The sequence below is a fragment of the Zootoca vivipara genome, chromosome 7 (genome assembly GCF_965207765.1).
Source record: "Zootoca vivipara chromosome 7, rZooViv2.hap1.1, whole genome shotgun sequence".
Lineage (NCBI taxonomy): Eukaryota > Metazoa > Chordata > Lepidosauria > Squamata > Lacertidae > Zootoca > Zootoca vivipara.
In genome coordinates, this window is record NC_142590.1 from 2,901,286 (window position 1) to 2,972,214 (window position 70,929).

General features: G+C 45.7%; 3 protein-coding genes across 7 annotated transcripts in view; 2 read left to right on the forward strand and 1 right to left on the reverse strand.

Moving 5' to 3' along the window:
* The first annotated feature begins 4,235 nt into the window (after positions 1-4,235).
* Positions 4,236-13,719, forward strand: RNASEL (ribonuclease L). Of its 2 annotated transcripts, XM_035121943.3 has the most exons (7): positions 4,236-4,600; positions 5,838-7,554; positions 9,364-9,452; positions 10,131-10,333; positions 11,637-11,772; positions 12,399-12,544; positions 13,070-13,719. In XM_035121943.3, exons 2-7 carry the CDS (start codon positions 6,087-6,089, stop codon positions 13,206-13,208), a joined length of 2,181 nt encoding a protein of 726 aa, XP_034977834.3. In that variant the 5' UTR covers positions 4,236-4,600; positions 5,838-6,086; the 3' UTR covers positions 13,209-13,719. The 2 variants fall into 2 exon arrangements, with proteins under 2 accessions (XP_034977834.3, XP_088529743.1); XM_088673617.1 differs by lacking the exon at positions 5,838-7,554 and having other exon boundaries at positions 4,389-4,600.
* A 1,083-nt stretch (positions 13,720-14,802) lies between these two features.
* On the reverse strand, positions 14,803-50,483 carry RGSL1 (regulator of G protein signaling like 1). Its single transcript, XM_060276554.2, has 22 exons — positions 50,474-50,483; positions 48,618-48,700; positions 47,700-47,774; positions 45,916-46,045; positions 45,528-45,632; positions 43,251-43,412; positions 41,460-42,454; positions 38,724-38,786; positions 37,202-37,424; positions 35,719-35,826; positions 34,647-34,755; positions 32,967-33,160; positions 28,788-28,905; positions 27,270-27,366; positions 25,880-26,009; positions 24,994-25,168; positions 23,141-23,279; positions 21,588-21,712; positions 20,952-21,067; positions 17,657-17,749; positions 15,817-15,880; positions 14,803-14,924 (listed from the first exon to the last, which is right to left on the reverse strand). Exons 1-22 carry the CDS (start codon positions 50,481-50,483, stop codon positions 14,888-14,890), a joined length of 3,351 nt encoding a protein of 1,116 aa, XP_060132537.2. The 3' UTR covers positions 14,803-14,887.
* Positions 50,484-60,060: 9,577 nt separating this feature from the next.
* Positions 60,061-70,929, forward strand: part of GLUL (glutamate-ammonia ligase) — a 14,291-nt gene continuing 3,422 nt past the window's right edge. The window contains exons 1-4 of one of the 4 annotated variants that reach the window (XM_088673618.1): positions 60,061-60,911; positions 64,901-65,091; positions 67,702-67,863; positions 70,152-70,298. In XM_088673618.1, the coding sequence (XP_088529744.1) occupies positions 64,926-65,091; positions 67,702-67,863; positions 70,152-70,298 (475 nt within the window). In that variant the 5' untranslated portion in view covers positions 60,061-60,911; positions 64,901-64,925. Of the gene's footprint in view, positions 60,912-61,212; positions 61,305-64,900; positions 65,092-67,701; positions 67,864-70,151; positions 70,299-70,929 lie in introns of those variants that run through there. The other 3 variants (XM_035121947.3, XM_088673620.1, XM_088673619.1) reach the window with 3 other exon arrangements.

Here is a 70,929-nt window from a genome sequence, read left to right on the forward strand (position 1 = left end):
GAAACATGACCCTCAGTGAGTACCTGGAACGCCCTGGAATCTTGCTGCTGCTCAAATATTAAGAGGACCCAATCCCACTCTTAAGCAAGATTATTAAGTAATGGTGACGTGTCCTCCATTGTGATGTCCTCCAGCTAGGTGACTTGGCAGAGAGCTTTGGGAAGATAGTTTAGTCCAAGTGACAGCAGGCAGTTGGTGACAAACCAAATATGTTTCCAGAGGGATTGAAGAGACGCTCTTCTTCTCATGTGTAAGTAGGATTTCTAATTCTTTCTGCATTCTGCTTCTTTCACTATCCTACAAGATTTAGAAACACAGGGACCATATCATGGTTAGATTATTTTTTTAAAGATTGTCCTCAGGGCTACCTTAGATGCTTCTTACCTCCTTCCTTGTGGGCATTATCACAAGAGCACCTCCCAGTTTGGGCAAAACAGAGCTTTGGATTGAACAGAGCAAACTTGGACCCAAATAATGAGTCAAATCAGTGTGACACAAAGCAGGCCCAAAAGAGACCGGGCTGCTCCCAAACACTAAAGATACAAGGTGAATCATGCGGTTGCTACACACACCTAACAAATAAATAGAATGGTTCACGTTTAGGGAACTCAAGGTTTGGAGGAGACGGCCATGCTTCTGGTTCCACCTTTGACGTCCTACTCCTGTGCTAGCTCCTCCCTCCCAAAAGCCATGCATTGAACACAGAAGCCTGCAAAGAAACCAAGACATATGTGCAGTTTCTAGGGGGGCATGTGATCAAGAAACTGTTAAGGATTATGTTCTAATTTCCTTAAATGGGAATGTTTGCTTATGTTGAATTGCTGTGTATTTTTAGCATGGATTTTTTTCCTTGGGTAGAGAGGCGTTTCATTTTCTTGTGACTGTTCTTCAAATAACTGTCGTTTTTTGACTGTTTTCTTCTTCTGTGTGTGTGTGGGGGGGAAAATAATGGATGCTTAGAGAGACTTAGTTCTCAAGATACTGTTGAGGACAGTGTGTGGTCAGTGTGGTCTGTCTTGGGTGAAGCAGACAGAGGAAGATCCCTAAATGTTAATAGGGAGAAACCTGTGCTCTCTATAAGGAACAAAGTGAATAAGCATGAGATTGTAGATTTGTTCTTTTCTGTTATATGTTTATGAAAGTAAACTTCCTTTGAATATAAAGAGACTGGACATTGTATATCATCAAAATTCTTTTTATATACACAACAGAAACTGCAGGTGTCTTGATAGCGTGGAGCCCTGATGCACAAGGAGCTGCTCATGCCTCAGGGCTTTTCTGCAGATCAATGCATGGTGCACTAAGAATGGAGGGTCCAGCTTCCAGAGCAATGCAGTGTTGGGTGCACAGTGCTTCTCCTTCAGGCTGTGATAGTTTTACACATGAACAACACGTGGAGAGCCAAGGTCTCACAGGTTAAGGCAGGAGGTGAAGTTTGCTATGTTATTTTAAAATATTTACTTGGAGTGGTATCCATCAATAGTCATTCTCTCGGTACACCAGTTGAAATCAAAAGGAAAGACTTAGATCCATTACATTCAATGAATCTACAGTCAATAGGGCTTGAAATTTGGATGTAATTTGGTAGGGACATTTGTTAAACACAAATTAAACTAATATTAACTGTATTGCAGAGTAAGGAAAGCTGGTTGTTTATTGGTGGAACACATTAGGGGATTACAGGGGATGTGATCTCACCACAGGAAAGTCTTTTGAACGTGAGGTTGCCAGGGTGGCGAGAGGGATACTAGAAGCGGCCGTGGACGGGTTGCTTTCTGCAAAGGTTTTCTGGGAAGAAGGAGGCAGAACTCCAGGCAGCAGTGGCTGAAAGAGGCTGCGTTGAGAGACCATGAACCATGACTGGCTGCTGCCTTGGACCCTAGCTATGAAAGGAGAAACGAGGGCATGCTTGGGGTGTAATGTTCTGCACCCTCTCAACTGAAAGTTATAAAATTGACTATTAAGAGGATCAATGTCCATTGTTAAGCAAAGTATCATAGAATCAAAGAGTTGGAAGGGGCTTCAAGGGTCATCTAGTCCAACCCCCTGCAATGCGGGAGGGGTAGCTAAAGGAATGGTGACCTGTCCTCCATTGTGACACGTCCCCCTGCTGAGTGACTTGGCAGGGAACTTTGGGAAGAGCAGCCATTCCAGGCTAGGTAGATAGAGAGAAAGCAGCTTGTTGGTGACAAATTGGTGATATTTCCTGAGGGATTGAAGAGACTCCCTTCTTCTCACGTGTATGTAAGATTTCCAATTCTTTTTGCATTCTGCTGGTTTCTATCCCTCACGATTTAGAAAAATAGGGGACCATGTCTTGGTTGGATTATTTTCTGACTTTCCCCCTGTTCTTCCCTAGGTTTCACAGGCTGCTGACATACTGCTGCCAAGCACCAAAATCCCACCCCCTGGTCTGCAAGGGTGGGGGGGGGGAGAGAAGAAGTCATGGTGATGAAAAACGAAAAGGCAACACTTGTGAAAGTCAGAATGGCAAATAAGAGATGTTTCCTGAGGGGTTGAAAATACTCGCTTCCTCTCAAGTGCAAGTAGGATTTCTAACTCTTCCTGCATTTTGCTTCTATCATTATCAATCAAGATTTAGAAACATAGGGAACCATGTCATGGTTATTTTTAAAAGATTGTCTTCAGGGCCACCACAGATGCTTTGAGGCTTTCCTTCTCCCTTGTGGGCGTCATCACAAGAAGAGCAGCCTTTTGATGGTCTTTTTCACAAGATGCCCTCCTCTGTTGGGTCCAACTCCTTGCTGCCCTCTTCATTATAGGTTCATGACACCAAGTTCAGTTGCCAGATACCCCCCATTCAGTGCAGAGATAGAGAGTATCAAGGAAGTAACAAAAATCCATTTCTGACCCTGTTCTTCCTTGGTTGCCGGCCTCCTGTTGTTGCCCCTGATCTACAAGAAGGAGGGGGAGGCTGAAGAGGTTAGGGCAAGGAAAGATGGAAAGGCAACAGCATTAAAAGTAAGGGTCATCTATATGCATTCCAGCGACATAGGGGGTGGATGCCACCAACCCTGATTTATAGGGTGAGAGAGAAGCTGTGTTCGTGAGAGCGAATCTGGCTTCCTCAAGAGAAATGAGGCTGGCCTCTGATTCAAGATTTCAGGGACATCCCTTTTGAAGAAGAGAGAGAACCATTTCTCTTTCCTTTTTTCCTTTTCCATTACAGTGTATATTTATTTGCATAAAAATTATAGCCCCAAAATCCTCAAAGCAGGGGGAAAAACCAGCTGGTCATCCTTGGAGAACCACAACAAATTTTAAACTCCCTTTACTCATTGTGGTGTTTGCACACTTCTTCCCCAGACCCAGGGAAGTATTTTGAGCCTGCTTCAGTTCCTGTGCAGCAGAAGGCAATGCAGTATTATGAGCCAAGTTTATTTTTTGGTTGCTGTTTTATTAATGTTGTTAATATTGCTTTATAGATTATGAATGCTGTAGTACTTTATGAATCTTATAATACAGTATGATCTTGTCGTATAATATGACTTTCTTGTAATAAGCTGTTTAGCTAATTTTTTTTTAGCAGTGTTGTTAATAGTGTTTTATAGATTACAATTGTTTTACTGGAGATTTATCTTCTTTATAAATGTTTCTGTTACGTCCTATTATGCTGTAATTTATTGTTTGTAAGCTGCTTCATGTGAATGAAAAGCGGCCCAGAAATGTAATAAACAAACCCAGAGGTCTGCTGTGCTGTGCATCTGGTGGGCCGCTGTCAGAACAGGATGCTGGATGGGCCAGGGGCCAGATCCTGCCGGCTCTTCTTCTTATGCTCTAACACCTCACTAGCCTCTTCTACACAAACCCCATTTTCAGCCTAGCGTCGGACCCATGCAAGGATGTGAGGAGAAGCCTTTCCACACCATATGAACAAAGAAAGACCTTCCCTGTGGGTGGGATCCGTTGCTTATTCCGGCATTCCCGTCCCGTCCCGCTGGTCTTACGAGGAGCTTCCTGGGGGTGGTGCACACCGTTTGCTCTTCCCACCTCATTTCATCCTCACAACAACCTTGTGAGGTAGACTATATCATGGCTGGACCGAGGTCACATGTGTCTTAAAAAGTGGAGACCTGAACCCGAGTTTCTCTAGCCCTTGTTCAAGGAAAGAAACTTGGGCCTGGAAGGGGAACGGAGTCGCGGGAATCCTAAAAGCTTTAGGGCCAAAAAGGAGGAGAGGGAGAGAGAGAAGCCTCTCCTCAGCCTCCGGGCGTTTATTGTGAGGCAAAAAAGGCACGCAAATATTTCCTTTCCTCCTTCCCGCCACGAAGAACAAACTTCTCATTTTCTTTTCCTTAGCAAACTTTATTCGGCGTTAAAAACAAAACACTCCCCTCCCCCCAACGCAAAGCCTTCCCTTCTGAGGCGAAAAGCGAAAGGACAACCTCGCCCCGTCTCTGCTTCTCCCTCCCTTGAAACTCGCTTCCGTCTCCTCCTCCTCAAGCGGCCTCTGTCCCCTGCCGGGTTTAACAGAGGGAATGCCTTGCTGCTGCTGTTGTGATCCATTTCCTCCTTCCCTCACAAAAACTGCTCGTCCTTTTCCGTTTTCCGAGCGAATGAGGCAAAATGCCCGCCGGCGGTAAGTGAGGTGAAGCCGCCAAGAAGGGCGGGCCGGGAGGTGGCTCGAGGGAGGGAAAGGGGCCCGGGAAAGGAAGGCCTCCTGGGGGCAGCGAGGATATACAGTATGGGGGGCGGGGCGGGGGGCGGCAGGAGGCCCGCCTGCCATCATCCTCTAGCGCCCCCATTTCGGGGGGGGTATTCAGCGCCCCCTGCAAATCTATCTTCTTTAAGCAAACAGACAGAAACATGCAGTGACAAATATTCATTCTTTTGTGTATCTCTTTTGCTACCTACGTCCTACAACATAGTAAAGAAAGATGTTGTAAATAGGGCATCTTGAAGCTTGAAATTATAAAATGACTCATTAAAGTCAACCACAGTAACATCCGCATTGCTCACAGAAAATTAAGATAACAAAGGATTATATTAAAGTAAAAATTACAAATAATCCTAATGAGAAGGACGAACCTGGTGCGCTGCTATCAATTTATTAATGTTTGGCTCTATTTTTGGCAGCAGCATCGTTAAATCACCTGATTAACTAATTTGCCATTTGTTTCCTTTTTTAGTTAAGAGATTTGTGACCTCACTGAACCCACGTTCCACTAAATATAATGAAGGAAACATGGGCATAGCGGGGTGGGGGTGGGGGGTGGAGCTGCTCCCCCAGATCAAGTAAAACAATAAAAATACTTGACTAACTGACCAATCATGTCAGTTTTGCGCCCTAACAATCCTGGTTATGCCCACGAAAGGAAATGCAATTAAAATTGTACTATAGTCCAGGGGAGGCATTGTCGCTGTCCCATAACAGCACCTGGCCAATAGAAAAATCTGTCAAAATCTTCAGTAGGCAGTTAAATAAAAATTAACATCAAGCAGTTACCAGCACCTTCACCTTATCTTGATGGTGACAGGTGGGAACAGCAGCAGCAAAAAGAAAAAACACAAGCTGGTATAGCTAAGAAAAGCTGTTGCTAGTTCCTGCCCTTTTAATCTTTCCACAATCTTGGCCCCAGTGTAACATTGCTGTGGAGTAATCCTACACTGAGGCACAGAAGATATTGTGGGGGGGGGGAATCAAAATTATGGGCACCAGCCACAACCACTCAGGATCTAGTGCTTTGGGTCAGCCACAACATAGAAGACGGAAGCTCCTGATTATGCCCCATTTATTGCTTCTGAACATCTAGCTATTGATAGATGTATTATCCTTACATATTAACTGAACATGGCATTTTCTATTTGATAAACAGATGGAATGTATATGAAGAAGGAAAACTACGAGTCCTTTAAAATACATCCATCCATCCATGTGACAAACTTCTCATTATGTAGCAACTTTGTTATTTGAGCCTTTGCTATCCAAAACCACTGAATCAAGAGACTTGCATCCAGCCCTGTGGCACCATAACTTTTTGTGTGAATAGCTCTTCCATTATTAAGTTGATAATGTCATAGCTGTTGCTTTTGTGCTGCAGTAGAAATATATTTGCAGAAAGCTAATGCAATCACAACTACTGGGAGAGGCGTCTGAACCCTACAGAAAAGAAATGGCAGCTGATAAAGCCCTTCAGCTAAATAATGCAGTAAGAAGAGGATCGATTGAGACTGTCCGGCAGTTGTTAGAAGAAGGTACTGATATCAATTCAAAGGTGAATGATGGGTGGACAGCCCTTCACAGTGCTGTACAAATGGACAAAGAGGCAATTGTCCACCTTCTGCTGGACAGAGGAGCCAATCCACTGGCTAGGAAGGACAACAAAGCTACCCCCTTTATTCTAGCAGGAATAACAGGCAATGTTGAACTTTTAAAGCTCTTCCTTCAGAAGGGGTCGGCCATCAATGAGTGTGATTTGAATGGTTTCACAGCATTCACAGAGGCTGCTTGGTATGGGCAAGAAGAGGCCCTGAGGTTTTTGTATGGGTGTGGGGCAGATGTTAACTTGCCCAGAAATGTGGCTGATGAGGATAAAAGGGCCTTGAATAAAGGGGGAGAAACAGCCCTGATGGATGCTGCCAGGTATGGCCACTTCTCTGTTGTCAAAGTCCTAGTTGAAGAATTGGGTGCTGATGTGAACATCTGCGACAACTGGGAGAGAAATGCATTGGTCCATGCTCTCTCAGTGACTAAAAAGGACCAGACCCAGGCCCAAGGCAAAGAGGCAGCTGCCCTTTTCCTCTTAAAACATGGGGCTGATGTGAATAAGAGAGATGAAGTTGGGAAAACTACTTTGATGCTGGCAGCTGAAAGGCAAAGCCTAGACCTGGTGAAGGCTATATTGGAAAAAGAAGAAGTGGACGTGAACGATGCTGACAAAAACAACAAGACGGCCCTTATGGCAGCAGTGGCAATGGAAAATTATGAAATAACAAAGACATTGTGTGAAAAGGGAGCAAGAACAGACATTGGGAACTTGATAGATATAGCCAGCCTGAATTACAACAGCAGAATGATAACGCTTCTTCACCAGTATGGAGCCTTGTCTAATCTAAGGCAGCCAGAGATACAATGGACCTCTGCTAGCAGACACTGGCAATCCAAGCTCCGAGATCTTTATGGAAAGTATCGTCCTATGATTGGAAAACTCAAGATCTTCATGTTTCCAGATTTCCGAATTCAGAAAAGTTCCCACGGAGGTGTCTACCTAGGATTCTACAATGGAGAAGAGGTGGCTGTGAAGATATTCCCCACCACTGCAGAAAATGCTGAACGAGAGAAAACCTGCCTTGAGAAGTGCCGTACCAGCAAACATCTGGTGAAGTTCTGTGGGTGCGAAGAGCAGAACTCCTGTCTCTACTTGTGCCTTTCCCTGTGTGAGAAAAACCTTGAGGAGTACTTCAGGACAGCAGAGACTGAGAATGGAACTATGAGAAGTAATGTTATTATTGAAACAATATTTCTGGCAGTGAAGGAACTGCACTCATTTGGATTTGGGCATCAAGATCTGCACCCAAGTAACATTTTGATAGGTTTGTGTTCTTTCTTATATGGCTGTCTGTTGAGTGGAAGCCAAGCCATTACCCAAGTGTAGTTGAAAGAAATTTTATGAAAGAAATATGGAGTAGCAGGTTTTCAGTTTTATGGTGTAAACCAAGGATGGGGAATCTGTGTCCTTTAAGATACTGTTGGCTAGCAAGTCCCATAATCTCGGAACATGGAGCTGATGGGATTTGGAGTCCAGCACTAACTGGAGCACCACAGTTTCCCTACACCTGGGGGGATAAATTGGATAGCCAATCATCCGCAAGGGGTCAGAAATTCAGATCCAACAGCAAGCATGTGAGCAGCATAGTAGAATAGTTTCACACACAAACTGAAAGAGAACAACAGCAGATATTGGAGATTTATTACAGGGAGTGATATGGGATTGACTCTCTGGTGACATACCCAACCCTTGGATATTCTAAGCTGTAGTGATCATAGTGCCCTGTATTTTCCTCTTCTAACCAGCAGCCTCACTGGTGCAAGGAAGGAGAAATTCCAGCTCAGGAATAGAACATCTGCTCTTCAGGCAAAGAGTTATTTATGTTCAATCCCCAGTATCTCCAGGCAGGATTGGGAGAGCCACTGCCAATCTGAGTGTAAACAATGTTGAGTGCAGAGGGACCAATGGTCTGACTAGATATAAGGTAGCTTCCTGTGATCCTAGTCTGTACTCTAATCACCCAGCTCCCAGAAGCCGTCTGGAAGCTGACACCATCATCCTAAATCTTGAGAATAATTTCACTACATCATTTTACTGCTTCAGAAATGTGACCCGCCCCTCCAATAGATCTCCATAGTTTACTTATTTGTTATGCACTAATACTTCAAATATTATGGTTTCTCCTCTGCATTATATCCCCTCAACAAATCTGGAATGTAGGACTAAGCAGATGGATGGATGGGTGGTTTCAGACAGAAGTCGTTCTGGTTCTACCTGGAGAACAATCTACACCAGGCATCCCCAAACTTTGGCCCTCCAGATGTTTTGGTACTACAACTCCCATCATCCCTGACCACTGGTCCTATTAGCTAGGGATGATGGGAGAAGTAATACGAAAACATCTGGAGGGCCGAGTTTGGGGGTGCCTGACCTACACATTCAGATAAAAAAGCAAGTTCTGTTGGCATCTACATTAGGGTGGCAAATCTTTTCAGGATCAAAGGTCATATTGCCATGTTACCACTTCCAGTAACTGGGTGTGGGTGTGGAGTCCCTGAAGTGATAGTAGTGCTTGAGGTGAATATTTATTTATCATACTTGTGTTCTGCCTCAACATCAGAAATATAAAAACAATACATTTGAAATAAAACATACAAGCTAAAAGCAGAGATAAAGCAAAACTAGTCAACAATACCATAAAAATGTTCATGGCACAGACACATCTTTGATGTTTTAAAATAATAAAAGTGTCAAAATCCACAGAAATCAAAGCCCCTAAAAAGCCTTGAAAAATGAAAATGTCTTCATTTGACCATAACAGCAATACGGTACAAAGTAGCATCAGGTGGACTCTCTGGGGAGTCCATTCTGTAACTGGGTATAACAGCTGAGAAGGCCTTCACCCCAGCAACCACCAGCTGGCTCTCATTAGGCAGGGTCATGCAGAGAGGAGCCTCAGGAGCTGATCTCAAGTTTCAAGTAGATTTGCATGTGGGCAGGTGAATTGGTGGCTTTTGTTGAATCTTGAAACTTTCCATTATGTGCTCTTTCCCCCCCAAAGCATTCAATACACAAAGATGTGAAAACTTTTCCGCTTGATCGCTTCCACTTATTTATTTATTTATTTTGCTAGATGTCGCAGGCAGGGTTTTTCTAGCAGATTTTGATAAGAGCAGAAAAATAGATGATGAAAAAGATCTTATCATCACAGAAGATCTGCAGGTAAGTGAGCCTCCTCTGCAGTCGCCTCCCCAGTCTTCTATATTTGCAGAATGATTATCCCCCAACCATTAAGGCAATGTATTGTGTGTTTGTGGACAATATATGTGCACAATATACTTTTATGCTTAACCATAACGTAGAGTTGGATTGAATGTTAGTCCTACTCAGAGTAGCCCCATTGAAATTAATGTATCTGGCTAACCTAAGATCAATAATTCCAGTGAGTTTACCCAAACTTTGCCGGGTTCAACTTTTATTTGTTTATTTGATTTCTTACCAGTCCTTCACCAAAAGGTGCCAGGGTGGAGTACAACAGTTTTAAATACAATACTGTATTATTGGAAACATTTTTAAACAAATTACAGTCACAGGAATATGGTAGATCCTGAAAATGAGTTCATCAGGTGTATGGAGATACTGAACAAGCTGTAGTATAATCCTACTCTCTAACATTTTAGGTAGGTTTCTACATGCAAGGGGTGTGTTTGTGTATAGAAACGTCATGTCATGTGATTGAGTCACTTGCAATTTAAACTGACACAGCCCAGACACAGATTTTTTAGCATCTCTTTAAGAATTAAGCCCAGGCACATAGGATAAAAGTGTGGTTCCAGTCTACTTGCCCAAGAATGACATTTTGTGTTCTGAAGTGGTATTGCCATTTATTCTCACATGTAGGCTCTCAGAAGTCTAGCCCTGTATGTTGCTATGAGGGGTAGAATCCGCTTTGAAGCCTTGCCTGCACAGTGTCCAAAGGATGTAGATGATCACTTTGAATTAGAAGACCTAACAGCAAGACTGGAATCTCCTGATGAAAACATCCCAGTCACTGAACAACTGGGACAGTTGATCTACCATCCTTATTTCTGGAACAAGAAGGTGTAAGTACTAAATAAATACAGGAAATTTAGCAACTTTCCGTTCTTATCATTCTATCTTCCTCAGTTTTATTTCTCCTGTTACTACAACAGCCATGGAAGAAGAAACTTTGCAAGTAGGATTGGAATGACATTTTGGAGAAATAATTTAATCCATTCATTTCTATTTTTTGATATCTTAAGTTTTGCCTTCAAAATTGAAGCTCAGGATTTGATTATGCTGCTTTAGTTGTTGCTTATAGACTGTCATGTGCTTTGTCATGTTGTTTAAAATATAAGGCTGGGTTGTTGTCCCTCCTCCTCATGTGAAAACCACAAGGCTAATCATTAATGTAAGATAAAAATAATACAAACCTCGGTTGCGGACGTAATCCGTTCTGGAAGACTGTTCGACTTACAAAATGCTTGACAACCAAGTCGCAGCTTCCAATTGGTTGCAAGAGCTTTTTGCAGTCAAGCAGAAGCCGCGTTGGATGTTTGAATTCCAATGAACATTTGAAAACCGGAGCATTTACTTGTGGATTTTTGGCATTAGGGAGCCGAAACATTTTAATTTGGAGCGATTCGAGAACCGAGGTTTGACTGTATATATATTTCAGTAAATAATTGCAGTGAACTTTGGATAGTGAGTTGGCTGCAGATATGACAGCACACTGATGCAGTATTGATATTATTTGTCATCAGTTATTGCTAGCCATCAAATACCAAATGTTGAATACGAACTATGTGATGTGCAATCGGCACTGAAATCCATGCACTAGGATTTAAGGGATCAATGTCTGATTCTACACTACTATTTAGGGCTCTGAAAATCCACCCTCATGCCTAACAAAAACTCTCAAGAGACTTTAATAGGCAGAAACACACATTTCAAATTGGTTTTCTACAGCCACAATAATAATGCCACACCTGGAGAGCCACACTGCATTAGATTAGCCACACTGCATTAAATGGTAATGTGTCAGGGAGAGGAAAGCCAAAATCAGAGTTTTGTTATAAAAGGCAGCTTGCAGAGCAAGGATTCCCCTTCCTTGCATATGACAGGAGTTAATGGGAGCAGTATACCTACCCCAGAAGAACAGAGGAAGCTGCTTTATTCTAGGTCAGACTATTTGTGTCTCAGTGTTGTCTACTCTGTCTGGCTCCAGGGTCTCATTGCCTGCTACTGGATCCTTTTAACTGGCGATGGCAGGTGTTGAAGCTGGGACCAAGCATGTGCTCTGTCCTTTCCCAATCTCTGAGACCAGTCTTATCATATGGTCACCTTGGCTCTGTGGGTTCTTAGCAATTGCCTTTTATTTGCCAGGAGATACAGGGTCTTAAGAGACGTTGGGAATGAGAGCGATATAAAGACACGCAACACTCGGCACCATAACAGCACTAGTGAAATACTGAAGGCTCTGAATAGTGAGGAAGATCCTTTCAAGGACTGGACTGAAAAGGTAAATGATCTCTTGCAGCCTCCGTATGAAAGCTTCAGCTGTGTTGATTTGAACCACCACATTTGACCTCTTTTCCTTCTGCATTGTCAGTGCCAGTGCTTCATCACTTCTCAAAGGCATGGGGGCAACTTAAGTGCATAGCAAACACTTTAGGTCTGATTCACTTCTTTATTATATGTATACCTGTTCCTGGGCAAGTATCTGTCTGGCCCTGCAAAACCATTCTTATATGTGTGAAATGATTTGCCGTTAGATCAGATTTTAAATACTGTACAGTTGTACCTGCAGGAGATTCCTGCAGCCAGTTGGAAGCTGCGGAAGCCCCATTGGACATTTGGCTTCCAAAGGAGGTTTGAAAACCGGAACACTCACTTTTGGTTTTCAACCGTTTGGGAGCTGGATGTATTTGGGAGCTGGATGGGAGCCAATGTATGACTGTATTGCAAAATCTACCAAGCAATATAAATGGAAACTGTTTCAATAAATTAACCAATATAGTATTATAATAACCAATATACGTCATACTTCATGCCATTCTGTCAAATGCATATTCTGTATATTTTTGTATTGTGAGGAGTGGGTTTCATGCACCCAAATTAATGACAGGGGACATGTGTCTTTTTCAGATTGATAAGGATGTATTGGACTGTATGGTTGGTCCCTTTAATGACAAGAAGAAGAAGGAGAAAAATAAAGGTTATGAAAACTGTGTGACAGATTTACTGAAGCTGATCAGGAATATGGGGGAGCACTTCAGTGAAAAGGATGAGAAGTAAGTGAGAGTTGTTTTTTCTTGATTTGCAGCTGTTCCTAGCCTTCTGCAGAGGAGTCACCGAGTGCCCATTTCTATGCAGTGTACTTCCTCTTCTATAAACCAGCATGTGAATCTGGACTTAGATAATCACATATTTGAAAAGGCCACCCAGTGGTCAAGTGGAGTTTTGCACCTCAGCTACCAGCTTCCAGTCAAAGGGCTGCTAAACTGAGGACTCATTCATGCTTCCTTTTGTGCTTTATTTTTAGGCACAGGTCTGGGCTTTAAAGCGCCGTGTCTGAGTGCATTTTTTTTATCCCAGCATTATGCCCAGGAAAACCCATGCTTTGATGTTGGATCAGAGCAAACAGCATTAGGGTTTTCCGTGGATTGACATTTGCTCCAATTCAGAGACCAGCATTCACATTCTATTTTTTAAAAATACAAATCTAAACTACTGCTTGCTTACATACAAATCTAAACTACTGCTTGCTTACTGCTTAATACTGGTATTAAAAGGATTCACATTTTCCTCTATTTCAGGGTGAAGGAAATAATCAAGGAGCCAGAAGACTATTTTCTGAACCTTTTCCCAAATTTAACAATTTACGTCTACCGGACTTTGCATAATATACAATATGATAAACATTTTCCGAATGCACAGAATTCTCCTCAGCTATAATGGGGACCAATAGACATAGATTATTCATGAGAGTTCTCTTCTGTTTCAAGGTGTGAGGATAATTAAGAGGCAAGCAACATGTCCCTCTTTTTCTGGGCCTCTTTCCAGAATTAATCATTTTCATCTTGCCAGAATTTGTGCAACACAGGATGATATATATTCTCCAAGTGCTCAGAACCCTTCTCATTTGCAATGAGAATCGGCAGCAGTTGATTCTTCCACGTGACTCTTCTGCCTTGCTTCAGTTTGCCCCATTCAGCTAAGATACCAGATAAAGTCAAATAAGAAAGTAAAATAAGAAAGCTGCAGCACGTATAATATAAAGAGCCAGAAAGGAAGCTTGTGGCTGGCAGAAGGGAGCTTTAGTTGTCTATGCATTTGCCAAGCTTGTTTGCTTTAAATTGAGGCTTTCTCTCAGCTACCAGCTAAACATCAATCCAGATGTTGTATAATTTCCTGAATTTTATGCTCTGTCAGTGGAAAGAGAAAATAAATACTTTCTATTACATTCTGCAGTTGCTTGATCTTGGATTGCTTAACAAATGCAAATGAAACTTCAGTCAAAGGGAACCATCAGAAGGCCCTTGGGGCCTACCTTGACCTCAGTGTCCAGGTATACTGGGCTGAGGCTGCTTAGGGTTTTAAAGGTCAGGACCAACACTTTGAATTGTTGCCTATAGGCTGTTGCCTTGCTTCTGACAGCTTTGGAGCACTGGGCAAGGACAGAGTCAGTTTATGTCACACAAGATTAGTTATGAGGTACTTCAAAAGAATAAGGTGAGCGATGGAATGATGGGCATTGGTGGTAGGGTGGTGACCTTGTGATAGGGTGAAGGAAGAAATTATGAGAGGGAAGGCACCCAGACTGAGAAGGCAAAATTCACATTAATTGAGTGTGGCAAAATTAGGACTCCCCTGGTGCACAAAATGGGGGGGGGAATACTATTTAGACTGTGGATGGTTTTTTCCCTGGGAGCACCTGTTTTGAACCAACTTACTGGGATCTACACACTGAATTACTTGTTATAAACAACTTAAGGGATTCTTTAAAAAAAAATCTGTATTGACAACATTGCTATTACATTTATTCAAAAATGCCCTTAAAATACAGTACTGTACACTTCTATTTTCTTTGCAATCCAAGCTTAAATCCATGAAGATTGGGCATTTGATGCTTGTTCTAATTCATACAAGTAAACTCTGAAACCTCTTCACTTGATCTAAGGGGGTCTAAAATCTAAGGCTTTTTTTTTTTACTTAAATGGAAGGAGAAAAACTTCACCATTACAAATTGCATATTTCAGTAGAACAGGCAAATAAATTTCAAAGTGCTTGTGTAAACCTCTGCTGGTTGATACCACCCCACACCAACCCCACACACTGCTCTGCTGATGAGAAATTATAGCAGCAATAGGGAAATGGCCGGGACTAGATTTGGAAGTCCAACAGGCCAGAGGTCCTCCTCTCTGGTTTAGAGACATAATAGAACATTGCTGATCCCTTCATCGAACAATATGGAGAACCCCTCCCATCTCACACAACAGAACCCCGTGACCTAGTGAATGCTGTTTCATTAAAAGACTTCAGTCCTGACCTGCAGTGAAGTTTTGTCATCCAGCAAAAAATGCTTGGAATTATCTTTTCCATGATGCCCAGGCAAGGAACAGTGTGAGATTAAGTTATATCAGTTTATTTCCAGCAACTACAGATGAGGCCCTGTGCAGAAGAATATAAATAAAAAGAGTCTTCATAAACTGCAATCTGAAACAACAGCCTAGAATTCTTTTTGGCATATATGCAGTCAATCAATTAACTGCAATTACATGCAAACATGAACTGGTTGTACATGTAACTGAGGTCATACACTCAGTTTTATTTACCGTAGATATTTATTTAATTTATATACCACTCTTCATCTAAGGATCATAGGGCAGTTTAAAGTATAAAAACATACACGACAGTAACAAACCAAACAATATCCAACACTATAAAGCACATTTGAAACACATTATCACAGTTTCAAGCACCCAGAATTCTGTGAAAGAATTTCCTTTAAAGGTACAGTATGTATGTAAAGGTATAGTATGTACCTTTAAAGGTACAGTATGTACTTTTAACTGTCATGTACACTTTAACTGTCATGACTTCCCACAAAGAGTCCTGGGAAGTGTGGTTTAATATCATCTCTGTGAGGGTTCTCCTAACAACTCTCAGCACCCAAACTACAATTCCCAGGAATCTTTGGAGGAAGCCATAACTGTTAAAGAGGCATAAGAGTGCTTTAAAGGTATATAGTGGATGTAACCTGAAATAGCCAGTTCGTTGCCAATAATTTACTTTAGCTTGTGTGCCACAATCTTCTCTAATCATGGTGGTTATGTCAAGCATATGTGACTCTTCTTGACACAAACAATTGAATATTGCAATCAACACAAAATCAGTTCATGCTTCTCATTTTTTGGTTTTGCTCTTGAGCACGTATGATTCTGCACAAGTTAAGCACTTGGGTCCCATTCATTTCATTAAACATGGTATTCCTAATGTGACTTAAACATGTCTAATTTTGACTTGCTAGTGCCCTAAGATTTTCGTTTTCCTGGGTACCTACCGTCTCTGGGGCACATTTATTGTTGTTGAAGACCTTCTTAATGCTTCTAAACTTCCCACTGAAGCTGAAGGTAGAAAAAGAGACAGCATATTGTATCTGAAGCATTCGTACGAGGCAGCTGAACTGTTCTAAGACTCCCCCCCCCTTCCAGTAGCACCTTAGAGACCAACTAAGTTTGTCATTGGTATGAGCTTTCGTGTGCATGCACACTTCTTCAGATATACTGAAACAGAAGTCACCAGACCCTTATATATAGTGAGAGGGTGGGGAGGGGTATTACTCAGAAGGGTGGTGGGAATGGGTGATTGACTGATAGGTGTGGAAAACCCGTTGATGACTGTTAACGACTGCAATTAGTCTTACAGGAAAAAACAAGGGGTGAGATGGCTAAAGATAGTTTTATCATGTATAATGAGATAAGAATCCGTTGTCTTTATTCAGACCAGGTCTCTCCATGGTTTTAAGTTTGGTAATAAGTTGCAGTTCAGCAACTTCTCTTTCCAGTCTATTTCTGAAATTCTTTTGTAATAAGACAGCTACTTTGAGATCTTGTATAGAATGTCCTGGGAGATTGAAGTGTTCTCCTACTGGTTTCTCTGTCTTGCGATTCCTGATGTCAGATTTATGTCCATTTTATCCTTTGGCGTAGGGTTTGGCCTGTTTGTCTGATATAGAGAGCTGAAGGGCACTGTTGGCATTTGATGGCATACACAATGTTAGAAGACGAGCAGTTAAATAGTCCAGAGATGGTATGTTTGCTGTTGTTGGGGCCAGTAATGGTGTTGTCCGAGTGTATGTGGCAGCAAAGTTGGCATCTGGGTTTATTGCAGGCTCTGGTACCAGTGTCCATGTTAAGTCTGGTGGTTGTATTATTGTGGGTGAGGAATTGTTTAAGATTGGGTGGCTGTCTGTAGGCTATGAAAGGTCTTCCTTCTCTTTCTCAACCTCTGGGAGGAAGACCTTTCATAAAATCATTGTTGCAGAATAAAATAATAATAATGTTCGGAGGGGCCCTAGTATCTCAGCTCATATACTGTTTCCTGTCCAGCTGCAGTCCAGAAGCTGAGAGAATTTAGTAAGGGACCCCATCCTTGCCACTCTGTCCACCAGCCTTACTTCACCTTGGAGAAGAGTTAGACTTTGAGTACCAATCTTAGCTTGAGTGTCCAAAGTTCTTGGAAATGCATGTTACAAAGATGGCTGGGTTTATGTTGGGAATTCCAGTGTCTGGGTAGACTTGTCTTGGGTTCAGTTCCTGATGCTAATTCTATCATTGAGGCTGAGACATGCCAGCATGTCCCTGGCACCTAACTATCTCTTAACATGTAACCCAACCAATTCTGGGTCAAACTGGAAGTGGTAGATAATGCATGTATAACCTGAAGTGCTGAGATAATTCAACAATTTTCGTTTTATCCCCCCAATTGCAGCATGGCTGCAGGATTGCCCAGAAGGATAAATACATGAAGATTGTGATGCATGTATCTTGGGCAATTGATCTGGCCATGAGGGTCCTTAGCAGGAGAGACCCCAAGGTGGCAGCTCTGCGAAAACTCCCCTGCCCCGCCACCGAAGTGGCACAAGTATCAGCCCAAATCACACCTGAAATCATGAGAGTTTTCGCAGAGTGCTTCTCTACTAGTGGCGAAAGTGGTCAGGCAGGCAGAGAAGTGGTGCCAGTGGCAGCAGGTAGGGCAGCAGGGCAGGGCAAGGTGGCACTTCCCATTTTGCCTCAAGCAGCAAAACAGGACACACCACCTTGCTTCTTGGGCTCCTGTTGGAGATGTCCGAACAACTGGGATCAGACCAGCTCCCACACCGTATTCCTGCAGTAACTTACACTTCTCGGCAGGCACTTCTTCTGCTTCTTCCTTAGGCTGCGGCAGGAGTAGCTCAATGCCTCTGAATATCGTATACCTGATGACTGGATAATCTTTTTGAAATTGTAATAATAAAAAAGACAAAACATAATATTACACCAGAGGATTCCCAGTCTCACCAATCACCTTTCTGAAGGTCCAGTTGCCCCAGATAGGATAGATGTCAAAAGTGTGCCTGTTCTAATCTGAGAACACTTTAAAGAAAGCTGTTCAGAAGCCAGAATTTCATCCCCTTGATGGAATAGACACTTAATAATTACTTGACATATGCTCAATGCATTTTTGGCCAGCTAACTTCTGAATAAGGGACGCGGGTGGCGCTGTGGGTTAAACCACAGAGCCTAGGGCTTGGTGATCAGAAGGTCGGCGGTTCGAATCCCCGCAACGGGGTGAGCTCCCGTTGCTTGGTCCCTGCTCCTGCCAATCTAGCAGTTCGAAAGCACATCAAGTACAAGTAGACAAATAGGTACAGGTACAGCGGGAAGGTAAACGGCGTTTCCGTGTGCTGCTCTGGTTCGCCAGAAGCGGCTTTGTCATGCTGGCCACATGACCTGGAAGCTGTACGCCGGCTCCCTCGGCCAGTAACGCGAGATGAGCGCCGCAACCCCAGAGTCGGTCACGACTAGACCTAATGGTCAGGGGTCCCTTTACCTAACTTCTGAATAGTTTTTCTATCAATTAATGCTTGTGTGGCATCATCATGCATCTTAACCACAAGACTTGAGCTATGTGTAACTTCTCAGTGAGCCTGAAACTGCTCAACAAACTAATTGCACAAGATTGCCAGCTTGAAGACTCCCAGAGAAAAAAATGATTTTGATTTTAACAACAACAACAACAACAACAACAACAACAACAACAACAAATTACATTTGTTAGTCACTTTATCTTGCTCAAGACAACCCACAGCAACTTACAGAGCAATGGGCAAAGGGAGCTAGAAAGGTGAGATGAGATTCTGTGGAATAGCATACCACCCATTAGCTTGCTGTGGCCAGGATGGGAGGTGGGGGAAGTGGCTTTCCTTCTTTTTTCCTTTCCCTTCCTTTCCTTCCATTTACTCTCCCTACTGACTCTGCCCCTCATGCTGACCACAGTAGAAGTAATGAACCACATCAGCTCCAGGACCTGTTTAGTGGCATGTCAGGGCAGGGAGGGGATTAAGGATCCAGGAGAATCATGACCCTGACATGTCCCAATTCAGCCCACACCATCCAAGGAACATCAGCCGTGGGTCACCAACAGTGATGGAGCTTTCCACTGCCATTGGGGGGGGGGAGAAACCTTTGCCAGCAGACCTCCCTCTCTGCTGATAGCGGTTGTGGGTCCTTCCACTGCATTGTCTACTGCCTCACCCACTCTTCCACAAGGTTGCTCCCAGAAGGTTGTCATCCAATTTTCAAAGAACTTAGAATTTTTAACCATGGATTCTGACTTAGTCATAACTGGGCAACTGTGTATAATAATAATTTATTATTTATACCCCGCCCATCTGGCTGTGCTTCCCCAGCCACTCTGGGTGGCTTCCAACAAAACATTAAAATACAATAATCTATTAAACATTAAAAGCTTCCCTAAACAGGGCTGCCTTCAGATGTCTCCTAAAAGTCTGGTAGTTGTTTTTCTCTTTGACATCTGGTGGGAGGGCGCCACTATCGAGAAGGCCCTCTGCCTGGTTCCCTGTAACTTGGCTTCTCGCAGCGAGGGAACCGCCAGAAGGCCCTCGGCGCTGGACCTCAGTGTCCGAGCAGAACGATGGGGTTGGAGGCACTCCTTCAGGTATACTGGGCTGAGGCCATTTAGGGCTTTAAAGGTAAGCACCAACACTTTGAATTGTGCTTCTAAACATACTGGGAGTCAATGTAGGTCTTTCAAGACCGGTGTTACATGGTCTTGCCAGCCGCTCCCAGTCACCAGTCTAGCTGCTGCATTCTGGATTAGTTGTAGTTTCCGGGTCACCTTCAAAGGTAGCCCCACATAGAGCGCATTGCAGTAGTCCAAGCAAGAGATAACTAGAGCATGCACCACTCTGGCGAGACAGTCCACGGGCAGGTAGGGTCTCAGCCTGCGTACCAGATGGAGCTGATAGACAGCTGCCCTGGACACAGAATTGACCTGTGCCTCCATGGACAGCTGTGAGTCCAAAATGACTCCCAGGCTGCGCACCTGGTCCTTCAGGGGCTCAGTTACCCCATTCAGGACCAGGGAGTCCTCCACACCTGCCCGTCTCCTGTCCCCCAAAACAGTACTTCTGTCTTGTCAGAAAGTATTGTATTGGAAGAGACTGTATATTGAAACTATGGACATAGGTGCCAACTCCCAGATTGAAAAATCCAGGATTGGCGCGGCGTGGCACAAGAAGTCGTGCTGCGGCCATTTTGGAACTGGGCAGAGCAGCACCGGAAGTTGCTTCTACGCATGCTCTGCCCATTTCCAAAATGGCCGCAGCGCCAGAAATCGCTTCTGCGCATGTCCAGAAACTCCAGAGATGTGCAGAAGGAGCCTCCCCGGGCCGGTAAGAATCCGGGGGATTTACGGTTTTTTTTAAATCCGGGCTGCCAGCGGGAAACGGCTGGAAAAACGGGGGTTTCCCGGGGAATACGGGAGACTTGGCAGCTATGACACTGGAGCTAAGCAAATTCAACAACAGAGTATTTCAGATACTTTGAAATATTTCATAATAGTGTTGTGAGTTTGGGGTGTGTGCCTGAGTCCCTTCTGATTCCTGGATCCTGCAAGGACTGGTAATGGCCCCCTAAATATGGGTTGTGAAGGTAACAAAGGAAGTGGTTTTGTGCCAGAGAGCAAATGGGTGGGCCCTCCTCCCTCAACCAGCCATTAGTTTTGGGGAGGAGCACAGAAAGAATAAACACAATGGTGCATCTGCAGCAGCACAACTGAATGCCTTCATCTGTCCCAGCTGCAACAAAACATGTCTTTCCCATGTTGGTCTCAGCAGGCACAGCAGACAATGTAACTCTCCAACAGTTTACTTCACCTCCAAAGGTTCACTCTTCTATTGTCTCTTGCAAGACGAGTCTCACTGCTCAGAGAGTGGGGAGGTGTGCGACACTATAATTAAATATGACATGATCTAAAATGTCAAGAGATTGTATTTATTCTGCATTATTGGAATATATGGGCATATGAAGACAAACATGCACAAACACTCACACACATTTTCTGGTCTAATACATATGTCATAAGGTGTAACAGATGCAACAGAGTACATAGAATCTGCACACTCTTGCTTACCACCAGTGTAACAGCTGGGCCTCCTAGATATCTTTGTTGGAACCACAGTAGGAGAAGGTTCTGTTTTCTCTGCCTTGGGTTTTTTGAAGCCCCTCATTGCCTTCCAAATGCAATATCTGCAAGGATAGCGTTGACATTGGTATACTGTATTTAACTGAGACAACCAAAGGCATTGTTACTGGCTGGGACAGTCACAAAAGATGGGACAGCACAACAAAAATAGTTGCCAAACCAGCCATAGCTTTATCGAGCCCCTGCTCATTTGGCCACAGAGCCATTCTTCCAGCCCTGGTGTCACTGCAGCTTGCAATGGCTGAATAATAGCTGTTTGTGTTTGCATGGCCACACCATCACAGATTAATTTATCACATGAAACATGCACTTGCAAAATGCATGGTAAGCTTAGCAAACTATAACCACACCTATTCTTTTAACCCAATGAAATCCACATCCTCCGATATCTGCTCCCTAATTTGGCTCCTCTTGAATTTGATTTTTTAAATTTTGTTGTTAAAGTTGCAAAGGCAACTTTGGGTCAGATTCAATGAATCTGTTTATAATCTACATGCAATGGCTTCATCCATTACCATTATAGGACGCAATAATGTACACACTTTGTCTTTCTAATCTACTTACTTCTTCCAGTAGAATAATAAAACTGGAAAGATACTCATAAAAGCAGAATGATAAAGAGTCCTGTTCAGCACACCTTCAGCAATAAAATTTCGGATCTGAATGACCTGTGCATCTGTGAGGTTGACCTGGACACAGAAGAAGAGGCCATATCAGGAAGTAGATGACAACTACACCAACCCTCAATTAGAAAGAAACAAAACATTTCATAGCACAGCTGGTGTCACTAGCCAGAGCCCATCCTTTGGGATCCTACCTTTCAACTGAGGGCTGAATGCAAGAACCTGCATGTGAGGCTTTCTTTGGGGAAAACAGACTTACAATACTAGGGTGGTCACAGTTGACATCGTCAGTGTGAATCTGGTTTCACAGCTTCCCTTCCACATCTACATACCAGCAATTTAAGCAGTGGATCATCCCTTTGTCTCGCTCTGTGTCATGTCTCTGTCAAGACCAGCCTGGAGTCCAATGAAGCCTCCTTAGAAGAGGACCCCATTTTCAAGCCTAGCTCTCATGAAATTCTAGGAAACTCAGTATGACACTGACAACCCAGGAAGATGCCTCACTTGGGGAAGCTACCCCTGCCCACTCAAAATGGTGCCACTGCCACAGAACATTGCCAACACTATCAGAGATCACCTCTGTTGCTATCAAACTTGGTGATTATGCAGTATACATAGGTCAAGGGACCCCTGACCATTAGGTCCAGTCGTGACTGACTCTGGGGTTGCGCGCTCATCTCGCATTATTGGCCGAGGGAGCTGGCGTACAGCTTCCAGGTCATGTGGCCAGCATGACAAAACCGCTTCTGGGAAACCAGAGCAGCACATGGAAACGCTGTTTACCTTCCCACTGTAGCGGTCCCTATTTATCTACTTGCATTTTGATGTGCTTTCGAACTGCTAGGTTGGCAGGAGCTGGGACCAAGCAACGGGAGCTCACCCCGTCGCAGGGATTCGAACCGTCGACCTTCTGATCGGCAAGCTCTAGGCTCTGTGGTTTAGCCCACAGCGCCACCTAAAAAATCTAGCTGAGTGCATATACTGTTGGAAGTGCTGGGATGCAGCTCAGCTTGCACTGTAGGCTGATGATCTCCATGGGAAAGGGAAGATGGGGAGAGGAACCTCCAGACTTTCCAGTCTGTTCTTCTGATCTTCCTTCAGTGTTAGACTACCGGTATACTCTTAGCATTACTGACTTCACTTCCTGTGTCCATTCCCTTTCTTCTTCTATGTGTGCTCCTCATGACAACAGGTATGATTTGATGTCTACTCTTGAGATACAAGAGCAAGAATGGATTACTGCATTTTCATCTTAGCCAGAGAGAACTAGGGATCTTTCCTATCAACATGTACAGTATTTCCAATAACAAATACTACATTTCTTTCCCCTCAAAAATCCAGAGTCTCAGCATGATTGGATCCAGGCGAGTCTGTCTCCATTCAGCTTCTGCCAGCATTCTACTCCAAATGCTACCATTCACTATGGCGCTTAGCAGAATTCCCAATGACTTCATTTTTATAAGTGTCTTATAAAACTTGGCTCCAGCCTCTTACCCTCAGTTTAGGTGGGATATCTGAATTCAAAAAGAGCTTGTTGATGGTGGACACTTTGCTCTTCAGAAAGGCAATATCTTTCTCGGTGTATAACCCAAGGGAGGACAGGATTACCACGGAGTCAGAGAGGTAAAAAAACCTGCGGCAATAACAGAGCAGAAGATGGAGAGGTGGGTGGGCAGTGGGATGGTGGCATGTTGGACACAACACAAAACCTGAGGCATGATCTCATCATCACAATTGGTGGCTGGAATCTGGACACTGGGCACAGCCTGGGTATTGCAGTACAGGCAATATCTGGGGTCATTGAGAAGGATCTTTATCAGGGTCATTCTCATGCTGACAATAGGAAAGCAGGTGTACAGACTCAGGACTAATTCCAAGATGGTCCCTGCTAGTCATGTAGACCAATGAGAAACCAGTGCAATCAGAGCTCTTCCATTGTCACCATTAAGCACTTGATGGTACATGGCTGGTGGGAAGCATTCAGAAAAAACAAAAACAAACCCAACAACATACACAATATTTCTTGATCAGGAGCTGGCTGAAGAGCAGGAAGCAGAGAGCAAGAATAAATGGACAGTTATCCCAATGGAAGGGTGCAGAAAATGGAGTCCCGCAAGGATTGGTGTTGGGACCTGTCCTTTTAACTTGGCGAGGTTGCCAAGTTTGCTGATGATACAAAATTGCTCAGTGTGCTTATATCCAAAAAGGATTGTGATGGGCTCCAAGTGGATCTCTTCAAACTGCATGAATAGGCAGTAAAATGGCAAATGCAATTTAATGTGAGCAAGTGTAAAGTGATGCACATTGGGGCAAAAGAAAATTCCTAATTTCACATGTGTGCTCCTGAGATCTGGACTGGCAATGACTGACTTGGAAGGAGACCTTGCGGTCATGGTGAAAATGTTGACCTTGTGCATGTGGCAGCTGTTAAAACAGCAAATGCCATACTAGGTATCATTAGGAAACGGGTTGAAAATTAAACTGCTGATATCGTAATACAAATCTATGGTGTGACCACACCTAGAGCACTGTAGAGTACCATTTCGGTTGCCTTCCCTCAAAAAGGTATTATAGAGTTAGAAAAGAGCAACCAAAATGATCCAAGGATGAGGGAGGGTTACAACATTTGGGACTTTTTAGTTTAGAGAAAAGGCAAGTAAGGGGAGACATGATATATCTGCATAAGATTATTTGTGGTACGAAGAACAGGGGTAGAGGAAAGTTCTTCTCACTCTCATAATCCCAGAATTTATCCAACAAAGTAGAGCATTGGAATATTCAGGACAGACAAAAGAGAGTACTTCTTCACATACCACATAGGTTAATTTGCAAAATATAGTGATGGCCACCAAATTGAATGATTTTTATAATAATAAAAAAAGAATGAAAGTGGAGAATAGGTTATCATGGCTACTAGCAATGATTGGCTATGTTCTACCTCCCCTGTCGGAGGCCCTATGCCTATGGATGCCAGTTGCTGTGAATCACCGGTGGAGAGAGGGCTCTTGGGCTCAGGGCCCTACTGGTGGGCTTTCCATAGGTAACTAGTTGGCCGTGTTAAGTATAGGGTGCTGAAGCAGATGAGCCTTTACCTGATCCAACAGGGCTCATTTTTATATTCTTAATATAAACCAAACTGGCCTTTTTACCAGATGGCCCTATATGGTGATACTTACAGCACAAGGCACCACCTTGCTATGTGACAGCCAATTTAGATGGGATTAGGACAGACAAATGCTCCTGTTCAGAGATTTGCCCCATTAAATGTCTGCTCTGTTCACGCATGGAGTCTCCCTTGACAAGTCCAAGAGGTGTGCAAGTCATGGCAGGGGGGCTTGCTCACTCACTTCTCCATCTCCAGGTAAAAATAGAGATCGTTGACCAAGAAGTTGACTGAGATGAGGCGGCCAAAGATCCTGCGCTTCACTTGTAGCACTTCAGCATCTTCAAACGTGGAACCGTGACGCCCACTCATTCCACTGAAGCTCCCACGGGTCTGGCTCTGAGGTGAGGATTGAACATCTATGAAAGAAAAGGAAGACCCCGGTCACAGCATCTCCCACAACCATCTGCAGGCCACCATACATAATAATAATAATAATAATAATAATAATAATAATAATAATAATAATTTATTATTTGTACCCTGCCCATCCGGCTGGGTTTCCCCAGCCACTCTGGGCAGCTTCCAACAAAGATTAAAATACATTAAAATGTCACACATTAAAATCTTCCCTAAATAGGGCTGCCTTCAGATGTTTTCTAAAACCTATTAAAAAAAGCAACTCATATGTTCCACATAAGTTAATCTGCTTTGATACTTGGGACTTGGGCAGAGTTTCACTGGGCTTGGAGAAAAATATCACTCAGCCTTCACTTTATATACCTGATCTTAGTTCCCTGGGAAGTGGAGTTCCCGGTTTTTGGAGCAGCATATTCCTGATACTAGAGTTAGAAGCAAGACATGAGAACAGGGCTGGGCTGGGTGGAGCCATGCAAACACTGCAACTTTTTGCACAGGACCCTGTGAGCAAAGTTACAAGCCTTGGGCCTTTTTAGTTTAGAGAAAAGATGAGTAAGATTCTGAAAGGTGGGGGGAAACTGCACGGGGAAATGTTTTCCCTTCTACTCTCATGACACTAAGCAAGCACAGGAAATAAAACCAAGGAGGTTACTCCTGTCACCTGCCCAAAGACAAGTCACGTTGGAACAAGAGACTTCGAAAGCACGCACTTTCCTTATCGTTTTTCAGTTCCCGGTGGAGGAAATCTTCAAAGCGTTTGCGCTGCCCTACGTAACTCATTGCCTTTCGGAACTTGCAGACAGTCCTGATGAAAGTACCAAGAACATTCCAGTACCTTCTCTGTAGAAGAGAATAACGTTACGTACAGCCCATGGTAGCCACAGTAGTCTCTCGTAACAACAACAACAACAACAACGAGAAAAAGAACCTTAAAGACCAACAGATCGACTGCAGTCTGTTCCATCAGGTGCACGAAGCATTAACCAAGGGTAATGTTAATATCAAGAGATGTAATGCAGCACCATGGAAAGCTCCGAAAGGGACTGAAGGGGACCCACGTGGGCGAGGAGAGGGAGGGAAAGGAGCCTGTGGAGTGCAGAGTTCTGAAATTGGCAATGGACATGTCCACAGTGCAGCAGCCCATGTGGATTTGCAGCTGCCAGTCATCCCGTTAGCATGGGCGTGTTCACATGATAAATGCACCCCCCCCCAAAAAAAAATCCTGGCCATTTTTGAGTTTCCAAGGATCAACATGCACACACTCTGAGTTAAAGGGGGGAAATGTCCAATAAAACACTGGGGGTGCACCATGTGGCTGTCCCTACATAATGGGGATGGGGAGGAAAGGCAGGTGCAAATCCACATCTTGCTCTTCTGTGGACAAGTCAAATGTTAGATTTGCACTGGGCCTGGGCAGAAGGTGCTTGTGTGCTCTCCAGGGGCTGCTGTTTGGGGAAGGAGGGGACACCCTCCCTACCACATGCAACCACAAGTCCCTTTGCACTTAAGATCTGGAGCTCCCCCTCCCCCCAGCCCCATTTTCTCCATGATTGGAGCACATCCAGTTTTAGACATGTGCATCTGATTCTGTTGGTCTTGACCAATCAAATCAAAAGCAACCTCCAGATTCAACGGTTCACCTCCAATTATGTCTCAGTTTCATAGCCAGTAATTCCAGGCCCAGTAATGAGCGGGGTGAACATGGGGATGGATGAGATCAGGAAAATTCCTTTTAGCAAATTGTGGCTTCTCCAACATGTAGTCAATGCTTCACTATCACAAACAATCAGCTTTGATTAGTTAACAGAATTCCCAGCGTATTGTGAGCTGGGCAAAAGGACACAAGCCTTTGGACCAGGCACCCCCAAACATCGGCCCTCCAGATGTTTTGGACTACAATTCCCATCTTCCCCGACCACTGGTCCTGTTAGCTAGGGATCATGGGAGTTGTAGGCCAAAACATCTTGAGGGTCACAGTTTGGGGATGCCTGCTTTAGACTGCTGCCAGGTCAGGAGCTCACAAGTGTTTTATATCAAACATGGTCTGAATCTATGGCAGGAGGATACACATCCAAATCCTGCTCCACATTCATCACTCACCATTCTTTCTTGCATCACCGAGGGCCTCATTCCCCTCCCTCCACCTGCAGTAATGGAAAGGTCACTTTCAGGATATAGGCCTTGATACTGTTGAAACCTGCCAGGATGCAACCAAAAGCAGAGAGAGATAGGTGAGGCAGTTACTTTGCTCCCTTTATAAGCATAGTCCACCCTATTCTGCTCATCTATTTATCTCAGGGGGATATTTAAAGTGCAGTCAAACCAACAATTCATGTTTTGCTAGATAATCTCTTTCCACCTCTTTCTGCTCTACCAGCAATGTGAGAACATCTGCCTGTCTGAGCTCCGTTGCTCAGACTCCATTTTAAACTAAACTACAATATGTCTTGGTAACTGGATTACCATTTTAAGACTGCCTGAACAAAGCTGCTGTATCCGTTACTCTTCAAGAAGTATTCAGAGTGAGTAAATCTTATTTTTACCTTCCACAAGACTGTGTGGTTGTTATTTTAAGGGGGAGAAAAGATTTGGTACTTAAACTAAAAGGCTAAAACTAGCCTAGTTCCCTTACGAGCTGCAAAGGAATGGCACTCTGCTGAACATCTAACTTAAATCCATCTTTATTTATTTTTAAATTGGTAATTTATAGAGATTATATAAACTGGGCACCATTGTTTGGAAAGGCAATATAGATTTAACAAGAAATTCACAGAGCTGGGTATGGGGAAAGGTTGGTGCTTGGCCAAAGAAGCTTCAGCTTTAGCCCTGTTGTAAATGTTGGTGCAAAATATGTATATAAGCAGGAGAATTCCTGGGTCCCAAGATCCAAGTTTGGGACAAGTACTCTTTGATGGGAGAACCCCAGCAGATATCTAAAGTCACAAAATATGCAGCCAAGTAAAGTGTGGAAATATAGGCTGTTAGACCTTTAAAATATTTAAAGTGAGTTCCAAAATGTCCCCTTAAAAATTCTCTTTCCAAAGTTTCCCTTTCCCCACAGCATAGGAAAAGACCATACATTTGGTAATTTAAAAAATAATAATGATTGACTTACAATTCTCCAAAGGTCAGATTCATGTGCTTCAGAATAGTTACAAATGCAGAAAAACTTAGCTTAGTTACAAAGTTCATGAAATATTCTAAATTATTTTTATAGGAACTCAAGAGAGCCATGTGAGAGCCTTGTAGCCGAGCTGGAGCAACCAGCTCAAACCTCTTCACACGCTAAACTTCTCAAGTAGACTGGGGAGAACAAAGGCTTGATTACCTACCGATAGTTCTTCCCAAGGTGAGGGGAAGTGGACATAGCTAAGCCTGGCAGGACAGTTTACTCTATGGTAGTAACCCCTTGATGTGTCAATTGAACTTAAACATATTGATTAAATGAGGCTGGTTATTCCACAGTAATCACTACCACACTCCAGTCCATAAATGTGATGGAATCATTCTGTTTTGATAATATTAGAACAGAACATTTCATTGCCAGCTGCCACCTTGTCACTTGTATCATTGCCCATTCCACTGTGCTGGTCATATTTGCATTTCCTATTTACTCACCATTTCTCTTCCAAGACCTTCATGACAAAAAATTGTGCTGTGACCAACATGGGAACAGTCACATTAGCTGCCCTTGGAATCTCTTTGATAATATCAGCATCACAATCCAACAGCTTTTCTGGGTGGGTAAAAAAAGGGGGGGACAGGAACACACACTTTCCAAAAGAGCCTTCTATTTATTTTTGCCTTTATAATAATATAATAATAATTTATTATTTATACCCCGCCCATCTGGCTGGGTTCCACCACCCCCCCACCATGCTGGGCGGCTTTCAACACACATTAAAATACATTAAAATATCACAGATTAAAAACTTCCCTAAACAGGGCTTCCTTTAGGTATTTTCTAAATATCAGGTAGTTGTTTATCTCTCTGACCTCTGATGGGAGGGCGTTCCACAGGGCGGGTGCCACTACCGAGAAGGCCCTCTGCCTGGTTCCCTGTAGCTTTGCTTCTCGCAGTGAGGGAACCGCCAGAAGGCCCTCGGTGCTGGATCTCAGTGTCCTGAACGATGGGGGTGGAGACGCTCCTTCAGGTATACAGGACCGAGGCCGTTTAGGGCTTTGAAGGTCAGCACCAACACTTTGAATTGTGATCGGAAATGTACTAGGAGCCAATGTAGATCTCTCTGGACCGGTGTTATGTGGTCCCGGCGGCCGCTCCCAGTCACCAGTCTGGCTGCTGCATTCTGGATTAAATGCAGTTTCTGGGTCACCTTCAAGGGTAGCCCCACGTAGAGCACATTGCAGTAGTCCAAGTGGGAGATAACCAGAGCATGCACCACTCTGGTGAGACAGTCTGCGGGCAGGTAGGGTCTCAGCCTGCGTACCAGATGGAGCGGGTACACAGCCGCCCTGGACACAGAATTAACCTGCGCCTCCATGGACAGCTGTGAGTCCAAAATGACTCCCAGGCTGCACACCTGGTCCTTCAGGGGCACAGTTACCCCATTCAAGACCAGGAAGTCCACCACAACCGCCCGCCCCCTATCCGCCAGAAACAGTACTTCAGTCTTGTCAGGATTCAACCTCAATCTGTTAACCGCCATCCATCCTCCAACTGCCTCTAGGCACTCACACAGGACATTCACCACCCTCACTGGTTCTGATTTAAAAGAGAGGTAGAGCTGGGTGTCATCCGCATACTGATGAACACCCAGCCCAAACCCCCTGATGATCTCTTCCAGCGGCTTCATATAGATGTTTAAAAGCATGGGGGAAGAGGACGGTCCCCTGAGGCACCCCACAAGCGAGAGCCCAGGGGTCTGAACACTCATCCCCCAACACCACTTTCTGAACATGACCCTGGAGAAAGGAGCAGAACCACTGTATAACAGTGCCCCCAGCCCCTCTAGATGGTCCAGAAGGATGTTATGGTCAATGGTGTCAAAGGCCGCTGAGAGATCCAGCAGAACTAGGAAACATCTCTCACCTTTGTCCCTAGCCCGCTGGAGATCATCAACCAGTGCAACCAAGGCAGTTTCAGTCCCATGATGAGGCCTGAATCCCGACTGGAAGGGATCCAAAAGGTCCGCTTCTTCCAGGCGTGCCTGGAGTTGTTCAGCAACCACCCACCCAATCACCTTGCCCAAGAATGGTAGATTTGAGACTGGGCGATAATTAGACATATTTGCCGGGTCTAAAGATGTTTTTTTAAGAAGCGGTTTAATGACCGCCTCTTTCAGCAGGTCTGGGAAGACTCCCTCACAGAGGGGAGCATTCACCACCCCGTGGAGCCCATCGCCCAGCCCTTCCCTGCTCGCTTTTATTAGCCAGGATGGGCAAGGATCAAGGAGACAGGTGGTCGGTTTCACTCGTCCAAGTAGCCTGTCCACATCCTCGGAGGTAACAGATTGGAATTGATCCCATGAAACATGACTAGACAGGGCTCTAGCACTCCCCCGCCCCGGCCCTGCTCCCACGGTGGAGTCTACCTCCTTCCGAATCTGAGTGACTTTATCTGCAAGAAACTTTGCAAAAGCATTGCAGGAGATCTTGGGGTCCTTACCAGGCCCCGATGATGAAGATGGTTCTGATAGATTACGAACCACCTGGAAGAGTCTCCTGCTGCTGTTTTCTGCAGATGCAATGGAAACGGTGAAGAAGGTCCTCTTTGCCATCGCCATTGCCATCAGCACGGGATAAAGCATCCCCTACCACTCTCTGGAAGCCAATTGGATCCATTAAGTAGCGGGGGCGGACCATCCGAATCGGTCCCACCTCCCAGCAGAGGGGAAGTGTCGCGGAGAAGTCCAGTTGCACCAGGAAGTGATCTGACCATGGCACTTCTTTTGTTTCGCTTTTACTTAGTGTCAGATCACCCACATCCATAGAGGTAAACACCAGGTCTAAGGCATGTCCACGGCTATGAGTTGGGCCAAACTTATTCAGGGACAGCCCCATGGAGGCCATGCTTTCGACGAAGTCCCAAGCGGCTCCTTGTAAGGTCGTGTCGGCATGGATATTAAAATCCCCTAAGACAACCAAGCTGGGTGTCTCCAGGAGGACATCCGCCACGACCTGAAGCAGCTTGGGCAGGGAATCCTTGGTGCAGCGAGGAGGTCGGTACAGCAAGAGGAATTCTGTACTGCCCCTATTGCCCAACTTCCAGAACATGCACTCAGAAAACTCAGTCTTTCCAATAGGACGCCTGGTGCAAACTAAGGACTTCCTAAAAATCACTGCAACACCCCCTCCCCACCCACAAGGCCTGGGTTGCTGTGCGTAAGAGAAACCTGGTGGACAAGCAGCAGCAAGGACAGGCCCATCTGTGTCGTCCAACCAAGTCTCTGTCACACACGCCAGGTCAAATCCTCCATCCACAATCAGGTCGTGGATGGCAGTGGTTTTGTTCCTCATTGACTGGTATTACATAGCAACACTTTCAGGTCATGTGGGTTTCCCTTGCTGATTCCTCAAACAATGACTAAGCCTGCCTCCTCGTTAATGACATGGTCTGGTCTTAGCGTAACTCCTCCTCCTGCCCGTGATCCCATTACATCCCCCCCCCCCCCCGTGGAACCTGCCCCAGCCATTCTGTAGGCTGAAGCCCCCTCCCAGGCAGCGCCGGCCCTATCCACCTAAAAAGCAAAATACAAACTATACTGTACAGTAATTTAACAAAAGAATAGAAATAGAAACAAAACAAGAAATAATTATACTAAAATTAAACTACTCCCTACCCCAACAAAACATTTGCCCCAGCCCAAACAGAAGTAATTAATAATATACTACCGGTAATATAATATCATCATATTGCCTTTGAGCAATACTGAGTAAACTTGCGCCAATACATTAAGATCCTTAAGAAGTGGTAATTGATACAAAGAGGATGGCCACCTGTCTGTGTTTTCCAGCCAAAATTACCAAGAGAGCTTCACCACACATCAGGAATCACATGTGTGACAAAATGCTTCTTTTGAATGCTTTCTTTCTTTCTAAGCAGGGGATCTAATGCCCAAACTGAATTTTCACTCATGAAGACCTTCAAAGTGGCTTAATTTGAGGAGACAAAAATAATCCGAGGTTTTTTGGGGGGGGGTCCTTCTAATTCGCTGGTCATTTTTGGAGCTGTTAGCAGCCCGGCCTCAATTTATTAGTGTTCCTTCCTTTTTCAGTATGTGATCCCAGAAGCACGATGATGTCACAGGGAGGTTTATCTTGACAAGTGACATCGGGATGCTGCATGCCTATGCTCATTTTGATGCACATTCAAGGGCCCATCTGAGCCGATGCTCTTGCACTTTCCTTTGCTGCCATATATAGTGCAGCAATCAGGGAGCATCAGCCTGCACATCTCTTTGATCACAAACAAGGGCAGAGCCCAGCTGCTCCTCAAGTAGACCTTGGCCTGACCTGAAAGTATTAAGTAGATAAGATCCAGAGGCACCAAGGATCTACCTGGGATAGGGGTGGGTGGCAGAGCCATGCAGGGACCTGGGACAGGAATGCTGCCCTTGCTTCTTCCACTTGCAGCCTCAATGGTCCTGGTGCGCAGACCAGGAGTCTCCAAGGTGGGTAAGGCAGGTGCACAAGGCAGGTGAAAGCTCCTGTCATTGACAGGTCAGGGGCAAGCTCACACAACTTGCAATTCAAGGGAGTATCTATAGCCTGCAGGTTGATGTGTTGGGTCTTGTGGGCAAGAGTGAGTGAGGTGCAATTGGAGCCTGGCTTGCATACCGGGTGGGATACTGTGGAAGAAAAAAGTCCTGACGCAGTCATTGATCTGAAGGCGCTGAACCCTAGGATTCGCCTCGTTTTTGAGTTCTTCCACAGCTATCCAGAAAAGGAGTGGGGCTTCGGCGTTGTTCATCTTGAGAAACTGCCTGAAGTAATCCAAGTGGATGGAGTTCTGCAGCACTTCTGAGAGTGCCCTGTAATGGTAAGGAGACATTAGGCACTGCTGAGGCCATCAGCTCTTTCACCTAAATCACATGTTTTTATTTAAAAAAATTCCTTCAGTAGCACCTTAAAGACCAACTAAGTTTTTATTTTGGTATGAGTTTTCGTGTACATGCACACTTCATCAGATACACTGAAACAGAATCCACCAGACCCTTATGTATATTCAGAGGGAGGGGGGTGGGGTGATGGGAATGGGTGATGGGCTGATAGGAGTGGTAAACCTGTTGATGACTGTTAACGACTGTTAATGACTGCAATTGGTCTTGCGGGGGGGGGGAGCAAGGGCTGAGGTGCTAAGGAAAGCTTGATCATGTATAATTAGATAAGAATCCTATGCCTTTGTTCATTCCAGGTGGCTCCATGGTTTTAAGCTTGCTAATGAGTTGCAATTCAGCAACTTCTCTTTCCAGTCTGTTTCTGAAATTTTTCTGTAATAAAAGAGCTTATACATAAGGGTCTGGTGGATTCTGTTTCAGTGTATCTGACGAAGTGTGCATGCACACGAAAGCTCATACCAAAATAAAAACTTAGTTGGTCTTTAAGGTGCTACTGAAGGATTTTTTTTTTGTTTCGACTCAGACCAACATGGCTACCTACCTGTAACATATTTTTATATACAGGTCCCAGGTTGAAGAAGAAGGAGAGAAGAGTTTGGATTTGATATCACTACCCTAAGGAGTCTCAAAGCAGCTCTGTGAGGTGAGTGAGGCTGAGAGACTTCAGAGAAGTGTGACTAGCCCAAGGTCACCCAGCAGCTGCATGTGGAGGAGCAGAGAAGCGAACCCGGTTCCCCAGATTATGAGTCCACTGCTCTTAACCATTACACCACAGATACCCTTCCCTGTCCTCCAAGACACTGAATCCTAAGAACTGTCAGCATTGCCTGAAGAACCCCAACCCCAAAGGGACCTGCAAAATTCTGCAGAGTGTTTCAGAAAATCTCCACTTCAATTTAAAATAATGCTCCTAAGTCTCATGAAAAGTGTGATATAGTTCTCTTATCATTTCTTGTATACCACTCTCTCCTGGTTTAAACAGTCTTGCAGGTTTCCGAAGTGTTGCAATCTTTGCAGTGTAACCCTTTGCATGTTTCCACAGAAATAAATACTGTTGTACTCAAGATGACATTATTCCATCGTGGATAAGTGTCTAAAGGACCACAGCCTTAAACCTTTCAAATCTATTTGACAAGAGAGGATGTTATGGAAAATGTGCAGACCATTAGCCTATACTGCACTCCACCTCAACTCTCTGAAAAGATCTCTTGTCTGTTCTCAGTCTATGAGCAAAATGGAAGATAGTCTTGGTAGCCCTGAATGGGCAGTTAGTGAGGGCCAAACCAGACATGACATTGACAGCATGAATTTGCATGCAATAACAGTGTCCCCATAATGAACCTCCTGTCTTGGCCCTGAGTGTTGGAGCTAAGTGGCTAATGACACAATGGTGTCATACCTGGGCCTCAGAAGGGGCTTTCTTGAGGCAGGCCCCTTCCTCATGAAGGACAAACTCGATCGGGTCCAGTGGAGATTCCTTTTCATAGATAACGGACGACTGAACACGCCTGCAGGGGAAAAGAAGTACAATGCAAGCCTCCTTACAATTAGCCACGAGAGGCGGTCTTCTGTGAGCAAAACCACTCAAAACCACCACCACACTGACCTCTTGAAGACCACCACAACAGCACCTTGCAAGATCTCAGCATAATGAAATTCTGCCTCCATGAAAACATTCTTTCTTAACCCTTATTCCTTCTCAGAGCACAACCAGATATGACAGCCAGACTCAGAACTGCCACTGCTCCATAAACTCCAGCCTCTCCCTTAACTTTGCTCTGTTCTCTTCCAATGGAGGCTGGCCCTTGAGGGCAAATATAGGGCACTGCCCCATGGACCTCAGCCTGCCAGCCATCTTACTTAAACAACCAGTCCAGATTTGTAGCACTAACTAGAATCAGAGAATTGTAGAGTTGGAAGGGACCCCGAGGGTCCTCTAGTGCAACCCCCTGCAATGCTGGAATCTCAGCAACAGCATCCATGACAGATGGCCATCTGAGCTCTGCTTAAAAGCCTCCCGTGAAGGAGAGTCCACCACCTTTTGGGGAGTCTGTTCCACTGTCGAACAGCTCTTACTGTCAGAAAGCTTTTCCTGATGTTTAGTTGGAATCTCCTTCCTTGTAACTTTGGTTCAGGTCCTTCCCTCCAGAGTAGGGGAAAACAATCGTGCTCCATCTTCCATGTGGCGGCCCTTGAGACATTTGAAGATGGCTATCACATCTCCTCTAAACGTACCCAACTCCCTCAACTGTTCCTCCTGACGCTTGGTTTGCCTGTTTGCTTCCTTTCCTTCGTCCCAGTGTTGCCCTCGGTGAGGAGGCAAGATCAAATGGCTCTCTGCCTGTCATTGGCTCTGGCTCCACTTCCTGCCGCCCCCGCTAGTCCCACCAGCCACCAGCCACCACTGGTCTCTCCTCTACTACTCAAGCGGGACAAATCCTACCCTGGTACCAATTACCCCAGGGACTCACCACTTGATGGGCAACTTTTGCAGAATGCCTTGAAGTTATTGCTTAGAAGTTCCACAGCCATCTTGGGGTTTAGTCGGGCCAGCTCCTCAAACGTCATGCTGCTGTAATCTGTCTCCAGGGAGGAGAAGAAGATCGCTAGCACTTTTGGGTCCCCTACAGCCAGGACAAGCTATCATGCAGGGAGAGGGTTTATGTACTGGCAGCGCCACACACATGTGAATCAGGGGCTCCGGGTGTGACAGAGCACCATGGAGCACATGATGTGCAATTCTATGTGGTGTCACATTGCCAAGGGTTTTGTTAAACTGAGACAGGTCCAAGGTTTTATGTCATTTCAGTTAAATGCAAATGCTCCCTACATCCCACCTATGAAATAGGAGCACTTTGCTCTCCTTGGACTTCCTGCAGCCTGGACTAGGAGACTAACAGCACAGTCCTAACCATTGCTACTCGGAAATAAGTTCCACTGAATTCAATGGGGCGTGCACCCAGGTAAATGGCGTCAGCACTGCAGCCTAAGTGAAAAGTTAGTCATAGCAACCTTATCGTTTTCCATAGGAACTGAGCCCCCCCCCCATGCAAGCCTATCTGCACCCTGGCCTTGCACATTGCCAGAGGCTCTTCTCTGCATCTTGCACACAAAGATGTATGCCGACCCCCTCTAATCCCTGGATCCAGCAAGTGTTAAAAGCAAATCAAGTCCTCTACATAGCTGCCAAGTTTTCCCTTTTCCCGCGAGGAAGCCTATTCAGCATAAGGGAAAATCCCTTTAAAAAAGAGATAACTTGGCAGCTATGGTCCTCTAATTCCTGGACTAGCCAAGCTAGCTTCCTGGTGAGGTGATGGGGGATTAAATGGAATCGAAGGCAGAGAGCTGCTGTGACCCAGAAGTAAAGCAGCAAGCTGGAGAGAGAACGAGAGAGCAATGTTTGGTGTCTGCTGTAATGTCTGGGGAAAACAAGGTTCCTTTGGGGCGGTAATGCTGCGGGCTCTCCATCGTACGCTCAGGTTGTATGCATGTGTAAATAAACCAAATATAATAAAGACACCATCGTCTCCTCTGTGCTTCATTTCTAAAAGGAAACACAAACTCTGGGTAAGCGCCTGGAATCCCACACTGCTCACAGTGGGGCAGTAGGCAGCTCTATGCCTTCTTTTGAGTCCATTGCTTCCTTCATCTGCCAGTATGAGCTGCCAACAGAATTTTAACCTCTGGGAAGCAAAAACGTTTCAGAAGAGAATCACTTGAAGAAAACTGGCTGTGGGAATTTCACCTCCACCCCCTCCTCCTAAATATTTAGCCCAATGCCTTCCTGATTTGCACCGCCCTATAAAAGAGCAGGGGGGATTTGGGTGGGGGGACCATTTCTGCTCAGCCTTAAATCCCCGTGAGAATGCAGCACAGATATGCCCCTGCAGCAACTTAAACATTGCCCTCAGCCAGAGGAAATAAAACACCTTGCAGGGCAGGTCTTCTTCTCACCTGTCTTGCGTACCACAGGCTCCGCCTCCATGAAGATCGAGCCCCCCAGGCCCAGGTCCTGAGTGCCCATCATCTGCCAGTGTTCCCCCATGAGCAGCTCAAAGTCTCTCATGCCAGCTAAGGTCTGGCACAGGTGCAAGGCCTCTGTGATTCTCCTGGCCAAGCGGCGATTCTCATCCTTCTCGTAAGGCTCTTCAGCAGCAGGTTTCTTTTCCTTGCCACTCTGCAAGTGACAGACAGATGGACAAGGTGCATCATGCAGGTGAAAACTGAAAGTATTGAGAGCAGGATTAAAGGCCAACGAGCATTTGATTACAGATCCATAGTGGTGGGACTATGCCTTTCCAACCTCCACATTTCCTCCTTTAACTTTGTTTGTGCTTTGGGAAAGTTGCTGAACTGCAGGCAAAGGTCACACCCACGCCATACATTTAAAACATAACCACTTTAACAGCCATGGCTCCCCACCCCACCAACTTCTGGGAACTGCAATTTATTATGTGTGCTGGGAACTGTAGCTCAGTGAGGGGGCCCCTCAGCACCTCTTAACAAACAACAGTTCCCAGGATTCTTTAGGGGAAGCCTGTTAAAGGGGTGTTGTTGACATCCATCTGTCTCAAGAGACAATTGAGTGTACCTATGGGGGTGAAGTCAAGCCACTGCATTAGCAGCACCGAAGTGACCGCCCCAGGGGGCAAGACTGGGCAGTGTCTGTCAGGAGATGCAGCACAGAATCCAGGGTCATTCGACCAGTGAGAACCAGCTCCCATGTTATAGATTAGAAATAGGAAACTTTGCTGGAGATTGATACAGCTAGCAAGCATAGGGCTAGTTAGTGCCACAGCGTGTAGTTCCTAGACTTTCCTCCAGAAAAGGAGGACGTGAACCCTTGTCTTCCTGCTCCTCTCTCATACTCTGCATCATCTAAAGACAGTCATACTTAAGTTAGCTCTGTTTTAGTTTATTAGTTGCTCTATTTTCTACCCAAGACTTTTTGCCTGTACAGTATTATCCTTGCTTCTGCATGACTGAGACCTTGAAGCTGTAAGTAAAGCATTTTAAACTTACTTAACAGTCTGGTCACAGCAGAAGGGGGTAGGGAGAGAAGTGCTGTAAGTGCCACAGAATGAGATAAAAAGGTTTAACAACCTATATTCCTAACACTATAGTGCTGGTTAATTTTTGTGAGTTTAATCTCTGCTACAGGAACTCTCTACCTGCAGGAGAATGTGCAAAGCCTGTGGACACACGTGGGTCCACAGAGATTCATATTTTATTCCCCCACAAACTTGTGGCCCTCCAGAAGTTGTTGGACAGCAACTCACATCCCATCCGCTGGGTGGGCTAATGGGTGCTAGGAATCCACCAACACTTGGAGGGAGGGCCACAGGCTCCACATCTCTCTTATAGGTGAACACCCACCATATTCCAAACTGTGGGGGAAGCATGCCCCTTTGATCAAACCCTGACAAGTGCAGGGACACCCCATGAGCCCCTCACTGCCCTGGTAGTTCCAGCTTACCACATAATACAGGAACATTTTATCATCGTGCTCAAGGAAATCCTCATAAAGGAAGCTGAGTATCTAAATGGAAAGTGAGAACAGAGTCTTATGTAGGTACTCTTTCCATTTCAACAGCTTTCGAGCTTCCTGCAAGCTCTTTAAATCAATTAAACCACTCTGCAGCTTACCTTCCAAGTCCCGGACTGCAGAATCCGGGACCGGCAGCCGTGTGACACCGGAAGTTGCGTCGACGTAACTTCCGGTGTCGCTTTGCCCTTCTATGGGCACCAAAAATGGCCGGCGGTGGCTTCGAAAATCGCTTCTACGCATGTCAGGAAGTACGTCGGCGCAACTTCCGGTGTCACTCCGCCCATCTATGGGCACCAAAAATGGCCGCCGCCACCACCGGGCCTGCGTAGATGCGGCAACTTCCGGGCATGCGTAGATGCGACTTTTGAAGCCGGCGGCAGCCATTTTTTGTGCCCATAGAAGGGCAAATCAGAAAGAAAAAAATGGCCGCCGGCAGGAGAAAATAATGGAGAAAAACGGGAGAGGAAGTGATACGGGGGACCACTGGGAAAAGGTAAGTAAAAACGGGGGTTTCCCGGGAAAAACGGGGTACTTTGCAGCTATGCTCTGCAGTGAGAGAGAGAACTTTATCTTCTTCAACAAGTCTTATGCCACACAAGCAGGGCCTAGGAAAGATATCTAGGTAAAAAGCAGTGCTGCTTTGCTACTGAAAAGGTTGGGCAGCATGGCTGACTTCATTGTACTGCAGCAGGTCTGAGGAACCAGGTGTTGTTGGACTCCAACTCCCAGCTGCCCCAGCAAGCATGACCAGTGGGCAGAGATGATGGGAGTTATAGTCAAACAACATCTGGAGGGCCACAGCTCCCCTCCCCCGGCTGTGTGTGCACTTCGCCTCTAAAGCGCATTCTTTCCCTCAAAGAATCCTGGGTGCTGAAGTTTGTTGCTGGGAACTGTAACTCCGTGAGAGTTAAACTACAGTGCCCAGAATCCTTTGAGAGAATGAATGTGCTTTGGAATGTGCTTTCAAGGTATAGTGCTTACGCAGCCTCTTATTAAATTAGCCTGTTCTCTTGGCTCTGCAGATTGTAAGTTCTGTCTCTTCCTCTGCACCATCACAGGATTGCACCTGTCTTTGGTACCCCGGCTGCATTTCTAGTCCAACATTCACAAAGCCCCATCTCTCAGTTGTCCACAGCGTCTTCTTTCTGTGCTTCCAATCCATGTTATCTCCTGTTTCCCTATCCTAAGGCCTCTCTGTACTTCCTCCTCTCCTCTCCTCTCCTCTCCTCTCCTCTCTCTCTCTCTCTCTCTCTCTCTCTCTCTCTCTCTCTCTCTCTCTCTCTCTCTCTCTCTCTCCCTCCCTCCTTCCTTCCTTCCTTCCTTCCTTCCTTCCTTCCTTCCTTCCTTCCTTCCTTCCTTCCTTCCTTCCTTCCTTCCTTCCTTCCTTCCTTCCTTCCTTCCTCTCTCTCTTTTTCTTTCTCCCCCCTCTCCCTCCACTCTGTTTTCCTGTTCCACTGTCCTGTTCCTTCTCACAGAGTTCACTGGCAACAGCTCACAAGGCTTTTACACCTTCAACAGTTTGCACCAGTTCAGGATTCTCAGATACAGCTAAGCCACATGATGTGTTAGGGACCAGTAGGGTGCACCAGGGGAAGGGGGGCTGGAGTTTGACGGGAGAGGGAGCCTGTGATTTGTGGGAACCTGTACCAGCCAGGAAGCAAGAATCAGAGGCAGGGGGAGCTCCAGAGCTGGAAGGTGGAGTGCAGGATGGTTTGGAAGAAGAGGAGGAGGAAGCAGGTGAGGCAAATGAAGGGCCAGGTGATTCTCCACCTTCTCCTAGAATCATACAATCATAGAGTTGGAAGAGACCACAAGGGCCATCCAGTCCAACCCCCTGCCAAGCATCCCTGAAAGATGGCTGTCAAGCCTCCGCTTAAAGACCTCCAAAGAAGGAGACTCCACCACACTCCTTGGCAACAAATTCCACTGTTGAACAGCTCTTACTGTCAGGAAGCATAGCTGCCAAGTTTTCGCTTTTCTCGCGAGGAAGCCTATTCAGCATAAGGGAAAATCCCTGTAAAAAAGGGATAACTTGGCAGCTATGTCAGGAAGTTCTTCCTAATGTTTAGGTCCTGCACCACTGTCTCCCAGAACCATAAGGGGACTGAAGAGGGCTGAGCAGAGGAAGCTTCCATGCAGGCGTTGTCTCCAGTTGCAACTGCACAGCCCATCAGGGGAAGGTACATAAACTGGTAAAAGGGGAGTGGTCCCCTGTTGCTGCAACTGCTCCATAGAGTCTGGGCCTGGGAATAGCTGCCTAGATGCTAGGTTGGTGTGCGTGGGCATTCAAAGCCATAGAAATGGCTGCAAGTGTCCACTTTTGACAATAATGTGCTGCGTGCATTCCTGACATGGTGTGACTGGCTGCCTACAGCAGGCTAGAAAAACCAGCAGCAACTCTGCCACACATCTCTGGATACAGGAAAGGAGGGGTTACAGGCTTAGGAGGGGCATATATGTTTCCCACAAGGAAGTGGGAAAGCCAGGGCCGCAAAGAATGGATATTTGGAATTCCTCTTTGTTTTGGGGAGGGAGGGGGTGCAGTCGGCATCAGGGCATGTCGTCTATGCTAGACCCTGATTACAATACACCTACTTTACTGGGTGAAATCTCAAGTATGCTTCCCGCTATTAATTTTCATGGAGAGAAAACAAGCTTCCCCACCTTACAGATTTCTTTCTGTGCCTTTAGTACCCAGGGTATAACATGCCCAGAAGGAAGGAGATGTTGCAAGTTCCTGAGAGTTGTTAGTTTCAAGGGGAGGTGCCAGTTGCTGTTCTGGGTCAGGTACAGCTCACAAATCCTTTCGCCCATGACATGGCGCAGAAGGATGTTCCCTTCGCCAAGGGAGCAGAGCATCATGCGCAAAAAGTCCTCCAGGTCATGCCACAGGTCCAGGAGATGCACCTCCAGGCCATAATCCCTGCGCAGCAAAAACTCCCGGAAGGGGCGTCCTGCACATTTGTCGGCAGTGAGTGCCCAAGGAAGGAAATCTAAGCACATGGGAGACTTGACGAGGGTTTTTAAGGCAAGCAGCGAAGGGAACTGGACCACAGGCGTGGAAGAGCGCAGCTTATTATAGGTGATGGCGTCAGCAAGCTCTTTTGCCATAGGAGAGGACATGAATTCACTTGGACTGCTTTTGTAGCTGGGCGATTCATCGGAAATGCCCATTGCTGAATCCCTGATCTGGTCTGGTTGAGAAGGACTGGAACTGGCGGAATATCTCGCAGAATGTCTTGCAGAATGACGGTGCTTCTTGTGTGCCGGGCTGCTTCTGCGTGACTTCTTCTTCCTGCGGTCTTCTTTGTGCTTCCCTCCTTCGGAGTAGATTTGGCCTGTTACATGATCCCAGACCTTCCTCTTGCTTTCCAAGCTGCAATAGGATTTCGTTTCGCTGCTGCTCTGCCGGATGCTCATGGGCGACCGAGGAGACACAGCCTGCTGCGGCAAACCTGCCCTGTGCAACCTTTCCTCATACTGCTCAAGAAGATGGCTGCATGCTGGCTCTGTCTCCATCTTCAACTTGCAGTGGATGTAGAAGTTTGGCAGCCAGTAGCTTTCGATCTTGAACAGGGCCACTTTTTGCATCTCAGACAGGATTTCCCTCCGAGAGCGGACGTGTTGGGGGTGGTAGGGAGTCATTCTCAGAAGGGATTCTGCAAATGTTATCAAGCATGGGGGGAAAGAGGAGTTAATAGTTCATAGAGTTGTGAAAGAAGAAAATGGTCTTTCTGCTGACTGGCTGGGCTTCCTTTTAATCCTGTGTCCACTTCTGGGATGACTGCGGTTTAGTCTGCTGTCAGATGGCAAGTTTGACAGAGGGCACTATATCTCAGCTAAAGCATCTATGCATGTCATCAATGGTCTCACAAGCTGTCAAACTTCCAATGGCCAAGGCACCATTTTTCTCTGACTTACACGTTAATTATATGCATGAATAGATTTTTTTAAAAAGCATGTACGGGTAAAAATTATCTGTTCTCTTAGAAGCCTATACCCTGTGTTCCAGGGTGAGTAGAGTCACTATTGTGGCCATGCCTTCTGATAGCCATGGAAGATAGCCCCATCAACAGCTATCAGCCGTTGTGGCTAAATAGAACTTCTGGGTTCAGAAGCAGGAAAAAGAAGAGATGTTGCCTCCAAGCTCTCTTTGTGGGCTTCCTGGAAGCACGTGACTGGCCTTTATAGGAAGCAGTGTGCTAGACTCAATTGACTTTTTTGAAGGAAACTAACCAAGCAGTCACATGCAGAGGCACAACAGGTGACTTCAGTTTCCTCCACAGGCAGGTGATTCTGTGGGGAATCATGGAAAGATGCAGTGGGGAGACACTGATTTAGAAAGGGGCACTTGGGGGGTCCCAGGAACCTTTAATTATATAATTAGTTCTCTTGCAGCATCACAACACTGCCATTCTCTTCCAAAGCTAACACCTATGAAAGTGTGTCTCTTACCAATGGTTGTGTTGCAGAGGGTGACAACTGTGGATCCCTCCTGCAAATGAGTAGCCATCAACACCTGGATCAGGGACTCATAGAGATCTTGCTGGGATTCATCTGTCTCGTCAATCCCAAGTATCCTTTCCGTAGCGAGCCAGAACTTGGTCAACTCTTCCCCTATAGATTAGATGTAAAGTTAGGATTACACATTCCAGGCCATATCTGTAATGTCCTGCTGGGAAGGAATAGGATTTTCCGCTAATTCTTGTGGGGGGGGTTGGTTGTGAAACTTGGATTGCAAAAATGGTTGCTTTCTGCTTTAAAGGCTCTCCTCCACTGAAAGGGCAAAAGCTCACAGGGAGGTTAAAAGTATACGGGGATGGTTTGCTTAGGAGGGGTATGGAAGGTTGAAAACATTGTGCTGCTCACCAGACTAGGGAACAGCTGAGAGCAGTGAAAAGGAGGCTGGACTACAGGGGTAGGGGAATTTTTCTTTATCTGGAGGCCTAGTCCTTTCTGTTGTTCAGCTGATCAGTGGGAAGGTGTGTTGTGGGCCACATAAGATTAATAAGGTAAGGACCCCCTGGACAGTTAAGTCCAGTCAAATTTGACTATGGGGTGCAGCGCTCATCTCACTTTCAGGCCGAGGGAGCCGGCGTTTGTCCACAGACAGCTTTCCGGGTCATGTGGCCAGAATGACTAAACCACTTCTGGCACACCGTTTACCTTCCCGCCACAGTGGTACCTATTTATCTACTTGCACTGGCATGCTTTCAAACTGCTAGGTTGGCAGGAGCTCACTCCGTTGCGGGAATTCGAACTGCCGACCTTACGATAGGCAAGCTCAAGAGGCTCAGGGGTTTAGACCACAGCGCCACCACGTCCCTGCTCATACCTTTCCATAAGATTAGGCCAAAAGCAGCCCAGGGGATACAGATTGCACATTTCTGAGGAAGATAGAAAAGGGGGCATATTTTTTGAGACTATACATACTGACTGGAGAATATGCACATTGGCTGGAGAATGTACAAGATTCACCTGAAATCTGCACATTTCCAAAAGCCTGTTTGGTATTATGCATAATGGCCAGATAATGTACAAAAATCATTTGATTTATACAAATTACCCAAGGTCTCTTGGAGATTATGCACATGTGCACATTCTCCAGGAGGTCTGATGAATGTACACAATGGCTGCTTGTTGTGCACATTAACCATTCAACTTGAATTCTCCTTAAAATATCAGGAGGGAGGCTATCAATTCATTAGCACTTTAAAATAATAGGGCAGGCTACCCACCTGCAGAATGAGGGAGGATAGCAAGACAAACAACTGAGCCAGAAGTTGATTTGCTATTGCAAACATATATTTGTATCATGCAAGTTGCAGAACTGAATGGAATCGAGGCTCCCACCACAGCTAAAGAGTTTGCTGTTAAGCCTTTTTAAATTGTGGTATCTTTACCCTTAGAGAATGATAGTGTGGGCAGAGGCGGGTTTTTATCCAATATTGTTGGATTTTTTGAATAGTCAAGTTACTTTAGAGCCGGTCTAATGTAAATACTGTCTGTTTAAGAGAAACAGGTGCCGGTGAGTTCTGTTAATTGCTCACAGGCGTGGGCTCTGCTTCTTGTATATAAGGCTCTGCCGGAAAGCCTTCTGCATCTCTTAGTTAGATCTTTCAGTTTGATTCATCTCTTAGTAGATCACTCTCTCAGTTGTTCTCAGTTTAAGAGATTCCTTAGTTGAATCTTAGTATGAGAGTTGCTTAGTTATAATGCTAGTTTGCTGTTAATTCTCGGGTAGTTTAATGGGAGTTTTGTGGGAATTTTGTGGGAGGTTTGGAATGTAGGAGAAAGCATTTATCTTTAGTTTAAAGTCTCTTTAGAGTCAGTTTGTTTTTCAGTTAAAGAAACCCAACCATTTATATTTTCATCTGCATACTTTTACAAGTGTGCAGCTAGTAAGGGGTTTCATATAAGGGAGATAATTCCCTACACTCTTGGTGGTGTTTTCTTAGCCAGGTCAACTTCTGACTGCGTATACTCTGCGTGAAGCGTACTTTAAAGGGCCACTGTAAAACTGGGATATATGATTTAGGTTAAGCAAGTTTCAATACCCAGTTTTCTCCAATAGTATTCTTATTATATATATAATTTTCCAGTAGATATACCCATAGAAGGAGCTGGACAGGTGATCAGCCCCTCTGATCAAAGAGAGGAGGTGCAGAGTCTTGGGTTGCCACTGGTTTTCCGCTGTGTGGTTTCTGTGTACTGTGCTTCCTGTTTTCTTACCTGCCATTCCTTGCATGAAGGCGCGGAAGCGCCACATCCCCCTGCTGCCAGCAAGGCACTTCTCAATAAGCCACTGGTCAGCCTTTATCCACCTCAGCATCTCCGCTGTAGAGCAAGAGTAAAGCGACACACTGAAAAAGTGTATTGGCAGGGTGAGATACCATCCAAATTGGGTAGCCTTTTATTCTCCCCAAGATATCCTGCAAGGCAGCAGAGGTTTAGTATCAGCGTTTTCCTTCTCCTACCTTCCCAGGTGGATGAGGAATCTGCTCTTTGTTGGATACAGTACTTGGGATATTTTTTGTGTGGGTTCTATATAAGTTTGGACAATCACTCAATTTTCCCTGATTGTTGTTTTTTCTGGCAGATAAAACATGTCAACTCTTACCTGCCTCTGGAGACCGGACGAAACTCAGGAGCTCTTCACAGAGAAGGTAGTGCAGGCACAAGTTGGTTTTGCAGAAGTAAGGCAGTCGGTGTTTTTCCATCCAGTTCATCAAGCCTTTGTGCTTTGATACCTGTATTTGGCCCAAAACTACGTGCTTAATTGAGACCAGGTGTATGGAAGAAAGTCACATTTAAAGGTGAACCTCCCTAATTTGCACTTTCTGAAACAATGCAAGAACCAAAACACAACCACCCTTCGGAATTCACAGTGCTGCAAATTTTGCAGTGCAGTTTTCCGGCCTAGTAACATGCACAAGAATGCATACACTGGGCTAAATGTATATAAAAATGCATATATTAGTGAAAGTAACATACAAAAATGCATTATATTACGTTTAGGCATTTTATGAGGTTGGTTTTTTTTAAGGGAATGGATGTTGAAATGTGGAGAACTGAAGATTGGAAAAAAGAAAAAGAAATAGAGGGAGAGACAAAAACTGACAGATTCACCCATCCCTAAAGGGACGCGGGTGGCGCTATGGTCTGAACCACAGAGCTTGCTGATCAGAAGGTCGGCGGTTCGAATCCCTGTGACGGGGTGAGCTCCCGTTGCTTGGTCCCAGCTCCTGCCAACCTAGCAGTTCGAAAGAACGTCAAAGTGCAAGTAGATAAATAGGGACCGCTACAGCGGGAAGGTAAACAGCGTTTCTGTGTGCTGCTCTGGTTCGTCAGAAGTGGCTTTGTCATGCTGGCCACATGACCTGGAAGCTGTACGCCGGCTACCTTGGCCAATAATGCGAGATGAGCGCGCAACCCCAGAGTCATTTGCGACTAGACCCAACGGTCAGGGGTCCCTTTACCTTTAAAGGAAAATTGTATTAATGAGCAATAAAAGAGGGGGGGGTCACATCTGCAAAATCCTGGCATCCAAGAAATTTGTGGTTTATCATTTTCTTTACAAGGAGGTAAAAGACAGCTTACTTGACTGGCACTACCTTGGCTGTATCACAACACCCCACAGCCACCCCAAATTCAGTGTCAAGGAAACTCAACAGCAAAGACAGAGATGAACGGTTTCAAGCAGAAGTAACCAACACAGTTGCCCTCAAGACAAGGTTGTACTACAAATCCCATCTGCCCCAGCCAGTTTGGCCAATGGTCAAGAATGATGGGAGTTGTGGTCCACCAACATTTGGTGGGCGCCTCGTTGACTATCCTTGGTTTAGAGGGTGAGATAGATTTAAAAAAGGGAGGTGAGGGACAGAGAATTGCAGCTATCCGAAAAGGATAGGATTGTGATCAGCTTTATAGCCCATCCACTAGAAGTCTTGTCCCTTCTGGTCCTCTTTGATGTCTCAGTACCAGACAGAGCTCTCTTGTTCATGAATTGGTTGTGCTCACGCTCTTCAGAGAGAGGCAACCACTTCAGCAAGTCAGGCTTGTCATTCTGCATAGACACAGCAAGCCAGTTGTGCGTCTGCTCTCGCATGCATGAGAGTCTGAATTCCGTTCATACTGTATTATGCCTTGGAAGAAATTAGGTTGTCCAGGCACACAAACAGCAAATTGCAGGATGATGGAAAATGGAAAAGCACGAGAGATTCCAATCATCGCCCCTACCACAGGCCAAACAGCAATAGTTGCATTTTGGAGACCACACACGGGAGAAGTCTATTTGATTCTGTGTCAGATTCCTGGGACTTCAAGGTAATATCAGCAATACCATCAATGCCACTCGTCCCCCTGTGCAAAAGGCTGCCAGCTTTGGAAAATATCAACATTTACCAGGTTGCATGGTAATTCTGGCCAGAGATACCATTGACGAGTGCTGTGCATGAAAACAGGGGTCTGACCAAACACCTGTGGAGTGAGAGAGAAAGAGAGGGAGAGGGAGAGAAAGATACAGAAAAACCTGGTAAATGAAGTCTCTACTTTTAACTCCAGCTCTAGTTTCTACTGGGATATAGTCATTGCTTTTTAAAATGATAGTACTGTTACAAACCACCCCAGTCTCTGAACAATGCAAGACTCCAGGGGTTCCAGGCGCTTGCTCAGGATTTGTCAAATGGTCAAAGGCCTGGAAACGATGCCTTATGAGGAACGGCTTAGGGAGCTGGGTATGTTTAGCCTGGAGAAGAGAAGGTTAAGGGGTGATATGATAGCCATGTTCAAATATATAAAAGGATGTCCTATAGAGGAGGGAGAAAGGTTGTTTTCTGCTGCTCCAGAGAAGCGGACACGGAGCAATGGATTCAAACTACAAGAAAGAAGATTCCACCTAAACATTAGGAAGTAAGAACTCCTGACAGTAAGAGCTGTTCGGCAGTGGAATTTGCTACCAAGGAGTGTGGTGGAGTCTCCTTCTTTGGAGGTCTTTAAGCAGAGGCTTAACAGACATATGTCAAGAATGCTTTGATGGTGTTTCCTGCTTGGCAGGGGGTTGGACTGGATGGCCCTTGTGGTCTCTTCCAACTCTATGATTCTTCCTTGAATAGGAGCTTGGGGAGGGGTGTTGCAAGCATTGGAAAACAAAGCAGGTAAGGCACAACAGGCGAAGGCATTCCTGCCCGCTCTCTGGTTTGTACAGCAACATGCAAACACAACTTGAAATGCAGCGGGGCAGGTGACAACCTCACTGCATTTTAAGTCACTAATATGTAATATGTACATAGCCAAATATGCTGAGTATTAGAGGGAACTTACAGGAAGATTCAGGAATGTGTTGAAGAAGTCGGCAAAGATTTCATTTTGCAACAGAACTGTCAAGTGCTTCTTGGCAATCAGTTCTGCAAAGAAGAAGAGTGTGATTGTGGTGATCAAGCAGAAAACGGAAGTTTGGGTCTGAAACAGGAAAGTTATCCACCGAATTTTTTGCACTCATCCTTACTGCAAAAAAGGTTGTCTTTTGAGGAAGCAGGTTTGTTGGGTAACACCTCCCAATTGCAACACGTGAATTTTGCAGTATGTGACTGAATATCATATATGGTATAACAAACAACAACAAAACAACAACAACAACATCCAATAACTCCCTCCCACAAATACATTTTAAAGGCCAAAGGCCTGGTTATAGAGGAACATTATTGCCAGTGCCTAAAGATATTCTGTTTAGTGAAGGTGCCAGGCGAGCCTTCCTGGGGAGAGAATTCAATAAGCAGGGAGTCACCACAGAAAAGACCTGTTCTCCTGTTGCCACCTTCCTGACCCCTTGTGGAGGAGGCAAATGAAGAAGGGCCTCAGATGATAGTCTCAGGGTATGGATTGGTTCATATGGAAAGAGACGGTTCCTGGTTATTCTTTTGGAATCGATAGGAAGTGAGTCTCATAACTGGAGGGCATCCACTGAAAATTACGAAGAGATCTTGGTGTAGTAGAGCCAGTACTGACAGCATAGTGTTTTGAGTCCTGGGCTTGGCTGTGGAAATCCCAGTTTCACATCTACAAGGGCTTCCCTGAGAGCCTTTGGGCACAGCATGGCCATCTATCAGCCCAGCCTATCCCAGGGTTGTCGTGAGGATGGCTGGGCTAATGTCAGTTAGGCCACCACCCTGAGCTTCTTGATGGAAAGGCATGATAAAAAATACCGTGAACAAATGAGACTGGGAGCGGCTGCCGAGACCACAGAAAGATCTACATTGGCTCCCAGTACGTTTCCGAGCACAGTTCAAAGTGTTGGTGTTGACCTTTAAAGCCCTAAACGGCCTCGGTCCAGTATACCTGAAGGAGCATCTCCACCCCCATCGTTCTGCCCGGACACTGAGGTCCAGCGCTGAGGGCCTTCTGATGGTTCCCTCGTTGCGAGAAGCCAAGTTGCAGGGAACCAGGCAGAGGGCCTTCTCGGTGGTGGGACCCGCCCTGTGGACCGCCCTCCCACCAGATGTCAAAGAGAAAAACAACTACCAGATTTTTAGAAGACATCTGAAGGCAGCCCTGTTTGGGGAGGCTTTTAATGTTTAATTGTTTTATTTCATTTTTCTCTTGTAAGCCGCCCAGAGTGGCTGGGGAAATCCAGCCAGATGGGCGGGGTATAAATAATAAATTATTATTATTATTATTATTATTATTATTATTATTATTATTATTATGCTCAGCACACAAACTCTTACTCATTCTACTCATGATGAGTCTGGTTGAGGATGCTTTCACTGTTGCAGCATTTCAAGGCAGTTTTTGTTGAGCTCTGTTCTGTTATGATGCGTTAGAACAGTTCTTGCTCCAGCAGGTTCCACATTCCACCAAGGCAGCTCTTAGCTGATCATGTTTTTTTTCCCCATTGTTGCACATAACATGAAAAATTATATTGTTTTACAAATTTCCTCCTAACTATCAAATATCTCCTTAGAATGTCCTGGAGCTGTTCATAGACGCAGCAGAGTCAAGGGGTGAAGTTTTCCCCTCAGGTTCCTGGCAGTGGTGCTGCATGTTTGAACTTGCTCTGATCTCCCTTCCCAAAAATAACCTCTCTGCACATAGGAAAAAAAGCAGCAAGTCGGCAAGGAAGAACTCTTGTTCTTTGTGGGTGGATATGCATGACTGTGTGTAGGGAAATTCAAACTTACCATCATTCATTCCCACTCGTACCCAAAAGTGGAACAGTCCAGGAAATGTTCTGCAGTTCATTATTAACAGGCCTTTGCATATCCGAAAACACACATTACCCTAGCATGCATGTTGTACATGTGACCGTGGAGTTACGATATTTGGGCATTAATTGGAAATTGTTTCACACCGGTCCCACCACACGCCCACCACATACCTCTAGGGGTATATAGCACTACACTTCCCCTGTTGCCACCCTCTGGTTGCATAGGGGAGCGACCAAGGTGATCAAGGGTTTGGAAACCAAGCCTTATGAGGAACGGTTGAGGGATCTGGGTATTTCTAGCCTTGAAAAGAGGAGACTGAGAGGAGATGTGATAGCCATCTTCAAATATCTAAAGAGCTGTCACATGGAAGATGGAGCAAGCTTGTCTTCTCCTACTCCAGAGGGTAGGACTCAGTCCAATGGATTTAAGTTGCAAGAAAGGAGATTATGACTAAACATGAGGAAGAACTTTCTGACAATCAGAGTTGTTCAACAGTGGAACAGAATTCCAACTCTCCTACCTTGGAGGGTTTTTTTTTTAGCAGGGATTGGATGGTCATCTATCATTGATGCTTTAACTGAGATTCCTGCATTGTATAGTAAGGGGTTGGACTAGATGATCCTTGTCCCTTCCAACTCTAAGATTCTAATTTTCTATTACCGGTATTCTCTTCCTTAGTAGCCTGGGGAAAATAATTAGGAACAGCCACTAATTCCCAGACCATGATAGGATAAACTTGTTTGTTATGCACATGATAGGATAAAATTATTAGTTATGTACACATAGCAGCCAAAAGAGTAAAATTGCAGCTTGAGGTGATAAATCCATTATTCACATTGCTAGTGTAACAGAGTCTTGACTAAAGACCTTAAAGTCTGACTAAAACCAGTGGAGAGACATCATTGTCAATGATACGGAAGCAGATGGGGAGCAATGGCAAAAGGCAGATTTCCATGTTCCTATGTAGTGCATACATTCTAACAGCAGGTGGCAGAATGAGATCAAAAACCATGCATTCAAATCCTAGAGTTTGTGGAAAGTGCAGCAGGAAATCCCAGTGGCATGCTAAGAATTGTTAATACAATGGATTTTCTTCCCAAATCTGGATTACTGCTGCTTATCATCTCTGACTTAATGTTGCAATAACTCCCAATTACTGCCACACAGTTACTGACGTATGTGGATTAAGTGCAGGGCTAGCCCTCCAAGAACCCGCAATCCTGATTCCAGAGACACCCATCTCCCCGCCCTGCACCTCGCTACAGCTTTGCACGGAGACATTTAAACATTAGATGACCAGGCCATCTCAAGGCCCGGTCAATGATTGATATTGTAAGCAAGGAAGAGCCATTTTATGCAGGGTCCCCCTAAGATGCCACTTGGCTGCCGCCGCCAAACAATGGCTTGCTTCCTCAGTCTCCACAACAACCCTGACGATTCACGGCTGAGAGGGGATTTGAACGCTGGTCTCCCAGGTCCTAATCCAACAGTCTTAACACCAGTAATTGTGTCCTCTGCTATATGCAGTCATTTTAGCTACTAATGGCGCCAAGGGAAGCCTCATGTCATGCAGTTTCAGTGACCAAGAGAAAATGTTCCCCTTTCTAGACTTTTATGTGAACTAGGATGTCTTGGGCAACACATGTAGCAAATCTCAGCTTGCGGTTCAGTGTAGCACAAGTCTGCTGGCAATTGCAATGGCCTGTGAGTTTAAGAATCCATTTCAAGTCTATTATTTTTCACAGAGTATAAGCACTTGATCCTTGCAAGCATGGAGGCTACCATACACCCCCAGCCTGTAGGATGCAGGACTAGTATTCATTTCATTTCATTTATTATATTTCTCTGCCACTTTTCACTCCCACGAGCCACAAATTGGCTTGCAAACCCTGGAGTAGCAGTAACACACACACACACACACACACAGAGAGAGAGAGAGAGAGAGAGATTTCCTGGAGTTCCCATCCCCCTACCATTGACCATGCTGGCTGGGGCTGATGGGACTCAGAGTAAAACAGCATCTGGAGGGCTAAAGATTAGGCAGCCCTGGCCTAGGGAGAACATGGGGGAGAAAATTAAATCTGCACTGATACTAGAAAGAACACGGTAAGGACCCTGCCTTCTGCTTGCCTATGATTTGCCTGGTCTTGTCCTCTGCCCACAGGCCTCTGGACCAATCAGAAGGTGGGGAAGGACAGCAGGCAGATTAACCTTGTAATGCTTGGCCAATATCCCACTATCATACTACGCAGGCTGTGTTTTCACCAGTATGGTAGTCACACTGCACCTGGACTCAAATGCAGGACTCGATGGGGTGGAGAAAACTCCAAAATGTCACTCTGTGGCATCCTGTGGTTTTCTTGTCCTTCAATGAGACATCAATGTGTTTCATCATGGATCACTTTGGACTGACATTCTCCCCAGCTTCAGGATAGCTGAGGCACACACTCGTCTCTCTACTGAATGGGACATTCACCATTCTCACAGCCAGAACGCCTTTTTATTAAAAAGTGAGACTTAACTGCCCTACTGCTGCTGATTCTGCAGGAGTCCTTGATCAGAACATGGCCTCTGATTAGAAGTGGGCGAGTCCTATGCAATGGTGCATACAGAGATATAACAGGCCACCTCCTCTGAAGGTTTAAGTCATTCTGCAGTCCCTCTGCATCGGAGTGACGGAATGGTCATACCTAATCCAGATACTTCACAGGGCCCAATCAGGGTGGGTGGGTGTTGTTTGGAAGAAGGCATGGCCTTGATAGCAAATCATGTAGAGCTGGAGCTGAGTTTGTGTGTTATCTCTCTCTCTCTCTCTCTCTCTCTCTCTCTCTCTCTCTCTCTCTCTCTCTCTCTGTGTGTGTGTGTGTGTGTGTGTGTGATCCCACACACCAAGAAATTGCACCCCAAATAGAAGCTTGCAAAAGGTGTGCGTGCTTGCATGGAAGTAAGTTATAATGAAACGTCAGTAAATCACATTCAATCAATGTGAAGACTGGAGCTTAGTGGCCCAGGATCTTGCTTTGCATGCAGAAGGTCCCAGGTTCAGTCCCAAGGGGGGCAGCTGGGAAACCTTGGAGAGCATCCTACTCAGGTGTGAAAATTACCTGCTCCTTGGTAAGTGAGCACAGGACTGACACTTGCTGCCTCAGTCCCCTTTCCTCCCCATCTGCCTCTCCATTGCCCTAGATGCATTGCTGACACACGTCATTAGTCAAGCCTATCAGTGCCAGATGGAGCTCCTTTTCGGGGGGGGGGGCAGAAGAAAAAAGAAGAAAGCTTTCCAGTGCTTCCTAGATAACCCCCTGACCTTCACTACACACACACACACACATTTTGAAACCAGCGACCATCTACCCCTGACCTGGCAGCTTCATCAAAGGCAGCAGGGACCTTTTGTGAATCTTTCAATATTTATTCGTTATAAAAGCAAATTGAGCACGTAGGCTTCTGTGCGTGAGAATTTCATCAGTCCTGCTATGTGGAAGCCAGAGGCTGTAAATCTGCTACTAGATGAGCATAGCTGATGCATTCTGTTCAAATCACAAACATGAACCTGAGACGCAGGGAGGGAAAGACCAGGATATTATCTGCAGAATCCAATGCAAAAGCTCTTCCTGGGCCGTATTCTGCAAGCAGCAGCTGGACAACTGAAAGCTCCATCCGAGTGAAATATCCCTACAATGCTGCAGGAATGGCATTGCTTTTCTCAAACATGCTTTTTTGCTGTATCCAGAGAGATGCTCTTTTTTTTAGCAGGGCTCAGAAAAAGCTTTCCACCCCACAGACTGCATAAACTGACTTCCAGGGCTGAATTAGATTGGCAGGGGGGTGATAGCTGCTGCCTGCCTACCCCAGCCTAGTTGGCCAAAGTCCTCCTGGCAGATGGCGTATGACCTGACACCTTCATGCTCAGAGTTCCTGGCTCTGCTCCACTCCGTGGCTGCTGCTGATGCAGGATGAGGTTGCAGGCAGTCATGCGCCTTTCTTCACAGATGATGCTTCTCTCTTTGAAGGACCAGCAGGCATACTCCAGAGGTCACCTGGTCATCAACTTCCCCATAGGGTGAGGTAAAGGTAAAGGGACCCCTGGCCATTAGGTCCAGTCGCGGACGACTCTGGGGTTGCGGCGCTCATCTCGCTTTACTGGCCGAGGGAACCGGCATACAGCTTCTGGGTCATGTGGCCAGCATGACAAAGCCGCTTCTGGAGAACCAGAGCAGCGCCTGCCTAAATCATACTTGCAGTTGCCAAGTTTGCATCTCTACATACAAATCAGCATGTGCAAATTGTACACAGACCTGGGTCCTCTTTTGCCTTTTTTAAAGGGGTGCATTTCCTCTCCTTTTTTTGCTTTTGTAAGTAGCCCCCCCCCCCAGGTCTGAGCACCCCATGCATTGTCAATCTCTGGAGCAGCGGTGGGAGAACCTGTGGACCTCCAGACACTGATGTGTCTCATTCCACCAACCCACTCCCAGCATGTCAAGGGGGAGGGATGATGGCCATCCAGAGGACCTCACAGTCTCCAACTCTTGCTCTGAACATCAGCAGGGACAGGTGGTAGCTATGCATCTTCTGTAACACTGAGACTATGCAAACACTAGCAACTTAAAAGGCAGCAAGGTGTGTTTCAAGTCACCTTGCTGAAAACATCAGAGGGAGGGCAAAGATGTCACCCTTCTTGGTGTGCCTCCCCCACGAGAGGTCTGGAGGGTGGCAACACAAGAACAGGGCTTTTCTGCAGTGGCTCCCCATTTATGGAATACTCCCCCCCCCCCGGGGAGGCTTGCCTGGTGCCTTCATTATCCATCTTTAGGTGCCAGACAAAAACCAGGCCTTTGGCTGATTGACATCTGGTGCCCTTGTAAATGTGTTGTGGGAGGGGCTATTAGTGTGTGTGTGTGTGTGTGTGTGTAATGCTGTACACCTCCTGAGAACTACAGGTGGAGGGCTGTATACTTAATTAATTGTTCCTGTTTAGTTTCACTGCCCCTGCACATGCCAGAGCTCCTATTTGGGAAGCTGTCACCTGCATAGGTTGTCTGTCTCCAATGCACACACATGGCTTAACTGCGAAGCCAATGTGCCTGAAGTTCTCTAATTGGATGGAAGCCGGTTCGAGAGGAAATGCCTCAAACGGCAATGTTTCTCAAGGAACTAATGGATGTGAATGTAAATACTTTACATAAACCGTACTCTTCTTTAGCTCTGTGTTCTGCAAGTAAAAGCTTTTGAATATTTTAACTGGTGTTTGGACACTGTTTTAATTTCAATAAAAGTCAGTATTGCACATGATGTTGGCTTCATCACAATTTAGCTACTCTGCCAAACATATAAGCCCCAGTGACCATTCAACGGACTCAGAACAATCAAGTCTCTTAAATTCCAGTGCAGAGATAGATATTTAGACACAACTCTGTGTCTAAAATTGAGCCTTGTATAATTTTGACAATTAAAAAAGGAGAGGTGCCTTGTGCAGGTAGGTAGGAGTGATGCACAAGGTGCCTGTGTTCCCTTCAGGTGTGACTGGCCAACATGTGGCCAAAGCCAGAGAACAGTATGCTAGTAAGTCTCTCTTCTCTTTGGCGACCACTCATAGCCGTGTAAGATTGTCTTCCATAAACACGATTTTAACAATGAGTCCGTAAGTGACTGTGAAGGACAATTCTGGACCCACATGTCCTTCCACAGTGGGGACATTGGTTTCCGGGAGGGAGTTGACCACAGTGTGGATTTGCCAAGCGTGCCTTCCTCTTAGCACGTTTCTCCCTTGTGTCCTGAGATGGAGTTTCTTCAAAGCCCATGACACCTTTTGTAAAGACTGTTCTCCAATAGGAGCACTCGCAGGCGTTTCCCCAATTGTTGGTGTTTATACTACTATTTTTTTTAGATTTGCCTTGAGACAGTCTTGAGACCTCTGCTAGTAAGTTAACATGTTTGGAGCTAACGGAAGTGGCGTTCTCCAAGATCCCTCACTAGAGGGGGCTCATTGCACACTGGCTTCAAGTCACCCAGCCTCCTGCTGTAGCTTTAGTTGGTAAACAACCTTTGAAAATAGCTTGGGGGAGGGGGCAATATGAATTCTGAACAAGAGCAGCCTCCAAGACACCTAAGCACCTTTGAAGAACTTTTGTTCTGACATGCAATGAACAGGGGGTGAGGCAACAGAGCGAGGAAGGGACAAATTCTAGATTAGCAATGGAGAAAATGGATTTTTAGTAGGCGCAGCTTGTCATGTAGGAGTCAGGAAAACCATGGCAGCCCAAATTCCTTCTTCCATGGGTGCTTAATATTGCAACTGAGTCAAGTCTGAGGAGCACCTGTCTGGAGGCACCTGACATACCTAAGAAACTCTGAATATCAAAGAAACAGATATTGGACTAGGGACAGCATCAAACTGGTCTACAGTCTCCAAGCCAAGTTATCTGGAGTTGACGAACGCAGGGAGCTGCTTTCTAACCGAGAATGGGTCAACGGGACTGGAGGCAGCTCTCCTGGGCGGGTCTTTTCTTATAACGAAAAATTCGTCTAGCGAATCCCATAGGAATGCATTGAATTTTTTTTGCCCATAGGAACACATTAATTGAATTTCAATGCATTCCTATGGGAAACTGCGATTCGCTAGACGAATTTTTCGTAAAATGAATTCATCTAGCGAGGCAACCTCCACTAGAAAAAAACCTTTCATTAAGCGGAAATTTTGTTAAGCAGGGCATTCGTTAAGCGGGGCACCACTGTAAAAGCAGGGGTGGGGTGGGCAGGGGCTCCTCTGTCTCAGTTGTCTAGAAGAGGGGATTTCAGTTGACTAGCTATGGATCTGCATCCTCTTTTTCAGAGATGAATCTGGGAACTTTTGTGGGCAAAGTACATGCTCTACCACAGACTAATTAATTTGCAATGCCATTTTGAAGATGATAATCGTAATAATTAATTTGTGCTCCCCCCTCTCTGTCCCTAGCCCAGTTTCTCCCCTAGCTGAGCAATTAGGTTCAAGTGACCAGATACGAACTTGTCTGAATAATTGGAAGTTTGTCTCCGCTGTGAAATAACTGACCACTTGATGTGATCCCAGACCAAGCACTGTCTGATGTAAGGGCTTGGAGAGTTGAAGAAGAGGCAGGGCGAGCCCAGGTGACTCGAGGTAAATGGAAGCTGAGTCTGCAATAGGACTTGCCTTCCTCCACCAACTGGATTCAGCTCCTGGAAGAACAGCCAGTTAACGGTAGCAGCAATCCACAGCTGTGATCAGATGTTCACTGCATTTGAGGGTAAAGGCTCTGTCCAGCCCAAGGCCTTCCAGATGCTGTGGGACTCCAATTCCTATCACCCCTGACCATTGGCTGCGCTGGATGGGGCTGGTGGTAGTTGGAGTCCCATTGCACATGGAGGGCGCCTTGAGCTAGCCTTGATGGCCAACAGCCTCCATGAACTGGTGCAAACCTTTCTACAAAGCCATCCCAGGTAGTGGCCATCACTACATTTTGTAGTGAATTGTGTAAGCTAATGAGAGACTGAACAGAGAAGTGGCTCTCTTTTGTCTGATCCAAACCTACTACCAGTTGATCCCCCACACACTAGCATTATCATGGTATACACTCAAGTTTTACTCAAAGCACACTAGTGGAATTAAGGCACTTAAGTGAGAGCTCATGCAGACTTCCTTTCATGCCGTTTTACTGCTGAATCAGACCTGCTCAGCTTCAATTCTGCATATTCACACTGTTTTCTGGGCTACTTGCCTTAGTTCCTACACAGCTCCTTCTGCTGTCAAGCAAAGTCTTTAATCCCTCATTACCACACTTGTCCAGAGCCATCATAGGAGGTTCATGAGAGAAGCACTCTCTGTCACTGCCCCTCCATCTCCACAAAGTATAAAGTGAGTGTGCACTTAAAATCTTAGGCTTTTAAGGGGGGGGGTGTAAGACGTGAAATCGCTTTGAGATGTTTTATGGAATATGATTAATAAATGGAATTAAATAATATATATAAATTGTAAGAGTTGGGACTAAAGGCATGACAATCTCTTGGGCAGTAATAATGCAAAAAGAAGTTGGGTGTGGAGGACAGGACCGTCTCAGTGGTGGCCCCAAATCATTGGAATTCCCTCCCCGGGAAGGTGTATTAGGCCCCCTCATTGGCACTTTTAAAGCAGATTTTTTAAAGAAAGAAACTGCACCTACCCACCATTCAGCTTTTTGTCCAACACCTTATTTGCTTTAGGAGTTGTGATAGTTGCCACTGTGAATCTGTAAGGGGTTTTTTCTTACTTTCTTTTTGATCACAAATTTTATTACCTGATGGGTTGCATTTTCTTAACTGCTGCAAACAAACGCCTTGTTTAAAATTCATTAAATAAAGACCAACCCACCCAAACAAAAGAACGCAGCAGTCACTCCAGCAAAATGCAAACACGAAAAACCCCCAAAGCAACCTGACTCCCTTCCCCTGCCTCTTGGGGCTGTTTGTGACGCTAAGATTTCATGTACCAGCGTGCAAGTTCATGCAGTATGTTGTCAGCGAGCGCGGAGAAAGTTGCGCAAAGGCAGTTCCCGAGGTGTAAACATTTCGGAGAAAGCTGCTCCGCGAGCTGCCCGTCTCCTCTCTTTCCAGGACCTGCTTCTTGGAAGAAACACCCCGACCTGAAAATCGTGGCACTTTTCGTGCAGCGAGACTTTGCAAACACCCAGCATTACACAGATGCATGAAGTGCTACCGGTACTGGGCTGCAATTGTCAAACCTTTGCTACAAAAAATTAAGCCCCCAGGAATCTACTGGACTTGACTTCCAAGCAAACACGGCTAGGTGGTGAAAATCCGGAAATATGCAGGAGGGAAGCCTTAGCAACTAGAGCGAAGAAGCGGCTCCCGCTTTGTGTTGTCATCAAATCTTCTTTTTCAGACCGCCCCCTCCCTTTTTTTGCACGCTCCTTGCTTTGCATTGTACGACTCAAGAGCTGCGGCTCCTCAGCCCAAGAACAAATGAGTGGGGGGGGGAGAATCCAGCCTTGCCCTCCCACCCCCAGGCATTTCTGCTCCAAAATGAATACCCTCATTCCCCGTTCCCGCAGTAAACAACCCCCCCCCCCGCCCCAGACCGAGACCTGGAGCGCCTCCTCGCGAGTCGGCATGCCTGCAGGGTTGCACAAAAAGGAAAGGCAGCCGCGGGCAAGGAAAGGGGGAGTGGAGAAACACACACACACACCCAAGTCCAAGTTGGGGCAATGCCTTCGTTAGACGGGCCTGTCGCTGCGCGGGGCCTGTTTTACAGGTTTGGGGGCTGCTGCTTTAACGCGCGTTAAACACCCTGCCTTTCTCTCTCGGAGCAGCGCTTCTTCCACTCTTGCAGCTGCGCGGAGCTCGCTCTTCCCTCCCGGCCAGGTGGGGGAGGCTCCTTGTTCCCCCCCCTCCCCTCCCTCCCCTCCCCCTTTCCCGGGGGCTGGGCGCCGCGAGCCCCCGCATCAGCTGATCCTGCCCCGGCGCCCGCCTGCACCAAGCCAATCAGAGAGCCGGAGGGCTGGCACTGGGCAGCGGTTAAAGGAGGCAGCCGGCAGAGCTGCTCCTCTAGAGCGGAGCATGGGAGGGCCCCGGCCAAACTGACCAGCCACTCAGCCTTCGCCTTCCTCCTCCTCCTCCTCCTCCTCCTCCGCAGCCCAGAGCTGACCATCTGCTCGCCCGCCCGTCCGCCCGCGCATCCTCCTCCTCCGCCGCCGCCTCGGCTCCCTCCGCTGCAGTCGCCAAGGTAAAGAAGGAGCTGCGAGCGAGCCAGCCCCTGGGAGAGTGCGCCGCGGAGAGGGACAAAAAGGGGCAGCCTTTCAATGGGCTCAGGAGTCCCTATGGATTTTCCAAGGGGCGAACGCCCCCGACTCGCGCCCCTCTCTCCTCTCCATCTGCCGGGGGGGGGGGCGTTGCGCTGACGCGCGTCTCTGTTCATTGCGGTTAAGAGGGAACCTACTTCGGAGTGATTGGGGGGCGGGCTTATTTAGGATCTGCTACGATGCTGTTCACACGGGTCTAGGGAGGAGGGGAAGTTAAGTGTGTCATTTGCTTGGAGAAAGTGGGGGACTCTTGTGCCAGTTGTGGGGGGGGAAAGGATGTTTGGAAGCATTTGCACAGTTGGCTTTTAGCATCTGCCTCTCTATAGTCCATTCCCCCCGCCCCCCTTCCCTTTTCTCTCAAGATATGCCAGCTAAGCAGGTCTTGTTTAGTTTGATTTCTCATCCACTCCGATGACATCCGTTTCTGTCTGTGCTTCTGTTTCTGGAGAGACAATGGGAGCTGTGTGCCTGAGAGGAGTGTATGCAAGAGGTTCTCTTTCTTCTTCTTCTTTTCCTCTGAGACACGAAAAGCAGGTTTCTCCAACCCTGATCTGTGGGGCTTCCTTGTAATCGGGAAGCAAAAGGAATTTTTGATGCCTGTGAGTAAAGTGGGGGCAGGGAGAGGCATTGCTGAATAAGGAGGAGCTTGAAAGTAGCTTTTTATTTTGTATTTCTTCCGCAAACCCTTTTTACTTTGCTCTTTCCAAAGGCATGGTAATCTCCAATCTGGTTGCTTTTTGAATTTCCAGGATCTATAAAAACAAGAGTGGCTCCAGGGAGCCTGTGGAAATGCTCTTCAGCCCAATGTGTTTGAGGCAGGATCTCCAGGAGGGGAATGGGCAGGCATAGTATTTCATCACTTACACCCATATAGAAAAAGCGAACACCCCCTTCCCTCTGGGTCAGAGGAAGGGGCAGGACGAGTGACACAGCTAGCAGGAAAAGAAGCCTCTGCATTAGAAACTCTCAAAGGGAACGGCTTAGGGAGCTGGGTATGTTTAGCCTGGAGAAAAGAAGGTTAAGGGGTGATATGATAGCCATGTTCAAATATATAAAAGGATGTCATATACAGGAGGGAGAAAGGTTGTTTTCTGCTGCTCCAGAGAAGCGGACACGGAGCAATGGATTCAAGCTACAAGAAAGAATATTCCACCTGAACATTAGGAAGATCTTCCTGACAGTAAGAGCTGTTCGGCAGTGGAATTTGCTACCAAGGAGAGTGGTGGAGTATCCTTCATTGGAGGTCTTTAAGCAGAGGCTTGACAGGCATATGTCAAGAATGCTTTGATGGCGTTTCCTGCTTGGCAGGGGGTTGGACTGGATGGCCCTTGTGGTCTCTTCCAACTCTATGATTCTATGATTCAAAGGGACTCACCTGGAGTGTCATAGGAGGGCTTGTCTTTGAAGGTGATGCATGGAGCAGAGGAGGGCAGAGTGGAAGGACGGGGTGGGGGGGTCAAATCCATGTGCACACACCACTTCACCTTACAGATCCATTTGGAAAGTAAATCCTAAACTAAACATAGGTGCAACTGTAAGATCATATGTCTGTAAGGTCCAACTAAAATGTCACATACTGTAACTGAAAAGCTTGTTCAAGAGGTTTTTAAAGTGTGGCTGTGACAACCAGCAGTATTGTATGCTCAGTGGGGAGCTGGGCTTGGACTCCCACCTCCTTATCAGTATTTGGAGTATGGCAAACTTGGCTTTGCCTCCATGGCATATGGGAAATGGCCCTTCGGTTGGAGAGCACAGGGAATAAATCCTCCTGAGAGAATTTAGACACCTCAAGATAAACAGCTTGGAAGCAGTCAAGAGTGGAAATGGGGAGGCTTTGCAAAGGTGTTGCTGTTTCCTAGAAGGGAACAGTTGGACTTGATCAAGGGCAACCAATGTGGTGCCATTCAGATGTTGCTGAACTATAACTCCCATCATCCCTGGTTGGGGCTGATGGGAATTGTAGCCCAACAAGCACTTTGGGTATCTCTGGACCAGTTTTCCATTTGCAGTACAGGTATGTACAATATCTGATGACATATATTTAATGTACTGCATATGGCTCAGGGTGGGTAGATGATCCAGACCTCAATGGAAGCATTCCTTGTATGGTGGACCAGTGAGATATATGCTACATTCATTTGCAGGTTGGTGCCTTTGTAGGTGACTGTTGGCTTTATTGTTCCCAGAAAGCAAGATACAAGGATATGGGCAGTATAAACAGAGTTCTGCTATAGTTATGGTAACTATTTGCTGGTGGGGACCACTGATCAGTTTTTTTTCATGTGGAGCTACTTCATAATAAGTTTTTTTGGGGGGAAATTAGTAGAAGGAGAGCATACAGACATGTCTACTACTACATAGAATTTTCCACACAACAAAGTGTTGTGTGTGAACTCAAAAGCTTGTATAGTGGTGGAGCTACAGTCAGCCAGCCTCTTGATGAATTTATCTGCATAATATATTCTTGTTATATTTCATCTTCTACATTTTTAAGGAATAGGCATAAAGGCCTTCACCCTAAAAATAAGGTGGGAAGTTATTTTTCAAAGGAAATTCATTACAGGTATAGCTAACACTTTTCAGCATAAAATAACTCTAGTGCCCAAAAGATTATACCATGGTGTATTAATCTTCAATGTGCTATAGGGCTCTTTGTTCTTGATTTACCGGAGAGTCATTAAGGGAAAGTTGGGTGAATGCAGAAGATAAAAGGGGAAATGCATAATAATTCAATGAAATTGTCTAATGAAGCATTTGGAATGTTCAATTGTGTTATTTTGCCATGCTTTTTGTCACATAGTGTACAGTACTAGCAGCCTCACTGGGCTGCTAATGCACATAAATTGACAATACACATTCTTGTGTTTGGAGGAACATTAGGTTTCCAGTGTTTCAATGTCAATTTTTTGTAGCTACCAGAAAAGTACTTTTTGTGCATCCCTAATTAGAGACATTATTAGTGGAGTTCCTGTTTAACATCAACTATGGTAGGATCCTGCAGCCTTCACAAAAGGGGACCTTTATCCACTCCAAAAGTAGTTGGAAGCGTCTGATCCCATTACAATATTAGCCCCTGTGTCTACTCAGAAGTAAGCCTCATTTATTTCAGTGAGATTCACAGCGGAAGTTTGTGTACTGTACATTGTATAAGAAGATTGCAGCCCTAGTTTCTCTTAAGAAAACAGCAAGTTACTGGATAAGTATTGCAAGTTCATGATCTGTTTGATTAAAGAGCAGCATACAAACTCCCATTGGGAAGAACTTCTGATCTTGAGCCAGAGTGGTCAAGGGCTTCAGAATGACCACTCTGGCTGTCCAGTGTAAATTCGGTACAGTAGAAAATATGCCATGCACATTTAAATCACACTTCCCAACTTGAGAAAGTTTCAGAGTTGGTCCAGGCCTTTCTGAAATCTCCTTTCTACAATAGGTATCGGTTTCATGTATATCATGTTACAAGTATGGGAACAACACATTGCTGGATGGGACTCTCAGATGCTAAAAATAGTCTAAATAGCAGTACCCAGTTTACAGCAGGATGGTGCAGTTGAGTTCATATTTTTTTAGTTTGCTGCGGAATTGAGTTGTTTGAAATGTATATCTGGGAATCATGAGCTCTGGGAGAGATTGTGTACAGGTTCTAATGTATTTGAAAAGTCTTAAGTAGATCATTGAGACTGCCTTTTAATATAGTTTCACTGGTAAAATATATTACTTACACTGGTTTGTTGTAGTTTTCCAGGCATGATTCAAAGTGTTGGTTATTGCATACTCGTAAAATGTTTATAATTAGGGGAGGTGTGCGCAAAGGAATGGCCTGTAGCTTGCAAGGGCCCTTAAATGGATGTGTGCGCATGGAATGCTTTGCAGAATCCCTATCAAGGTCATCCCCTGTCGATACTGGAGAGCACATTTTACCCTTATTGTTGTATTGTACCCAAGTACAGGACAGCAGCTAACTATCTCCCCAATTAATTAGTAGCATTTTGCTTATATGGGAGAAATGATGCCTCATTGGGGCAAGTGCATGTTAAATCTTCACAGAACTATCCAGGCTAATCCGCTCCCGATTATTTCTGCTATTCAGAATGAAGCTTGCCGCACCTTCACAGCTCCAGCCTGGATTTTGATGTAAAGTTGCCACTTCAAAGCATGGCTGTCTTTAGATTCCATTTGAATCATAGAATCATAGAGTTGGAAGAGACCACAAGGGCCATCCAGTCCAACCCCCTGCCAAGCAGGAAACACCATCAAAACATTCTTGACATATGCCTGTCAAGCCTCTGCTTAAAGACCTCCAAAGAAGGAGACTCCACCACACTCCTTGGTAGCAAATTCCACTGCCGAACAGCTCTTACTGTCAGGAAGTTCTTTCTAATGTATAGGTGGAATCTTCTTTCTTGTAGTTTGAATCCATTTGCCCATCAGCCAGTGGGAATAGCTGGCAGCTCTCCACAGCTGGACTCTTAACCCGACTGGCATACTCTGCCTGGGTTACCAGAGAGCATTGATTGCAACTAGGAAAGTGTCCCTCCTTGCTTGTTGGCAGGCATCCCTTTCATGGACTCCTCCCCCCCTTGCTTTACAGGCCTTCAGAAACAGCTTCTGTAGCCATGGCTACCTCTGCAAGCTCCCACTTGAGCAAAGCCATAAAGCAGATGTACATGAAGCTGCCTCAGGGTGACAAGGTGCAAGCCATGTACATCTGGATTGATGGGACTGGCGAGTTCCTGCGCTGTAAAACCCGGACCTTGGAGCAAGAACCCAAGAACGTTGAAGGTAAGCAGGCGGGTTGGTGTGTGCTACCTGTATCCTACCTGTGAAAAAGGACTGTGTTGTTGTTTATTGAATTTATATACCGCCCTATACCCAGAGGTCTCAGGGCAGTTCACATAGAAGATCAACATGAAAACCACAATATAATCTAAATAAAAACAACAATTTGCCCCCCCCCCGGGTCTAATTGTGATGCCAGCTTCTTGCTCTGGCTCCGCAATGCCACCCTGTTTCTGGGCAAGAGCTGCCAGGCTAGCTAGTGACTCTCTGGTGACGACTAGGCAGCTAGTTTTTAATGTTTGATGTTTCACCGTGTTTTTAATACTCTATTGGGAGCTGCCCAGAATGACTGGGGAAACCCAGCCAGATGGGCAGGGTACTATTTCTTTATTTCTTTATTTTCTGCATTGATGGACCTGGCTCTTTCCCTGAACTTAAACATTTTTCCATTGGGTAAAAGACTGAAAACCAGCAGGGTGGGGGTGGTTTTATGAGTTTATAGTGCGTTCCAGCTCCCCCACCCCAGCCAACAATGTCTACTACAGTTCTGTGCACACTTACCCGGGAGTAAGGCCCGTTGAACGCAATGGGACTTGCATTTGAGTAAACATGGGCACAATCACACTGCACACCAGGAAAATGTCAAAGGTGTCTATCTAGTGGGATAAATGGATTGTCTGCCAAAGTTCAGTTCCTTTTTGTGCCAGATGAACTGAACGTTGGTGGAGCAGTAAAGGTGGGGGAGAGGTTTGCCTACATTTCACAAAGAAGCCAAAGTCATATCTTTTTCAGTTCCCTCTAAAACAAGTAGAACCAAACTGACTTTTAGAAAATTGATGAACTTGAACTTCAGCCTAGGCCTTGATCAGAACCATTATCCAGTGATTCGCTATTTACTCAAAGCTTGAGTGGGTTGGTCACCAATGTGCAGTAATCCTACAGTATATTTCTGCTCAGAAGAACACACCACTGAAACTCATAGGATGTAATTCCCCGCAAACTTGCTGTAAAACCTTTGTGCTAAGCTTTCCCCCCAGACTCAAAACAGCTGAGCTGACTGTCCCCCTTCCGCCCCCAGGATAGGGAGCCTGTGACCCTCCTCCAGATGTTGTTGTATGGCAACGCCTACCATTCCTGACTGTGGACCGAGTTAGTTGGCACTGATGTGAATCTCCACAGCATCTGGAGGGGGCTCCCCATCCTCGGTGAGGTCTGCCCTCTTGCAGGATGTGCTGTGATTCTGAAATAAGTCCACGTGTTACACCTTCAGAGCACCCCACCCCAAAGGATCCTGGGAGTGGTAGTTTGTTTCGGTTGCTGGGAAATGTAACTCTGTAAACGACCATTCCAGCGGTTTTGGTTGGGGGCTTCCTGATAATGCCGCTTGTTTCTTCACTCAGTGCCTTGGTGTGCCAGTATTCATCCTTGATCTCGGGAAGGTGGCAGGAAGCAAGGTGGAGGGGGGGAGAGAGCCATAAAAATTTCCACTGTGCACAATGAGTTGGCCTTTTGTTTGCCCCTCAGAACAGAGTGGCCTCCCCAACACAATAAACAGCATTAGGATTTCTTCACATGTTGCCATGGAGCTGGTCAGAGATGGTTATGAAACCCGCAGAGCATGTATGGCCAATTAGAAGTATTTAGTCGAGTGCTTTGTTTTTATTCCGAGGAGCGAGCGGCTGGCACTGCTTGGTTTAAATCATTTCGCCACCTCCAGCATATGAAAGGGATCAAGCTGGCCAGCCGGCCGGATTAACCACTTTAATGCCAATTCAAATATGATTATACTGTTTGCTCATTCTCTCTCCCACCAACTCTGAGTAGTGCTAGTACCTGGGCCCGCTCTCACGCACACATCCTGCCCTGGAGTGAAAGCTTTGAAACGGAGCAAAACCAAATTCCTGGCATAAGGAATGCTGTGGGGTCAAGGTCTGGGAGCGTGTGGGGGAGCAGAGGAGCCTGGCAAGAGGCCACATCTGAAGCCCTGAATCATTTGCAAGCACAGCTGCCCAGTGTTTTGAGTCAAGTTTCTCTATAAACCTGAGAATGCGGGGCTTCCGCTTTTAATACAATGGGTTCTGGAGCATCCTAGCTCTGCGCTGAATGGCAGGTGGCTCTGCTTGGATTCTCTGATAATTGTTGTAACAAGCTGTTGGCATGAAACGGTAGCATAGGAGCATTGTTACAGACACATGGGCTACCCATCAGTGGCAAGGTATGGCATGGGGGACTTCTAGTTTCTCTGTTTTGTTGGGGTGGGGGTGGTTCAAACTGCCGCCACCTTGGCCTGTAACAGATTTTCAGTATTTCCCCTGTTAGGTGGGAAAACAACTTAAACTGTTTCCTGCATTGATGCAGAAAATCCCCTCATGTGCCCCGGTTTTGTAGACATTGCAGGCTTCTGTTTAAAACAAACAAAAATTCCTTCTTAAACAGCTGCTCCAGAACATGATAAATCCCAAATGCGCGTTTATTCTGGATGCAACTTTCCTGTTCCTCACAAGCAGCCCTCATTTCAGCTAAAGCGGCAGCAGCATGGCCAGCTAGCATAGATTCTTTTTCTGGAAAGTAGCTGGAGTTTGCCGCTAAGGCTGCCTATGCTTCTGCTTCCAGATCTGCCAGAGTGGAATTTTGACGGCTCTAGTACCTACCAGTCTGAGGGCTCCAACAGCGACATGTACCTGGTGCCGTCTGCCATGTTCCGGGACCCTTTCCGCAAAGACCCCAACAAGCTGGTGCTCTGTGAGGTCCTGAAGTACAACCGCAAGCCGGCAGGTATGTCCAGCTCTGCTTCTTTTCCCTTCTGCTCTGCTCTTGATAGGCCTGGGGAAAGAAAGAGCGCAGAAAAGGTCGCTCCTGTGAGAAATGAGGAACGAGTCATAGTAACACTTAGGAAGTTCAGGCCCCGTCAACCTGAGAATGGGAGCTAGGAGATTTGGTGCTTGTTCTTTTATTAAAGGACAAAGCAAATTCACGGAGGTTGGTATCTGGTGTCGACAGCTGCTAGCTATGATGAATAAGGAAAACCTCTGTGCCGAGAGGGACAGGATACCTGGAACATAGGAACTTTCTTCCCATGAGACATTAAGCAGCACTTTCAGGTTGTGGCAAAAGATTTACCGTACAGATTAAGGATAAGCAATTTGCTTGTTTTCAATAAGATTTTTATTATGATTTTCCCATAATACCATAAGATACCTGAGATATAAAATGAGAAAAGGAAGCAAAAGAGAAAGGGAAAATAGAGAGATAGAAGAGAGAAAGAAAGCAGAAACAGAGAAACATTAGCAAAAATTACAAAAGAGGGACTTCTGATTTTCCATCTGCCAGTCACGTACTAGAAGAAAATAGAATTATTTAAAACAATCAGTCAATGCAAGCAACTATCTACTCTGCTTTCCAATAAACAATGTTTCCTCCAAGTTACAAGTGCCCCGTAGTCATTCATTTCCTTTTCTCATGGAAAGTCCAAAATAAGCAATTTGGTTGTGGTGTGTGAGTGTCCCCCTCTTCTCGAAGCAAGCATTTTGATCCTCTTTTATTTTCATGCTTTTCTGTGTATAAAAGTACATGCCCTGTCAGAGGAGAACTTGATCTGAGTTGATTGCAAATGTTTTATGTTGTAAGCTGCCCAGAGTGGCTGGGGCAACTTCTTCTTCCTTCTTCTTCTTCTTCTTCTTCTTCTTCTTCTTCTTCTTCTTCTTCTTCTTCTTCTTCTTCTTCTTCTTCTTCTTCTTCTTATAACCAAAGGTCTGTCTAGTCACCAAGCTGGTGTCCTCCAGATGAGGATTTGGACTAAAGATGGTGCTGGAGTCCAAAACATCACCCAGAGGGCACAAAGTTGGGGAAGGCTGATCTAGACCAACCTTCTGTGTCCAGTAACCTCAGCCATTTTCCTCTGGAAGCTCACAACGCTGGCGTAATGTTGGCAGAATAGCCAGTAAACATCAGATGCCACTTTCGATCCACAAGACATTCATTCTTTGAGCTGCGTCAGCTGATCTCTTGGACGCATGCATAGCTCCCCCCATGCATGCTTCTTCCTTGCAACATATTGAACACAGTCTGTCTTCTCTTTTAACCACTGCCTCGCCTTCCTGCAGAATTCATTTGCAACTTGGAGCCATGACACTGTAGTCACCATGGTGATAACACCGTTGCCAAGGTGACATTTCAAGCACTCTGTTAAACATAACTGTTTGGGTTTGATGCCAGTGTTCAAGATAGTTTAGCTGTAAAGTTTAGATCTCAGTTAGCTAGAAGCTTTTGGAATGGAACTGGGCAATCTGTCTCCCGGCTTCCATTCTTGATATGGGAAATGGGCCAAGTGATCCACCTTACAGGATGACTTAGTGCTCTAATTGGAAAGAACCACAAGACGCTCTGGCCTTTACTGATTGATTGATTGATTGATTGATTGATTTGCTGATGTCGTAATCAATCAACGCAACACTTTCTACAGTTCTGAATGGTGTTATTATGTGGCTGATCTATGCTGCCCTGGTGTCTTATGATATGGTGAGGGATGCGGGTGGCGCTGTGGTCTAACCCACTGAGCCTCTTGGGCTTGCCAATCGGTAGGTCAGCGGTTCAAACCCCCATGACAGGATGAGCTCCCATTGCTCTGTCCAACCTAGCAGCTCAAAAGCATGCCAGTGCAAGTAGAGAAATAGGTACCACTGTGGCGGGAAGGTAAACGGCATTTCTGTGTGCTCTGGTTTCCATCATGGTGTCCCATTGCACCAGAAGCGGTTTAGTCCTGCTGGCCACATGACCCAGAAAATTATCTGTGGACAAACGCCAGATTCCTCTGCCTGAAAGCGAGATGAGCGCCGCAATCCCATAGTCGCCTTTGACTGGACTTAACTGCCCTGGAGTCCTTTACCTACCTTTTACCTATGATATGGCGGTCTATATTCTTAAACTCTTTTGTAAAGAGTCTTAATTAACCCTCACCCGCTAGCATTTCCCCCATGCAGCGGAGAGGCATGAGAAAACTACAGGCAGAGCTTGAGGTATGGTACAAGTAATACTGATTTGCCTTACACACATTTTTCTCCCAGAAACAAATTTAAGGTCTACCTGTAAAAGGATTATGGACATGGTGTCTAACCAGAACCCCTGGTTTGGGATGGAGCAAGAATATACCCTTCTGGGAACAGATGGACATCCCTTTGGCTGGCCTTCCAATGGCTTTCCTGGACCACAAGGTAAAGATGCTACAAAGGAAGACCACGGACGGTCTTGAGTTCCTAAGAGCAGCCTGCCGCAGCTTAGCAATAGAACTTGTGCTTTGTCTGCAGAAATGATGGGGGTTTTAAGTGGCAGCTGGTGCTGAGCTGGGTGGAACATTGGCCTATCTTGGCAGAAGGATATTCCCTATCCATGATGCAAAATGGAACTTGAATGGGCCCTTGCAAAGTGTGGATGATAAAATTGTGAGGCCTTTGTTCATGTGCTAATGGTGGGACTTTGAAGTTGCTCCACGTTGCACTTCCTTCCTAGTGACACATCACCTCTAGGCTGAGAGTGCAGTGCAGAATTACAGTGGTACCTTGGTTTACGAACTTAATCCGTTCCAGAAGTCTGTTCTTAAACCAAAGCATGCTTTCCCATAGCAGCGGGGGACTCAATTTACACTCAATGGGAAACGGAACATGTTCTGCTCCCAAGGCAAAGTTCACAAACCAAAACACCTACTTCCGGGTTTGCAGCGTTCTTACTCCAAATTGTTCATAAACTAAGCTGCTCTTAAACCAAGGCACCACTGTATTAATTCCATGGTTTATGTGCCACCTTTCAAGGCAAGGTCATCAGTTTGCATAAAATAGTAATTGCACA

Coding starts and splice junctions, on each gene's coding strand:
- RNASEL (XM_035121943.3), top strand. CDS start 6,087: ATGCAATCACAACTACTGGGAGAGGCGTCTGAACCCTACAGAAAAGAA. Junction 7,555..9,363: donor CCCAAGTAACATTTTGATAG/GTTTGTGTTCTT, acceptor TTATTTTGCTAG/ATGTCGCAGGCAGGGTTTTT. Junction 11,773..12,398: donor TCAAGGACTGGACTGAAAAG/GTAAATGATCTC, acceptor TGTCTTTTTCAG/ATTGATAAGGATGTATTGGA.
- RGSL1 (XM_060276554.2), bottom strand. Junction 46,046..47,699: donor CAGAATTACCATGCAACCTG/GTAAATGTTGAT, acceptor GGCCAAATACAG/GTATCAAAGCACAAAGGCTT. Junction 34,756..35,718: donor CAAAAGTTGCCCATCAAGTG/GTGAGTCCCTGG, acceptor TTTCCCCTGCAG/GCGTGTTCAGTCGTCCGTTA.